The sequence below is a fragment of the Macaca thibetana genome, chromosome 3 (assembly GCF_024542745.1).
Source record: "Macaca thibetana thibetana isolate TM-01 chromosome 3, ASM2454274v1, whole genome shotgun sequence".
Lineage (NCBI taxonomy): Eukaryota > Metazoa > Chordata > Mammalia > Primates > Cercopithecidae > Macaca > Macaca thibetana.
In genome coordinates this window covers 60,383,063-60,455,151 of record NC_065580.1, presented here as the reverse complement: position 1 = coordinate 60,455,151, position 72,089 = coordinate 60,383,063, and the positions used below count along the sequence as shown (strand labels likewise).

Genomic DNA, 72,089 nt, shown 5'->3' with positions numbered 1-72,089 from the left:
ATTAATGTATCAAAGAGATATCTGCACTTCTACATTTATTGCAGCATTGCTCACAATAGACAAAATATGGAGTCAACCTAGGTGCCCATCGGTGGATGAATGGATAAAGAAAATGTGTTCTGTATAACCAATGGAGTACTATTCAGCCATAAAAAAAGAATGAAATCCTGTCATTTGCAGCAACATGGATAGAACTAAAGATCATTACATTAAGTGAAATAGGCCAAGCACGGAAAGAACAATATCACATGTTCTCACTCTTATGTGGGAGCTAAAAGGTAGATCTCATAAAGATAAAACATTGGTGGTTACTAGAGGCTGGGAAGGGAAGGGGCAAGGCATGGATGAGGAAAGTTTCATTAATGATTACAAATATACAGTTAGATAGAAGAAATAAGATGTTGTGTTTGATAGAGCAGTAGGGTGACTATAGTTAACAATAATCTATTGTACTTTTCAAATAGCTAGAAGATAATAATTCTAATGTTCCTAGCATTAAGAAAAGACTATTTAAGGTAATGAATATCTCAACTAACCTGGTATGGTCCTTACTCATTATATAACTTGTACCCCCAAAATAAGTACATCTATTGTGTATCAATAAATTTTTAAAAACCCATTTAAAAAAATAAAATGAGTGAAAGACCTGAACAGACTCTTTATAAAGAAGATATACGAACGGCGAGTTAAGTACATGAAAAGAAGCCCAACAGCATAAGTTGTTAGAGAAATGCAGATTTTAAAACGTAATGAGGTACCACTACACTCCATTAGAATGGCTAATGTTTAAAAAAAAAAAAAAAAAAGAAACAAAAATAAACACCCAAGACTATAAAAATTACAATGATACGCTGCTGAGGATACGTTTTGCTGATGGGAATGCAAAAATGATACAGCCACACTTGAATATAGTTTTTCTATATTTTAATAAATTTAACATATATCCATATGATTTAGTAATACCAGTTTTAGATATTTATCCTAGAATAGTATTTATCTTTGGACAATTTTGCACCCAGGGGACATTTAGCAAAATCTTTAGACATTTTTGCTTGTCACAACTGAAGGTGCTTCTGCAATCTGGTTCATAGAGGCCAGGCATGCTTTGAAACATCCTACTATGCCCAGGACAGTCCCCAAGATAGTTATCCAACAGAAAATATCAATAGTGCTAAGGTTAAAAAACCTTAGATAGATGAATGTTTTGTTCACACACACACACAAACTTTCGCAAAAATGCCAGCATTATTTGTAATTGTCCTAGAAAGGAAACAATTAAAATACTTTTCAATTGGTGAAAGGATAAACAAACTGTTGCACATCCATATAATAGGAAACTACCTCAAAAAGGAATGAACTATTGATACATGAAATGACATGAATAACTCTCAGATACATTATGCAAAATGAAAGATGCCAGTCCCAAGATTACATAATGTATGATGGCATTTATGTGACATAAATGGCAGCAGTCCTCAACCTTTTTGGCACCAGGAATTGGTTTCCCATGGGACACGGCAAGGGGGTTTGGGGCATGATTTTGGTATGAAACTGTTCCACCTCAGATCATCAGGCATAGAGTCTCATAAGGGGTGTGCAACCTAGATCCCTCACATGCACAGTTCACAATAGGTTCACACTCCTATGAGAAGCTAATGCCGTGGCTGATGGGACAGGAGGAGGAGCTCAGTCAGCAATGCTCAGTCACCGGCGTCTCACCTCCTGCTGTGGCCCAGTTCCTAACTGGCCAGGGGCCAGTGTTGATCCGCAGCATGGAGACTGGGGACCCCTGTCTTAAAGAACACACTATAGAAATAGAAAAAAATAATCAGGGCCGGGCGCGGTGGCTCACACCTGTAATCCCAGCACTTTGGGAGTCCCAGGTGGGCGGATCACGAGGTCAGGAAATCGAGTCCATCCTGGTTAACACGGTGAAACCCCGTCTCTACTAAAAATACAAAAAATTAGCCGGGCGAGGTGGCGGGCGCCTGTAGTCCCAGCTACTCGGGAGGCTGAGGCAGGAGAATGGCATGAACCCGGGAGGTGGAGCTTGCAGTGAGCCGAGATCCTACCACTGCACTCCATCCTGGGCGACAGAGCAGACTCCGTTTCAAAAACAAAACAAAACAAAACAAAACAAACAAACAAAAAAAGATAAAAAATCAGTAGTTGCTAGGGGTACGAATAGGGGAAGTGATTGACTACAAAGAAGCAGCATGAGGGAATTTAGGGGGTAACAAAATTGTCCTTTTCCCATTTTTTTTTATGGTGGTTACACAAATATATGAATATGTCAAACCCCACAGAACTGCACAATGATAAAATGAAATGTATGTAATTTTTGAGAACATGATTTTAGAAGCACAAATTTTAAAAATTGACAACAAAGTGGAAATTTTATGTTAATTTTTAAATGGTGACACCTCTTAATGAGATCTTGTGCTTTTGTTGTTGTTGTTTGTTTGTTTGTTTTGTGAAACAGAATCTTGCTCTGTCACCCAGGCTGGAGTGCAGTGAAGTGATTTCGGCTCACTGCAACCTCTGCCTCCCGGGTTCAAGCGATTCTGCTGCCTCATCCTCCTGAAGAGCTGGGATTACAGGCACCCACCACCATGCCCAGCTAATTTTTGTATTTTTAGTAGAGACGGGGTTTCACCATGTTGGTCAGGTTGGTCTCGAACTCCTGACCTCATGATCCACCCACCTCGGCCTCCCAAAGTGCTGGGATTGCAGGCGTGAACTACTACACCTGAACGAGGTCTTGTGTTTTTTAAGAAACTCTGGAGCAGTGATAACTGGATTCACAATCCAGCCCTGCCACTTATTAGCCCTGTAACATTGGACAATTAGCCTCTCTGAACATCACTGTATTCATCTACAGAGTGGGGGTAATAACAATTTCCACCTCATAAGTTTATTATAAGGACTGAGTTAAGATATAATAACATAGTTAAAATATTGCCTGATGGATACACTATGAAAATTAGTTAATTTTCATTATAAATGACATTATTTATGTAATATGTATTTTTATTTTAATTGTTGTTTAAACTGGGAAAATTTAAGGGACATATATAATAAATTAATAATTTTATTTTAATTCCCTTTTAAATGCTTGCTCATATTTTAATAAAGAAATACTAGTTGAATATTTTAAAATATATTATTCCTTATATATTTTGTATGTCTATTTTTATGTTGAGAGACTGTTCATGAAATCCATTAATGTAATGTTGATTTAAAATCTGTATCTCTCACTTACTATAACATGGAAGTTTTCTCACTTTCAATAAGTTGTCTCAAAAATATACTTTGAAATGGCCTGCTTTTTTGTTTGTTTGGTTTTGGGGGTTTTGTTTGTTTGTTTACAGTTTATTCGTTTTTGAAACAGTGTTGCTCTGTCTCCTAGGCTGGAGCGCAGGGACAAAATCTTGGCTTACTGCAACCTCCGCCTCCTGGGTTCAAGCGATTCTCCTGCCTCAGTCTCCCAAATAGCTGGGACTACAGGGGCGCACCGCCATGCCCAGCTAATTTTTGTTTTTAGTAGAGACAGAGGTTTCACCATGTTGGTCAGGATGGTCTCGACGTCTTGACCTCGTGATCCGCCCGCCTAGGCCTCCCAAAGTGTTGAGATTACAGGTGTGAGCCACTGCACCCGGCTGAAATGGCCTCTTTTTTATATAGATGTTATATAATTTATTTAACTGATAAAACATTTAGGTAATTTACAGTTCTGAAAAACCATTTCAACTTTGTAGAATTCATTTTATCACTAGGATGGGACTTTTGGCTGTTTCTCCTTCAAGACTTTATCAACATTTATTTTAAAAAACAAGCCCGATCATTTTGCAGTTGCTAGATATTGAATACCCGTAGCAAGAATCCCCATGAACTCAAGGTAAATCTGCCTTTAAAAATATTATGAGAAAACATAAATTTTGAGAAAACGAATTTATGTTTTGAAGAAGTATGAATAAGTATGTATGTATGTATTCCGAAAAAACAAAGCAGTGTGTCCCAGTTCTATCCTCTTGGAAGAATGAATTAGTAACTTTATCTTAGTTAAGGATCTCGTGCTGCACGCTCTGTTCATTCATCTTTGGTTCCCAGGTCCTAGCCTCAGCAGCCATGGAAGATGAGTCACTTCCTCTGAAAACGGACTCCTCTTTCCTGGAGATAGCATCACTTCCATTATTTGCAGAGTCGCAGGTCAGGCTACTCTGTGAATCCTTAGAACATATAAACATATATCAACACAATTTGAGCTACACCTCATTGGTTCAGAATATGAGTTTTCAAGGTGTTTCCAAATTGTGTTATCTCAGAAGCAAAACACCCTCTCCTACAATATATATTTTCTCCAGTAGACTACAAGCTTTTCAAAACTGGGAACCTTATCTTCCTAATTTCCTATCTCCCAATATATGTGTAATGCTCACATGTTTATGAAATAAATGCCTACTAGAGGTGTTTGTAGAGAAAAATACATGTGCATGGAGGAGGATAGAATAAAAGTCTTCTAAACATAAAACTTCCCATTGTTGTATCAAAATAGGATGGTATAACCAAATAATGAAAGAGTTCAAATAAGCCACAGAGTGGTCCTTCCGTTTTTCTCACTTGTAATTGAAATGTAATGTTACTGTTGCTCTATGTTACTTAAAATGAAATACACATCAAAACTTTCACAAAAAGTACCAAACAGCAAGGAAAATATATTAACCTGAGGGAGTTAGGTTATTCATCACCCACATTAAATAAAACACCTACTTTAACAGTCACAGAATTTCTCTCTTATTTGTTCTTATGCAGTTTTTTAATTTGTAGGAATTTTATAAATTTTTATAAATTTTAAGAATTATGTAGATCCTTTTAGCTGACAATTATTATTTCTCCTCAAGGTGATAGTCTCAGCTACTTATTTTATTTAAATAACTACAAAGAAAGGAGAAAGTTAGATGGATAATAATGATTTTGTTAGACAAACACTAATTATTTTTCATAGACTTTATGTAGCTTTCCAGAATTCTTGGTGGGGAATAATGATAACTTTAAGTTAATCTGGAAATCAAAAATAAATATCCTATCTGTTTGTATTTGCCAAGTGATCATATATTAAGGAAAATCATGAAAACCGAGCAGGAACATGTTGGGAAGCAAAATACCATAAATTTACAACTGGGCTTACGTTAGCTAAGAGATTGATGACCCACTTGTTAATGTGGGAGAAATATACACAGGGTATATTGAGTTACTTTACTGTGGGTAGTTGAGTTTGATGTGCTATATTATGCTGGTACTACCCTACTTGACCTCTGTTCAGTGATGCATTAAAAATGTGAAGTATTGTACTTCCTTAGAAAGTAGATTCAATGCATTTCAACCCCATGCTGTTTGTTACCCAAAGCAAGCATGGTTAAATTATATGCATCTCTTGGTTTTAAAGGAAGGGAAAAAGGGGAGGAGGAGACACATTCCTCATGGATTAGCATCCTCTGATCTATTTTGGCAGCTAAACTAATACAAATTCAGCAGATCATTTTTTCAGGGTTGAAAATAAAAATATATTATGTCTGTGTTTTTAATGTTGATCTGAAAAAGACCTGAAAAAAAATTTTTTTAAGTCCTAGAAAACCAAGTGGTCTCTTTAAATATAAATGTCTTGCATTATATGAACACATAAATAATGTTTATTGGGAAATTACCTTTTGGAATCTTCCTGAAGTTTCTCCTTCTTTTATATTTACACCCTCCAACATATGCATACACAGGGACTTAGCTATATGTGTTCTTTTCTATACTTGATCTTAGCCAAAGGGCAGAGAAGTGATTGTGTTTGTTTCTAGACTAAGTTCTTAATGGTTCAGAGTCTTCAAGTTCATTCTGGTACACATCTTGTCTTTATCCTCCATAGTATTACACACTCATATTTAAACAGTGGATTTTAAATAAACGGTGAAAACACAGTGATGGTAAAAGTGAAGAATCATGAATAACTATCTGCCATTCTATGTGACTGCTTAGAGCTTTTACTATATTTACAGTGTTATAAGTGTAATAGACTAAACATGAAAGGGTCATGTTTTTTCTGGGGGGGGAGGAATTACATACTTAATGACAGAGTAAATATTTGAATAATATCTTCAAAGTTGGAATTATTTTCTTTTTTAAATTGTTGTTCAATTTTAAATTAAAGAGTGATTTAAATAATGATTATTAGTGATGGTTACAAGATTATTACTGTACATAGTTTTGTTATAGGCTCACGCCTGTAATCCCAGCACTTTGGGAGGCCGAGGCGGGCGGATCACAAGGTCAGGAGATCGAGACCACGGTGAAACCCCGCCTCTACTAAAAATACAAAAAATTAGCCGGGCGCGGTTGTGGGCGCCTGTAGTCCCAGCTACTCTCGGGAGGCTTATGGCGTGAACCCGGGAGGCGGAGCTTGCAGTGAGCCGAGATCGCGCCACTGCACACCAGCCTGGGAGACAGAGCGAGACTTGTCTCAAAAAAAAAAAAAAAAAAAAAAAAAAAAAAAAAAAGAAATATGATGAATGTTAAAAAAAGTCTGTTCAGGGCATTAGATATACTAGATATGCCAATGTTTAAATCAAAAGGAAAGAAGTTGGGGTGAGAAATGTAGAAGTGAAATGCTGCCTAACAGATTCTATCATGTCAGAACATTGCCATTTCATTAGCATTTCTTTTCAAATTGTTGTTTCCTTATATTCTTCAAGATTAAAACATCTCATTTGGACTAAAATTATTATTCATGAGATCAGATTAAAATATGATTCATTTTCTCAGATATACTTGTTTCTAACTTGGAACATGATGAATTCCTCCTGGTTTGAGTTATTAACATTGAATCTTGTCTTCAAATTGACACTTAGACTAGATTATAAAGGACACGCATTCAGATTTCATGTGAGCTACTCCTCTTAGAAGCCAATAGAATGTAAAGGCTTGTTTATATAAAGCATCCAATTTGCTCTATATTTTAAATATAGATAGCACTGTGTAGTTCCATACATGAACTCCTAAAACTGGAAGTTCTATTTGACTTTTTTACTTTTCTTTGAAATTTGAGAGGAGTCATTAGGAAAGTGAAACTCAATTATCATTATGGGAAAATCCAATAATTGAAAAATAGTTACTTAAAAATATTAACTCAATAAATGTGAATGTTAATTGGAATTTATTTATCTAATGTATTGTTAACTAAAATGACATGAATCCTGTGATTTTCCAAGTGATCTCTCATAAGTTAGATGTGGGGCTATGATTAGAAGATGTGGCAGGGAATAGAAAAAAAAAAAAAGTAGAAATTGATAGAAGGATAAGAAAATAAATTGGAATTATGATAGATGCTCTACTGATAAATAAAGAATTATGATTTGTTTCTAAATAAGAAGCAAACTTGAAATATAAAAATGAACACAGTATTAAATTGTTAAACTGGGATTTTAAATCTTAGATGTTCAAGATTCCCATCGTATTGCTGATGGTAAACAAACAATATTAACATTTATATAAAGCTCTACCCTTTTATGGTAACCAGGATTTAAAACAAACAAATATTGTTACGTGGGAATTGTACTTGTAATAATGATCCCTATTTCCCTGATGTTGACTAATGTGTTAACTTTTACATTCTATTCTGGGGTTTAGTTCAATGAACTACACATCTTTTTACATCAAACATAGGCTTCGCTTCCTTCCTTTCCTTTTTTTTTTTTTTTTTCTTGGAGTTCACTGTCTCCTCTGTGGTCAGCTTTCTTCACATTTTCTACCTCTTCTTTCAGTGGTTCCTGTTGGTTACCTAAGCATTCCTTTCTATCCTACTCTTCAAGGGTGATAGGGAATATTTGGTTTTTCGGGAACAAATGAGTAACGTTTGCATGAAAATGTAACTAATAGTAAAATAGCTCTCTGTTTGCTTTCATGGCAGCTATTCAATAGTGGTTATTCATTAACAAGTTCTCCTTTAGTGTAAAGTACTTAGAAAGAACTGGTTCAGAATGTAGCCTTTGTTTCCAAGTCTTCCTTTTATCTTGGTTTGTACCCTATGTCCTCAGGCCTGAAGCAGTCACTCTGTTCTTCTATGTCAAACTGTTACAATTACCTTCACATTCTACTGGAAAAGTCATCACTCACAAACTCCCACTCAGTGTCTCTGTGTCATTGGGAATGAAGCCTAGTGGATATAATTTCTCACCAATTCAGCATTGAAGTCAGAAATATAATGAATGGTTAACAAGTCCCAGACTGGAGCCACGTCTATTGAAGGATGCAAGCCCATAGGCTGAATGTATGTGCAGTAATTTTGTGAACATATAGAGCCCTGAAGATTTAAGCAAACAGGCAAAACAAAACAAAACAAAATGCATCATAAAAATGTGGTGGAAGAGAAGTGTAGTAATCTGTTGTGACAAATCTATTGATTTAACTACAAAGCAACATTGTTTACTAAAGACTAGAAAACATGTAGGTGACATTAAACCACACTTTGAGGTTACTAATAGGATTACATAAGCATAATGAGTAAACAAGACACTTTGAGCTTTTGTTTGTAAAAATCATATCTTTTTTTTTTTTTAATTAGCAAAATTACCTAAAAGCAATACAACGATACTTGGAAAGAATAAAAAAATCAAATAACAAAGTTACTCATACCTTCTGTTATGGCTTGAATTTTGTCCCTCAAAATCCATCTGTCAAAATCCTAACCCCTAATACCTGAAAAGGTGACCTTATTTGAAAAATAGATTAATTACAGATATAATGAGTTAAGATAAGATGAGGTTATTAGGATGAGCTCTCTAGTGTCCTTGTAATAAAGGGAAATTGGGACACAGAGGCATGTACCCAAAGAGAATTCCATGTGAAGAGACTGTAAACCAAACAGCATACGAGACAGGTCTCAATCAATTTAGAAGTTTATTTTGCCAAGGTTCAGGATGCGTGGCAAGGAGACAAGTCTGTGCCTTTCTCCAAAGCTGATTTTTAGGGCTTCAATATTTAAAGGAGAAAGGGTGGATACTGAGGAAAGACAAAGACATTTTTTAAAGGTATGTGTAGATAAGGAGCAAATGGTTGCATTCTTTTGAGTCTTCGGTCAGTCATTCACATGTGAAAGTGGGGGGGGGGGGTAAGAGGAATAGACACGCATTCTCCTAGCTCAGTGAATCTGTATTTTTACATAAGATTAAATAAACATAGGGCAGAAGAAGCAATCAGATATGCGTTTGTCTCAGGGGAGCAGAGGGATGACTTTGAGTTCTGTCCTTTCTCCCATACCTTTGAAGATAAGCTATCAATTTACATTGTCAGGGTGAAATTCAACAGAACTGTTTCAGGGTATGGATCTTGGGGCCCACAAGGAATTTCCTAGTGGGCAAATTGTGAGGGAGGTTCGTAGCTTTTTTAATTTTTGTAGTTATCTTATTTAGGAACAAAATGGGAGATAGGTTTGCGTGAGGAAGTTTCCAGCTTGACTTTTTCCTTTGGCTTAGTGATTTTGGGGTCCAGAGATTTATTTTTCTTTCGCAAGACACAGGAAGAAGATGGCCATGCACAAGTCAAGAGAAGAAGCCTGAAACAGATTTTTCCCTCACAGCTTACAGAAGGAACCAGTGGTGACGACACCTTGATCTAAGACTTTCTGCCTCCAGAGGTATAAGACAACAAATTCCACTTATTTAAGCCACCCAGGTTGTGGTACTTTGCTACACAGCACCTAGCAAATTAATGCACCTTCATTACCCAGAGATAACCTCAGTAAACACTTATTATACACTTAAAATTCTGTGGCCTATTTCTGTTTACTTACTCATATATTTTATTTTAATTTTTTTCACATAACACTAAATTGTGAACAAATTTTTTAGTCTATGGCAGGGAGGTCTTGTGCCCTACCCAGAAGTTCATTTTTCCTTCCTCCTAGTAACAATGCTCTAATTTTAGTGCTCAATCAAAAGATAACATTTTGCAGCCTCCCTTGGGCCATGTGCTTTTTTATCTAAATTCTGGACAAGAAGATGTTAGCAGAAATGTTGTATTGGACTGTAAAGAACTGCAAAGTTTCTCAGATTTTGCACTACTTCAAAGCAAAAAAGAAACCATTCCACAGAAAGGTAGCAGATGATGTGTGATTTCTAGATCAGAAATAAAGGACGTTATTTCTCACAGCAGTAGCAGTAGTCAGATTATCAGCCTTTTCTTGTCCCAGTTTTCTGAGTGCCAATTCCCATAGGGCCAGAAGAGGATGAGACACTTACAGAGCCTAAAACTTGTATAATGGTCAGTAAACCTGCACACCCTTTGTGTAGGACAGAAATGCTGTTTCTACTTTGCAAGGCTGCTTCCTATAAAAAATTCTTAAAAAGATGGACCAGCAGCCAACGTTTTGAGGATGCATTCGTATTTTCAGAAGGACAGCAGGAAGAGAGGAAACTGAGCTCCATGCTAGTCCTAGCCTATGCACCCCCCAGACTTCTTTTATGGCTGAAGAAATTAAACTTTTTCAGTTAAATCACTTCTTTGGGGAATTTTCTGTAATACGGTACAATCCTAGGTCTAATTGACATACAGTCAACAAAACTTACACTTAAAACTTCATTTCTCGGCCCGGCACAGTGGCTCACGCCTATAATCCCAGCACCGAGGCAAGTGCATCACCTGAGGTGAGGAATTTGAGACCAGACTGGCCAACATGGTGAAACCCTGTCTCTATTAAAATACAAAATTATTTTACTCTATTAAAAATACAAAAATGTTAGCTGGGCGTGGTGGCGGGTGCCTGTAATCCCAGCTACTCGTAAGGCTGAGGCAGGAGAATCATTTGAACCCAGGAGGCGGAGGTTGCAGTGAGCAGAGGTTGCGCCGTTGCACTCCAGCCAAGGCAACAAGAGTGAAACTCTGTCTCAAAAAATAAAATAAAATAAAATAAAATAAAATAAAATATAAAATAACTTCATCTATCATAATGGCAAAGAAGTAAATCATATAATCATCCCATCATTTCCTTGGTTAACCTCGTTATTGTACTCCCCTTGTTTTGTTCTCATTTTCTTCTATCCCAATCCAAAGAAGCTTGATGCATGCACCTTGTTATCTGTGAATATTTTTGTTCACTAAAATTGTTTCCTCAAGATTGGCTTTTCTTTTTTATTGTGGGTTTTTGTCTAGCATATTTTCATTTAGCATATTTCATTTCATATTAATGTGTACACATGTAGGCAAAACAATAAAATCTTAAAGTTAAAAAATAAAAATCACCATTTATACGTCTGCCTCCTCTTCTCTCTCTCTCTCTGCATGTATATAAAACATCAATCCAAAATTTCAGTTTTAAGGGGTAAGTATATTTGACTTTTCCATTCACAATTCTTCAGATAAACAGTATAGTTCTAAATGATAGGTTTTTCTTATGATATTACAATTTATTAAATTTAACCTGTATTAGATAAGGCTCTTCAATGAATTTAAAGTGACTTAATTTGCTTACACTACCCTCCTCTTCTCTCCTTTTCCTTTCCATTTTTTTTTTTTTGCATATACATTTATTTTTAATACTCTTGATTGCTAATGTTCAAACCTTCATAAATCCAACTTCTTTTACATAGTCAATATATATGCTTTTCTACTAATGGGTGTCTTAATCAACAAAGAGAGGTAAATGAGTCTATTTGGATAGAAATAAGATTGATACAGCAAAGACCTGGTCCTGTGAACTGAGTAGCTTTTATCTCAGTAATTCAAAATGCTTTTAGCTCTTAAGATAATGATTCAGGGTGTTTGTAAATAAATGTAATTACCTTGATTTATATGCCACATAGGAGACATAAAAAATTTATTTTAAGGGTAAACATTTATAGTATAACATAATGCCTACTATTTGAATAGACATATCCATAGAATTTTTCTGTTTTTCATGAAAAGGTGAGTTCAGCTCTATTGCTGCTTATAATTTCCCTGCATATAGCTCTGTTCGTAACCAACAGATGGGTAGCAGAAACAGTAGCTTAGTGTGTGTTTGCATGCGTGCCTGTGTGTGTGCGTGCATGTGCTCAAGGGCATATGTCTTGCACGCCTGTACTAAAAGCTGAACAAATGCATTTAGGCATGAAGAGACAATTGTCTGAGAAACAGATCAAGGAAGCTAACAAGGATGTGTTACATTCACTGATATGCTAATGCTAATACTGTGGAGAGAGCAAACAAGGTCTTAGAACAAATGGCAATTTTCTGCTGTTTGTGTACCAACTGTACATTCTGTGTCAAGATTTATTGGTAACAACTAAATACCACATCTAATAGCTAATAAAAAGGAGGCTACCTAATAACTGGACACTAGAGCAGTTTTTCCATCTGCATAACCTCACACTTTTAGCTAAATCCAGCTGTTAAGGTCACCTTATAATGAAAGCATTATCTTGGTACAATTCAATTCTTCACTATTGATCATGAGCCAAAGCTAAATAAGATACAGAAATGAAACATTGAAATGTTTAGCAAGAACAGTTATGGAAAACAAAATTATTAGTAGTACAGAGCATTGCCAATGCCTCGGAAACTCAGGAAGGAGTCCAGATAGCCGTTCAGAAGAGTTTAACCATTTAACTTAAAAATATAGAGAGAGGAAGAAATCAAAACCAACAAGAGAGAAACAGTGAGATGGCTATTCTTTACTTTTTGACTGACGAGCATCAAAATGCTCTTCCTATGACTGAGCAGTCTGACACTTTTTGAGGCTTGGTGAAGAGTCTTTCTCTGAAGCAGAAAGGATCAGAAGCCCTTGGCAGCTCAAATGCAGGCATGTGATTCAGCTTGGGCTTGAGACCTCTGCTCTGCCAGTCAGATTCCCTTGCCCAAGCTTGTGCTTCTGCGCTGTCTGATAGTTTACAAATCCTTTGGAACATTGTGGTGGCAACAAAAATAGCTAGAGTCCACTGACCACATTGGCAGCTGTATTGAATTCAAACAGCTCAGCAGGGCACATCCAGTGGTCCTGGCACCAGGGACAATTTTCTAACCAGCCTGAACACATGATGAGATGGTGGCTGGGCTCTTGGCTGCCTGGCCTCCTTTACACCCTACTGTTTTTTTTTTTTTCAGCCCGGCTCTATTGACTTCCTGCTGATTTGGAAAGATACCAGACATCTCTTCAATAATGCCTTTTTCTGCTTAACTAACCACATGTGATTTCTCTTCATTGAAACAAATAGTCTTTGCTTAATTGCATTAGTAATCCTCATGAACATGATTCTAAACCTCACTTGTAAACATGATACATTTTAAAACATATCCAAAGTTTTATATAGTCTAAGTTAGTCTAATTATTTAATAGAGAAATCTTTATTTTTCCTAACCCAATATACCTAAAGAACATAATTATTCTCATTAATATCAACTAAATAAAATAAGACTTTTTGTTGAGGCCTATTTGATACAGTTGTTATGGTCTGATTAATATAGAGCAATATAAAATCATTGATTTTTTATTATGCAATAATGGCAACATATATGAATGGACGTCCATGGCATTAGTTCATTTCATTGCATTGACCTTCTTTCTGGCATCTCTTATCCCTGGCTTCTAACCCAGATCACTTGAGCCTCAACATATCTGTGATCCCAAGAAATAGTCATCATCACTTAAGATCAGAGATAGTGTATGATTAAGGAAATGACTGAGGAAATCAACCTCATACACTACTTAGTAATTTTAACAGTTTGACATTTAACTGTTTTTATGTTTCATAAAAGTAGCTGTGTCAAAATTGCAATGTGACATATACCTTGGCTCATGATTGTGGTAATTGGAGAATGGAAAGCAAAGAAACATATTGGTATTTTAAGAGTAGAATGTGTGTTGTTTATAAAGCCCTTTCTCCACCCAAATCACTGTGATAAAGCATTCACTATTCATGAATAACAACATGAACAATGAAATGGAACTAGCTCTGAGCATGTATTCATGTATCTGTGTGTTTGTTGTATTTTAATGTATAAAATAGAGGTAAGGAGATTGATTGGAAAGAGAGTTCTTACATAAATTACATTAGATATTTTGCCCCCCATACACTAAAATTCTTTTTAAAAAATGTCTAGGTACACAGTAGGTATATATACATTTATGGGGCACATGAGTTAAATTGATACAGGCATACAATGTATAATAATAACATTAGGGTAAATGGGATATTCATCATCTCAAGCATTTATTTTTTCTTTGTGTTACAAACAATCCAATCATACTCTTCTAGTTATTTTTAAATACACAATAAATTATCATTGGCCATAGTCACCCTATTGTGCTATCAAATATCAGGTCTTATTTATTCTATCTAACTATATTTTTGTACCCATTACCCATTCCCCTTCCAACTACCCTTCCCAGCCTCTGGTAACCATCATTCTACTCTCTATCCCCTTGAGTTCATTGTTTTTTATTTTTTTGCCTCTCACAAATAAGTGAGAACATACATCATTTGTCTTTCTGTGCCTGACTTATTTCACTTAACGTAATGAGCTGAAGTTCCATCCATGTTATTGCAAGTGACAGAATCTCATTCTTTTTTATGGCAGAATAGTATCCCATTAGTATATATTCACTACATTTTCTTTATCCCTTCATCTATTGATGGACACTTAGGCTTTTTCCAAATCTTGGGTATTGTGAAGAGTGCTGCAATAAACATGAGAGTGCAGATATCTCTTCAATATATTGACTTCCCTTTTTTTGGATATAAACCTAGCAAGAGAATTCCTGGATTATATGGAAGTTCTATTTTAGTTTTTTTGAGGAACCTACAAAATGTTCTCCATGGCGGTTGTACTAATTTACATTCCCATTAACAGTGCATGAGGGGTTCATTATCTCCACATCTTTGCCAGCATTTGCTATTGCCTGTCTTTTTCATGAAAGTCATTTTAACTGGGGTAAGATGATGTCTCATTGTAGTTCAGATTTGCATTTCTCTACTGATTAATTATGTGGAGAACTCTTTTATATATTGGTTTGCCATTTGTATGTCTTCTTTTGAGAAATTCAAGTCTTCTGCCCATTTTAATATCAGATTATTAGATTTTATTTTCCTATTAAGTTGTTTGAGCTCCTTATAGATTCTGGTCATTAATCCCTTGTCAGATGGATAGTTTGCCTATATTTTTTCTCATTCTGTGGGTTGTGTCTTCACTTTGTTGATTGTGTTCTTTGATGTGCAGAAGCTTTATAACTTGATATAATCCTATTTGTCCATTTTTGCTTTGGTTGACTGTGTTTATGGGTAGTTCTCAAGGAAAGAAACTCTACAATGTCCTGGAGAGTTTTTGCCAATGTTTTCTTTCAGTAATTTCATAGTTTGAGGTCTTAAATTTAAATATTTAATCCATTTTGGTTTGATTTTTTATATGGTGAGAGAGATGCATGCCATTTCATTCTTCTACATAGACATATCTAGTTTTCCCAGCACCATTAATTGAAGAGACCATCTTTTTATCAATGTATGCTACCTTCATCAAAAATGAGTTCATTGTAGACATACCGTTTATTTCTGGGTTCTCTATTCTTTCCTTTGGTCTATCTGTCTGTTTCTATGCCAGTACTATGCTGTTTGCATTACTATAGCTCTGCAGTATAATTTGAAGTCAAGTAATGTGATTCCTCCAGTTTTGTCCTTTTTGCTTAGAATAACTTTGGTTATTCTAGGTCTTTTGTGGTTCCATATAAATTTTAGGATTTTTTCTTCTACTTCTATGAAGAATGTCATTGGTATTTTAATAGGGGTTGCAATGAATCTGTAGATTGATTTGGTTACATATGTACATTTTAACAATACTGATTCTTCCAACAATGAATATGAAATATCTTTCCATTTTTTTGAGTCCTCTTCAATTTCTTGCATCAGTATTTTATAGTTTTCATTGTAAAGATCTTTCACTTCTTTGGTTAAGATGATTCCTAAACATTTAATTTTATTTGTAGCTATTATAAATGGGATAACTTTCTTGATTTCCTTTTTAGATTGTTCACTGTTGGCACATAGAAAAGCTACTGATTTTTGTATGTTGATTTTGTATGCAGCAACTTTACTGAATTAGGTTATCAGTTCCAATTTTTTTAGTTGAAGTCTTTAGGTTTTTCCAAATATAAGATCATATCATCTCCAAACAAGAATAATTTGACTTTTTCCTTTCCAATTACCTGTGATATTACCTGGGGATTTGTCATATATGGCTTTTATTGTGTGGAGGTATGTTCCTTCTTTTTTTTCACAAAATAAAATTTATTAATTATTATGAGATGAACACCATTACCATCATGCTAGCCAAGAAATAAAACTTCTGTAATCACCTCATATCTCTCCATTTGGTCCATCCCAGCCATAACCTTTTTCTCCCTTCCACTCTTCCTGCAAAGGTAATTGATATCCTGACTTTTTTCATAATGTTTTTTAGTTTTTTAATGGTGAGTTGTTGTTTTGTCTTTTTTTTTTTTTTTAAGTTTTACTTTAATTTCTGGGATAGGTGTGCTGAATGTGCAGAAGACTTCATGACTAAAACACCAAAAGCAATTGCAACAAAAGCTGAAATAGACAAATGGGATCTAATTAAACTAAAGAGCCTCTTCTTCGCAAAAGAAATTATCATCAGAGTGAACATGGAATCTACAGAATGGGAGAAAAATTTTTCAATCTATCCATCTGACAAAGATCTAATATCCAGAATCTATGAGTAATTTAAACTAATTTGCAAGAAGAAAAATCAAACAACCCCATTGAAAAGTGGGTGAAGTATATGAACAGACCCTTCTCAAAAGAAGACATTTATGCGGCCAAAAACATATGAAAAACTGCTCATCATCACTGGTCATCAGAGAAATGCAAATCAAAACCACAATGAGATACCATCTCACACCAGTTAGAATGGCAATCATTAAAAAGTTAGGAAACAATAGATGCTGGCAAGGATGTGGAGAAATAGGAATGCTTTTACACTGTTGGTGGAATGTAAATTAGTCAAGACAATGTGGTGATTCCTCAAGGATCTAGAACTAGAAATATCATTTGACTCAGCCATCCCATTACTGGGTATATACCCAAAGGATTATAAATCATTCTACTATAAAAACACATGTGCAGGTATGTTTATTGCAGCACTATTTATAATAGTAAAGACTTGGAACCAACCCAAATGCCCATTAGTGATAGACTGAATAAGGAAAATAAAATAAGGCATATAAGCACCATGGAATACTATGGAGTCATAAAAAAGATTGAGTTCATGTCCTTTGCAGGAACCTGGATGAAGCTGGAAACCATCATCCTCAGCAAACCAGCACAGGAACAGAAAACCAAACACCACATGTTCTCACTCATAAGTGGGAGTTGAACAATGAGAACACATGGAAACAGGGAGGGGAATGTCAGACACCGGGGCCCATCAGGAGGTGGGGTAAAAGGGGAGGGACAGCATTAGGAAAAATACTTAATGCATGCAGGGCCTAAAACCTAGATGATGGGTTGATAGGTGCGGTATGTTCCTTCTATACCCAGTTTATTTTAGAGTTTTTGTCATGAAGGTAGGTTAGATTTTTATCAAATGCTTTTTCAGCATCAATTGAAACGATAATATGGTTTTTATCCTTCATTCCGTCAATACGAGGTATTACATTGATTGATTTGAATATGTTAAACTATCCTTGTATCCCTAAAATAAATCCCACTGGTCATAATGAATGATCATTTGAATGTGTTGTTGAATTCAATGTGCTAGTATTTTGTTAAGGATTTTTGCATCCATCTATATCAGGAATATTGGCCTATAGTTTTCGTTTTTGATGTGTCTTTGGTTTTGATTTCAGGGTAATACTGGCCTCATAGAATGGGTTTGATAGTATTCCTTTTATCTCTATTTTTCAGGATAGTTTGAGTAGGATCAGTACTAGTTCTTCTTTAAATGTTTGATAAAATTTAGCAGTGAAGCCATTAGTTCCCGGGCTTTTCTTTGCCGGGAGAATTTTTACTATGGCTTAGATCTCATTACTTGTTATTGATCTGCTCAGGTTTTGCATTTCTTCATGGTTCAATCTTGGTAGGTTGTATGTGCCTAGGAATTTATCTATTTCTCCCAGACTTTCCAATTTATTGTCATACAGTTGTTCATAGTAACCTCTAGTGATACTTTTTTTTGAAACGGAGTCTCATGCTGTCACCCAGGCTGGAGTGCAGTGGTGCGATCTCGGCTCACTGCAACCTCTGCCTCCTGGGTTCAAGCGATTCTCCTGCCTCAGCCTCCCAGTAACTGGGATTACAGGTGCCTGCCACTATGCCTAATTTTTTGAATTTTTAGTAGAGACGGGGGTTTCACCATGTTGGCCAGGCTGGTCTCACATCCCTGACCTCAAATGATTCACCCGCCTCGGCCTCCCAAAGTGCTGGGATGACAGGCATGAGCCACTGCACCCGGCCACTAGTGATCCTTTTAATTTTCATACTATCAGTTGTGAAGTCTCCTTTTCCATCTCTGATTTTATTTATTTGGGTCTTCTCTTTTTGTTACCCAGTTAGTGTGGCTAAAGTTTTGTTGATTTTGTTTATCTTTTCAAAACATCAATTTTTGATTGTTTTTTTGTTATTTTTCACTTCAATTTCGTGTATTTCTGCTATGACTTCTATTATTTCATTTCTTCTACTAATTGAGTTTGGTTTGCTCTTGCTTTTCTAATTATTTATGATGCATAATTAGTTTCTTTGTTTAAGTTATTCTACTTTTTTGATGTAGGCACTTATTGCTAAAATTTTTTTTATTACTGCTTTCACTGTATTCCACAGGTTTTGGTATATTGTGTTTCCATTTTCACTTGCTTCACGAAGTATTTTAATTTCCTTAATTTCTTCATAGGCCCAGTGGTCATTCAGACGCACATTGTTTAATTTCACTGTGTTTATATAGTTTCCAAAATTCTTCTTGCTATTGATTTGTAGTTTTATTCCACTATGGTCAGAGATGTTTATTTCAATTTTTTTGCATGTTTTGAGACTTGTTTTGTAACCTAAAATATGGTCTATCCTTGATGATGAACCATATGCTGTGGAGAAAAATGTGTATTCTGCAGCTACTGGATAAAATGTTCTATAAGTATCTATTAGATCCATTTGGTCTATAGTGCCGATTAAGTCTGATGTTTCTTCCTCAAAATGGCTCTTTTGAATTCTATGTCTGAAAAGTTATATATCTCTCTCTTCAAGACTGGTCACTGGTGACTTATCTAGTTTGTCTGGTGAGGTCATGTTTTCCTGTATGGTCTTGATGCTTATGGATATTCACCAGTGTCTGGACACTGAACAGTTAGATATTTATTATAGTCTTCACGGTCTGGGCTTGTGTGTACCTGTCCTTTTTGGGAAGGCTTTGTAAGTATTTTAAAATACTTGCATATTGTGATCTAAGTCTTTGGTAACTGCAGCCATATCTGCTTTAGGGGTTAACCCAAGCCCAGAAACACTGTGGTTCTTGCAGACTCACAGAAGTACTGCTTCGGTGGTCTTGACTAAGATCCAGGAGAATTCTCTGAATTACCAGGCAGAGACTTGTGTTCTCTTCCCTTACTTTCCCCCAAACAGCCTCTCTCTCTGTGCTGAGCAGCCTGGAACTGGGGGATGGGTGACACGAGCATGCCCATGGCCACCACTACTGGAACTTCACTGGCTCAGACTTGAAGCCAGCACAGCATCGGTTTCTCCCAAGGCCTGCAGTGACCACTGCCTGCCAACCACCTATGTTTCCCTGCAGCTCAAGAGGTCTACAATCAGCAGGTGGCAAATCCAGCCAGACTTGTGTCCTTCCTTTCAGGTCAATGAGTTCCCGCTGGCCCCAGGTGCATCCAGAGATGCATCTGGGAACCAGGGCCTGGAGTCAGAAGCCTTAGGAATCAACCTGGTGCTCTATTCTACTGTGGTTAAGCTAGCTGACACCCAAGCTGCAAGACAAAGTCTTCCTCACTCCTCCCTCCCCTTTCCTTATGCAGAGGAGTCTCATTCCAGTAACCATCACCATCCCAGGTCCAGGGCAGGTACTGCCTGGACACTGCTGATGTACACTCAAGGCTCAAGAGCTCTTCAGTAAGCTGATGGTCAATGTTGCCAGTTCTGAGTTTTGCTCTTCAAGGCAGTGGGCTCCCTCCTGGCTCAGAGGAGGTCCAGAAATGCCATCCAGGATCCAAGGCCTAGAATCAGGGACCTCAGGAGCCTGCTTGGTGCTCTATCCCACTGTGGCCATGCTGGTACCCAAGCTGTAAGACAATGTTCCCTTTTCTCTTCCCTCTTCTTTCCTCAAGCAGAAGGGAGTCTCTCTTTATAGCCACCACAGCTGGGAATGTGCCAGGTCTCACCTGAAGCCAGTATACCTCTGAGTCTCAGCCAAGGCCCACGGCAAGTAAAACCTGAGTACCCCTGCTGATTATTCAGGGCCCAAAGGCTCTTTAGTAAACAGCTGATTAACTCTGCCAGGACTAGCTCCTTCCCTTCAAGGCAGCAGGTTCCTTTCTTGCCCACAGTGCGTTTAGAAATGTTGTCCCAGTAGCTAGGACCTGGAATGGAGGCCTTAGGAATCTGCCTGGTGCCCTATTCTACTGTGACTGAGCTGGTATCCAAGTTGTAAGACAAAGTCCTCTTTACTCTTCCCCTCTTTCCTCAAGTAGAAGGAAGGAATCTCTCCTGGAACTGAAACTGTGAGTTGTACTGCCTGGGGTTGGAGCAGGGGTGATGCAAACACACCCTTGGCCACCATAGCTGGTATCTCAATAGATCATATGGCCCCAAGTCCACTAGTTCTGAGTCCAGGACAGCACCAGGACTTGTCTAGAAACTACAGTCCTTATGGCCTAGACTGCCTTTCAGGTTTATTTAGGACCCCACAGTGCTTTAGCCACCAGTGTTGGGGCTAGCTAGAACTCAGGTTTTCACAGCTGGGAAGGACAATTTGCCTCTGGTTAGGGCTGGTATAAATGCTCTCTCCATTGGTGCCAGTCAAGCTCTGCCCCATGTCGTTTTCTGCTGTGACACAGCAGCACTGAGTTCTAATGCGAGGTCCCATAGTCACTGCACTCTCCCTTCACCAGGAGCACAGATTCTCTCCGCACCATGTGGCTGCTGCCAGGGAGTAGGGGAGGGGTGCTGTAGGTGTCTCAAAACTGTCTTTCCTGCCCCTTCCAGTGCCTCTTAGCGAGATCACTCACCCGACTTTTGGATATTATGAAATGTTTTTGTTTTGTTTTGTTTTGTCTTGTGGATAGTTCCTCAATTTGGTGTTCCTGCATGGTGGAGATGATCACTGGAGGTTTCTGTTAGACCATCTTGTGCCACCTCCTCCTCATATACTAGAATTTTCAGTCTATATGAAACATATAACAATTTCACTGATTAAATAAATATTCATCAATTTGTTTATAACACTAATGCATTTGCTTAACAGGGACAAAAAAAAACCCAACAAGATTCTGCTTTTCAAGAATCATAGGACTTGGGGAAAATTTATATGCCTATGCTAGAGAGACTATCCCTGAAGCAATATAAACAAGTATCCAAAATGAGCATATATAAATACTAAATGCAATGTAATGGAAGAAGCGGTTTGGGCTGGGGTCAGTCCAGCTTCCTGGAAGAAATTTGGCCAAATAGCTGTGCAACTCTGGGGGGATAGTTTAACCTTTTTGAATCTCACTGACCTCATCTGTGAATGAGGAGCTTGTTCTCCATGATTTCAGCCTGCATGCAATTCTCATGGTCTATGAAGTCATGTTTCTCAGCTTAACTCCACAGGAGTGGAAGTCGTGTGTTGGCAAAGGGAAAGAGTACGCCTTTCTTGAAAGGCAAGCACAAAGTTCACTGGTTAGACGTTTGTTCAACAGTTTTAACAAGGCTTGTCTCAGAGGATATTTGGGGAAATGAGCTTAAAATTGTGTATATGTTGGCTGGTCTGACTAACTAAACAAGTCAGCTAATTTGTAGTCTTCCTGTTTACACAAATATGTTAATATAAACTGCCACTTATTAGCATTTTGTTATATGCCAGGGATCCTACCTATTTTGTCACTGCACCTTACTACAACTACTGAGACTAGGTATTATATTCATTTGATAGATGAAAAAGATGAGACTCAATGAATTTAACAAGACAAGAAGTCAACAACTAGGATTTAAGGACAAAACTGACTGGTTCTGATGCATGTTATTTTTCCACCAGGAATAACACTGTTCTCTCTAACATTTAGGGAAAGCGCTTACTGGGGCACTGCCGAAAGGATTTCACAAGTATTTAATTCATTCCATTCTCAAAAGATCCCATGCCATATGCACACTTTTTAATCCTTGTTTTATAGATGAGAAATCTGAAAAACAGAAAAGTTAAGTAACTTGTGGGAGATTACACAGCTACTAAGAAGCAGAGCTAGGATACACTGTGTCATGAATTCTTTCCTATATAACCCTGTGTAAATGCCAGGTGGGTGTATGTGACTATTATACTGTATTAGATGGGGGAGATAACCCATTTTTATCATGTCTCAGTTATTTCTTAAATACTAGGCAAAATGAATGAAATGATGCACAGTAAAGGACCCACCCAAATGTTAGGTAAATTGTTTTATCCATCCAGAGTCAAAGGAATGTTCGCTTTGCCACGTGTGAAAAAAGCCTAATAGATTTTCTTACCAGGCAGCTATTACTGCTAATAAGCAGAAAAATTTCATTGGCAATTACTACATAGTTTAGGGTTTTAGTCGAATTCAAATTTTAACTATGTTTATCCTCAAGCAGCAAGGGAAATTTTTTTGCAAGTAGATTGTATGTTACGTAGACATTATTGTTCCAAACGAAATCAAAGAAAATTCTTTCCTATTCATTTTATTATGCCAAAGAGCTGAGGAGGGTCTTGGAATGTTTTTAGATAAGAATTGAATGACAAAACTGAACAGTTTTTAATCCTATCTTTAGAGATAGTTTTTTAAAATAAATTAACCTAAACTGAAAAGTAGTCGTATGCATCAATACTAGAAATATGAACTTTCTCTTGCAAAAAAAAAAAAAAAAAAAAAAAGTATGTATAAGACTGAATTCCTAGAGGACTTTCCTCTTTATTCAAGTCCATAAAAGAGAATGATTGCTTCCTTTCCATATCCCAGTATCACATGTCAGAATAATGATATTCTCTGACATTTATTAAAAACACTACTGTATTTTTACTGTAATGTCTTGGTGGCTAAAAACTATAAAAGTATTTATGAATGTAAGTCGAAGTTCTTCTATTCATTATCAAGTTACCAAGAAATTCCTTAAGTAAAGAAATATATGATTGAAATAATAGAAAAGAGAGAAGGAAGGAAGGAGAAGGAAGAGGAGAATTAGGAAGGCAAACGATTTAGTCATGCAAAAATGATATTTTAGCTAGAAACTCATACCAACAATTGATTATAAAAGATGTTCTAGGTCAGAGTCTGGCAAATTATTTTCTGTAAAGTACCAAATAATAAATATTTTAGTGTTCATGAGCCATAAGATCTCTCTTGCAACTATTCAAAATCTGCTCTTTCTGGTGACAGGATAGCCATAAATTACTTGTAAACAAATGGATATAGCTGTGATCCAATAACATTCTCAGGCCCTACTCTAAATCGTAATGCTGATTATATCCTAGTGCTTTTTGATGTAATTTTCCACTTTGAATGAAATATTCTATATCTGCGCTGTTCAACATGGTAGCCACTAGTCACATGTGGCTATTGAGCATTTGAGATATGGCTAGTGAGAGTGAAGAATTGAGTTTGACCTTTTATTTTATTTTAATCATTTTATATTTAAGTATTCATATGTGAGTAGTGGCTACATATTGGACTGCATACTATGTTTCTTTGCTTCTTATATTCTAACCTGAGAGTATAATTACAGAATTTCTTTTCATTGCTAAAAAAATTCTTTTTATTTCAATCATATATTTCAAAAAGAAGCTTGTTATACATTTCAGTTTTTCAAAGTGCAAAATTTTAAAAGATAGAAATATTTACACTATATTTCAAAAAAATTAAAAGACAATTTAACCTATTTTATAGTATAGAATATCCATATACACAAACAAAAAAATACAGCACATATCTGTCTTTACACTTTAAAGGCTCCCTACCTTTAAGATGAAATTGTGGCAAAAGCTAAAGATGTGAGAAAAATATGGTTAAAAGTAAATAAAACATATTTAATTTTGCTCATTCTAAATATTTTACTATTAATGAACTAAACAAATAAATCGAATGTAATTCCATATAGAAATTTCAAAAAGGTATGTGGCATCATTATATATAGCAAAGCATTGTTCTAAAAGGGTTACAACATAATTTGATGAAAAGAAACTGAGCTTTGTAATCAAAAGCCTTGAGTTCAAGATTCTTCTTTATTCTTACTACTCAAATGGTATTTTCAAAATATTACTTTATTTCCTGAAGTCACAGTTTCACAGTTTCCTTGGAGGTAAAATTGAGATACAAATATCACCCCTTAAAACAAGTTGTGGTGGGGATTGTGGGGTTTAAATAAGATGTACACCCTACATATACCATAAACTGCTACACAGGTATCTGTTTTTAATTATTCTCAAAAAAAGAAAGAATAAATAATACAGTAGCCAGAGTCTTTATGGCTCCCTTAAATCATGTGTTGAAATCGTAATCCCCAAAGGGATGGTATTATGAGTTTTGGTCCTTGGAAGGTGATCAAGTTATGGGGGTGGAGTCTTCATAAATAGGATTAGTGCCCTTATAAAAGACCTGAGAGAGCTCCCTCCCCCTTTCCACCATGATAGGATACAGCAAGAAGGCACTATTCTATGAACCAGGAAGTGGGCGCTTGCCAGACACTGAATCTGCAGACCCTTAATCTTGGACTTCCCAGGTTCCAGAACTGTGAGAAATAATTTCTCTTATTTGTATGCCAATGAGGTACAGTATTTTGTTATACCAGCCTAAATGGACTACACAGATGCATATCCCACATGCACTCTGCCTGAAAATGCCTAAAACTAGTCAGCTCATTTCTCCTACCCCTCCTAACAAGTGATCACCTTTTTGACCAGTAACCTAATGCTTCAGTTATCAACCTTAGCATTCACTTCTGAAGAGACAGTCGTTATATTAAGTTCCAGGAAAAATGTTTCCACAGTGCTAGAATTTTTGAACCCTCTTATAATTAACAGCAGAGCAGAGAAAGAAAGAGGGAGAAAGAGCCTATTAAGAGACATAAACAAAAAAATCAATGACAGCCCAAGTATGTTGGTTAGGAAATGGGTTAAAAAAAATTCTGCTTTATATTTATCGAGGAGGCATCATTGTCATGCAGGGGAAAGATCGATGTTGTCTTAAGTGGGAAGTTTCTGTTCCAAGACTCCATTTCCAACAATGGCTTTCCACTCAAATATTCAAGAGTGACGGGTACTTCACAGACTTTCTACTCCTCTTCACTTCCAACTAGCCATATCCATATTTGATCCATGAGAAAGAAGTGGTGAGGGGAAAGAGATGGGAAAAGAGCTTTTCACCAGTTGTTTTCTGCTCACTAAAATATATATTTAGTTCATGCAAGCCTAAGGATTATAATAACAGTTTTTTTCTTGTTATAACTATAAAAAATAGACTGTTAATGTTTCATTACTGTTTACTGCCACTCCTATGTTCACTCCAAATTAGCAACTTAAAAAAGTCTCTTGAGTGAGACTTGGGGGAAGTGATATACTAGAAACTTAATGATCACCTTGCTAAAAAAGTATGCATTTACAAATGTTAGCAAAATTAATGCCACCACTAGATTGCTAACATAAAAAGCCCTGCTGAGAACTACATTACATAATTTTAGACATAAAACTACTTTAGGCCGGGCGTGGTGACTCACACCTGTAATCCTAGCACTTCGGGAGGCCGAGGCAGGTGTATCACGAGGTCAGGAGATCACAACCAGCCTGGCTGACATGGTGAAACCCTGTCTCTACTAAAAATACAAAAAATTAGCCTGGCATAGTGGCATGCACCTGTAATCCCAGCTACTTGGGAGGCTGAGGCAGAAGAATTGCTTGAACCCAGGTTGCACTGAGCTGAGATCGTGCCACTGCACTCCAGCCTGGATGACAGGGCAAGACTTCATCTAAAAAAACAAACAAATAAAAAAAAACTTACTTTAAGTGACTATACCCACCTTATTTGCAGTTTACACCTATAAATTGAATATGAAGTACACTCAGGTTTTATGATTCTATTGTCAGCATAGTGTGACAAAAGAGACAGACTCTAAATAAATGGTTTTAATCTGACTCAGCAAATAAGTTGCTCCTGTCACTGATGCAAGATCATAGTTCATCATGAATATGGACTGACATTTCCTTTTACCTTAATCAGTAAGACAAACGTGATAAAACAAAGATGTATGTCTAAACTTCACTCATTTGTCAAAGATGTGAGTGGCTTCTTTGCTGAATAAGATAATCTTTCATGAATACTGAGAGATTTTTTCAAATTTTAGGCTATTTTTGGAGTATTCACAACATAAATGGATGCAGATACAACAACTTTTAAACATAATTTGCATTATTAATACATCCTTCATCATTTTATTACATCAAAGCCATCCAAAAACCTAAATCAAGCCTTCTAATTTCCACGGTACCAATTTTCTCATCATGCCCTATTTCACGCTACCAACATGACATCAATGAACACAGTGTTGAAAAAATGCTCAGAAATACACCGGTATGTAGCATTTCCCCCATATATATGAACACCATAATACAGATAAAAAGATTATTAGAAAAGTATACATTTAAGTGTTAGTTCTTTGTCTTGTTTTGTCATCATTTTGTAAAAAACAGAATATACGTGAAGTACAATAAAATGCAGCACAATTAAACAAGCTATGCTTGTCTAGTCAATGGAAATTATGCTAAATCTATTTCATATATATACATTTTAACAATTTTAAAAGCAAAAATTCAATATCCCAACTAATACAAATAAACTTAACAATCAAATATTTATTGTTTACCAGTATAATAAAAATAAGGATCAAAATTTATTGAATACTATTACAAACTGACTTGTTCCCTACAAATTCATATCTTGAAGTTCTGACCCCACTGTGACTGTATTTGGAGTCAGGGCCTTTAGGGAGGTAACTGAATTAAATGAAGATGTAAGGGTGTGCCCTAATCCAGCAGGACTGGAGTTCCTACAGGAAGAGAAAGAGACACCAGAGCCCTCTCTCTCCAGCACTGTGAGAAAACAAACTTCTGTTGTTTAAGCCATTCCCATCTGTGATATTTTGTTATGGTAGCCTGAGCAAACTGAAACAGATTTTTTAACTGTCATGAGTATTTCCTCTTTATTTTGTTATGAATTGTGTGTGTGTGTTTATAGGAAATATCTTGTTTTCTTCCCTTATTATTCTCTTATCATGTAACATAAAATGCATTAACTTTATACTACATATTGTAGTATTTAAGTATTGTTAGCTTTACATCATTGTACTTAAGTTATGAGATGTTACATTCTGAATGTTTGTGTTCCCCCAAAATTCCTATGTTGAAACCCAATTCCCAGTGTGATTGTATTAAGAAATGGGGCCGGCTGGGCATGGTGACTCACGTCTGTAATCCCAGCACTTTGGAAGGCCAAGGCAGGCAGATCACCTGAGGTCAGGAGTTTGATATCAGCCTGACCAACATGGAGAAACCCCATCTCTACTAAAAATACAAAATTAGCCAAGCGTGGTGGCAGGCACCTCTAATCCCAGCTACTCGGGAGGCTGAGACAGGAGAATTGCTTGAATCCAGGAGGTGGAGGTTGCAGTGAACCAAGATTGCGCCATTGCACTCCAGCCTGGGCAACAAGAGCAAAACTCTCTCTCTCTCTCTCTCTCTCTCACACACACACACACACACACACACACACACACACACACACGGGGCCTTTGGAGATGATTAAGTCATGAGGGTGAAGTTTTCATGAGTGAGACTAGTGTCATTATAAGGAGCTGCCAAGGCCAGAGTTCTCCCCTTCCACCATGTGAGGACACAGGGAGAAGGCACTGTCTTTGAAGAAGAGGAAATCAACAGATCAAATTTGCTTGCACCTTGATCTTGGCACTCTTTAGAAACACAAGTTTAGCTTACTGCATAAATAATACCTGTATTTGTCTGTTCTCATGATGCTAATGAAGACATACCTAAGACTGGGTAATTTATAAAGGAAAGAGGTTTAATTGTCTCACAGTTCCATATGGCTGGGGAGGTCTCACAATCATGGTGGAAGGGGAAGGGGAAGGAAAACATGTTTTACATGGCAGCAGGCAGGAGAGCTTGTGTAGAGGAACTTCCTGTTATAAAACCATCAGATCTCTTGACACTTATTCACTATCAAGAGAACATCACAGGAAAGACCCACCCCATGATTCTATTACCTCCCACCGGGTCCCTCCCATGACACGTGGGAATATGGGAGCTACAATTCAAGATGAGATTTGGGTGGGGACACAGCCAAGCTGTATCAATACCTGTTATATACTAGGCATTCAATAAAAACTTTTTCAATTAATAAATGAATAAATAAGTAAAACTAAAGACGAAAGTACTGTTCTTTTCTTCTAGAACATTTGCCTGATCACTTCAGGACAGTAACATTCAATATTGAACACTGGAAGTAGTTAAATAATTTACTCTTTTTGCTTTAATTGTCCTTGAGTCTAGTGAAGTAGGTGAGGTTCATTTCAGGTTCTACAGGATGGCCAGAGGATGGCAGGGGTTGGTTGAGGACTTAGGGTATGTCACATGTGAATGTTGGCAATGAGATTGGAGAAATGGGTATTGACCAGCTATGAAAGTCAAATGAGAAATAATTTTCTATTTAAAAGTAATAAAATATTTTCTACAGAGAGAAGAAGAATATTGCCTAAAGATTTTAAACGCAATAGAAGAACTGGATCTGAGAAGAGGACACAGAGCTCAGGTGTACCTTAATAAAATGAGGGTACCACAGCAGAGTTGGCAGCCAGAGTCATAGGCAGGTGAAACTGAAGGAATTCTTCACTGACCTTGCTGTCATTGCTCTCCTTTGTAGTGCAAATTTTCTTGTCATATTCAAGTTTCGTTTGCATCAAACAGTCTTTCTAAATCTGACTCATTTTCTGTTCACTGCTAGAATGATGCTATTGCCTGTCTGAAAGTATCTAATTAGAGGATGGAGGCATGGAAGAGATAGCCTCTCTCCACCTATTGTCTAGCCAGCATCCCTCGAGGTCCACATTGCTGTCTAGTATCACTGTTCTTTACATATTATTCACACTGACAATCATCTGCAATATGTGATTTAAGAATATACAGAATATAGGCCAGGCACAGTGGCTCACACCTGTAATCCCAACTCTTTGGGAAGCCGAGGCAGGCAGATCACTTGGGGCCAGGAGTTTGAGACCAGACTGGCTAACGTGGTGAAACTCTGTTTCTACTAAAAATACAAAAATTAGTCAGGTGTGGAGGCACGTATCTGTAATCCCAGCTACTCGGGAGGCTGAGGCAGAGGAATTGCTTGAACCCAGGAGGTAGAGGTTGCAGTGAGCCAAATCACACCACTGCACTCCAGTCTGGAGGGCAGAGCCAGACTCCATCCCAAAAGAAGAAATAAATATGTGTGTGTGTGTGTCTGTGTGTGTGTGTATACACAGCTAGGTAAGGAGGTATTTCTTGCCACAGTTGCAAAGCATACCTAGAACTAGGTTTTCCCACTTACATTCCAGGTTAATAATATTTTTTGGCCATGGGTCTGGACGCCTTTGTTTTTCACAATGTATTACCCCTTTGAAGGGGTGGTTTTGTTGCACATTTCTGCCCTTGGATTTCAATCAGGATATTTCAATAATCAGAGATGTCTAATTGTACTGATCATCAAATATGAAAGGGGTCTGAGCCTCAATCGTTTACTTCCCCAAACCTGCTTGCCACTCTAAGCAATTTTTCCAGTTTCTTCTCAAAAACCTTCATGTTTTATGTAACAAAGTTTATGAGAGTTGAAAAACTCTCACCAAGACAATTTATTTGTCTCATATAAAAATAAAATAGACAAGAAGGACCTTAAAATTAAAAGAATAAAAACATTTGAATGAAAGAAGGCTGTACCGTATTTGAATATATACTGTCTTCCTGGCTAAGTTATTCTAAAGAGTCTGAACATAAAGCAATTTTGTATCTAGATCTGAATACTGGAAATAAAATTTCTTTTTAATGGAAATTATTAAATCCCACTGGAAAGAAGAAATGCACCTCTCTATCCTAGAGATCTTTTCAAAGATTTTATTTTTCTACAAGCCCAAATAGTTATAACAAGTAGTTGCACTGTGTGCAATATACATATAGATCCTGTAGAGTTACCACTCACTACAGATACAAAATGGCAAAACTTTTTCTTTACAAAGAAGTGAAACCCACACAGAACAAAAATAGAAAAGTTAGCTTTTTAAAAGATAACAAATTGAAGTCAAGCTGCAAGAGGTACAGCCAGTTGATTTTAAAAAAAGAAACAAAACATTAGCTTCAATTGCTTGAAGTCTTACAAAGAAAGTATGGGAATCAATGACGCACACTTCCATCTTCCCTTTTGGGGCTATATAGATTTTTTTTTTCTGATTTTTTTGCCTGTCAACAGATTAGTTTTCTCAGATTATTCGTAGTGTCTATCTCCATAACTCAGCTTGGCCCTGGTTTTCCTTTGTCAGAGGAGCTCCAATTCACCAATGTCCATGACCATTCAACTCCAGGGACCATTATCAACTAATTGAAGAGGTTTGCAAAAGAAACCTTATCCCTTTGACCTATAGTTGGATGGATTTCTTTGGGTCAAGTACTCATCTACAGCTCAATTGGCAATGGACAGGAAAAACTGTTTGTGGTATGAATCTGACAACCTATACTCATTCTTTCAGTAGAGGATGTGATCTAAGCAGGTATGAAAAAATATGTGCTACAAATGAACAATGGAGTCCTTGTTCATCTATAACTCAACAATTTCTGGAAGATAAGTAATAATCACACGTATCGGGTTTATAAGAATGAATCTAGAGTAAGGGACTTATATGCAGTGAAAATACAATTCTAGTATGATTTCCACAGTAGGTTCTGATAAAAATTCAATGTAAAAGTTAGAATAAGAGCCTTATAAATGTTTTCTTGTTCATCTACAAGAAACACATAAAATAATATGAGCAAAGTGACACAAATGCTATACAATTCTTTTTTTTTTTTTTTTTTTTTTGAGACAGAGTCTCGCTCTGTCACCCAGGCTGGAGTGCAGTGGCCGGATCTCAGCTCCCTGCAAGCTCTGCCTCCCGGGTTTACGCCATTCTCCTGCCTCAACCTCCCGAGTAGCTGGGACTACAGGCGCCCGCCACCTCGCCCGGCTAGTTTTTTGTATTTTTTAGTGGAGACGGGGTTTCACCATGTTAGCCAGGATGGTCTCGATCTCCTGACCTCGTGATCCGCCTGTCTCGGCCTCCCAAAGTGCTGGGATTACAGGCTTGAGTCACCGTGCCCAGCCCAATGCTATACAATTCTAAGATGCATGTTAATTTTTATTTGAAGTGTCTTTTGGGATATAAAATATTTTAGGTGGATGGCAAATACCCTGACATAGTAAATCCAGCTAGAATAAATATAATTTTAGCTAAAGTTGTGCATGATAAACAGGTGTCTCTTAATAATTTTCCCAGTTGACACATTAAATATGGAAATAGATATCAATTGAAATAATTTTTCATTAATCACTGCATACAGGGTCATACATTTCTTCAATTCCATAGACATATAACAGACTTATAATTAGAACTTAGTTCATTTTGTTCCTATTTCTATTCACCACCCTTCCTGTGCAGAGATCTTGGTGCTGTGGCACGCTCTCTGCTCTACACCTGGACCTAGTTCCAGGTTTTTGGTGCACCTGCCCTCATGGAATAGCAGCTTGGGCCACCACTTTCTTTTCATGCAAATAATTTGATGTGGGGCACTCCTTCATCTCCAGACCCAGATGTAGTTCCATGTATTTGGCACATCTTCTTGTATGAATTAGGAGTTTAAGCTACCCCTCTAATCCCATGCAACAGCCTTGTTGCAGTGGTTGTTTCTCTGCTATTTCTTCAGGCATATCATCCAGCTTAAAGCACAACTGCTCCACTGGGTTAGAAGCTTGATCTACCCCATCTATCTTCTGCAGCAGCTACTTCTCTGTCCCGTGGCAGGACATATTTCCAGGCACTTGGCACACCTGCTTACTTGGATTAGGAGCGTCAGATACCTCCCCTCTTCAAGTGCAGAGATCTTAGTGCAGTAACGCATGCTCTACTTGGTTCCCAGACATATATCAAGGCATTTGGAGCACTGACACGTCTATATTAGGAGTTTAGTCTGCCCCATTTTCTTGTGCAGATAACTTGGGGTAGCAAAGGTTTCCCAACTCCAAATCTAGACACACCTCTGGATACTTTGTGGCCACCCCCAAGAACCTTTCAGAACTGGTGCTTTGCCTTCAATTGGGGAACCTGGAGGTGAGCTTCCCCATCTTGGGCCCCTCTCCGTGGCTGAGCAGGGAGCTCAGACCACTGTGCATTCCACATATCAGTCCATTACCTGAGGCAACAGAGAGCTTCTCCTAGTACTTAAGGATCAATTATATACACATCCACATAGGCTGTAGCCAGCTCTTATCCATAAGAATCACCCACTGGCCTATGACATAAGCTTTCAGACATCTCCACCATTTTAGCCCCACAGGATACAGTGAGCCTGCTCAAACATACAGTACATTGCTACTACAACCAGCATTTGGGAAAGCCACCATACAAAGGCTATTTATAATCAAGGAACTTATACAGACTCTTTGCCACTGAAAGCATCCAGAACCAAAGCCAAAGGACTCTATACAGCATACATAATAGACACCTCCTTGAGAAGGAAAAGAGCCTCATCCAAACAAAAGCAAACTCAAAAAATAAAGAGAGATAGCTTATCCACATGACAAAGAACCAGAGAAACAACTATGAAAGTATGAAAAATCTGAGTGTTACAACAGGCCCAATGAACACTAACTCTCCAGCAACAGATCCTAGCCAAAATGAAATCTTTGAAATACGATATTAAGAATTCAAAATACTGATTTTAAAGGAGCTCATTGAGATTGAAGAGAAAACTGAAAACATACACAAAGATATCAGAAAAACAATTCAGGATCTGAGAAAAGATACTGACATCATTGAAAAAAAATAGAACTGAAAATAAAAAAAATTGAAGGAATTACAAAATACAATTGAAAGCTTTAAAAATAGTCTAGACTTAGTGAAAGAAAGAATTTTAGAGCTGGAAGACAGGTCCTTCAAATTAGCCTGATTAGATAAAAAAATAATGTTACAAAATGAACAAAGCCTTAGAGAAATATGGGATTATGCAAAGCATCCTACCCACAGATTATAGGTACACCATAGGAAGAAAAGGAAAAAGTAAGAAGTATGGAAAACCTACTTGAGAAAATTATTTAAAGAAATCCCATCTGACTAACAAAGATTTCTAAGCAAAAACTCTGCAAGCAAGAACAGACTGGGAGCCTACTTCTGGCCTACTTAAGGAAAAAACAAATGTCAGCCAAGAATTTTATTTCCCGTCAAACTAAGCTTCATAAATTAAAAAGTAAGGTCTTTCCCAGACAAATGAATGCTAAGGAAATTCGTCACCACTAGACTAAGTCCTACAAGAAATGATCAAAGGAATTCTAAACATGGAAACAAAAGGACCATACTCACCATCATAAAAGGACACTTAAGTACAAAGCTAACTGATTGAAACTCCAAATAAACTAGCTAACAACACTATGACAGGAACAAAACCTCACATACTAAAATTAACTTTAAATGTAAATAGCATAAATGCTCCACTTAAAATATACAAATTGGAAAATTCGATTAAAAAAAACTCCTCAACCAGAAGAGACAAACCTGCAGACCAAAGATAGCTATAGATTTAAAGTAAGAGGTTGGAAAAAGCTTTATCACACAAATGGAAACCAAGAGAGGAGGAGCAGCCATCCTCCTTTAAGATAAAACAGACTTCCAACCAACAACAGTAGAAAGGACAAGGAAAGACATTATATGATGATAAACGGTTCAATAAAACAGGAAGATTTAACTATCCAAAATATATATGCACCCAACACCTGAGCAGCCACATTCATAAAACAAAAAACACTAGACCTAAGAAAACCCAGGTTAATAGCAATACAATAATCATGGGGTTTTCAATACTACAGTGACATCACTAGAGAGATCATCAAGGCAGAAAATCAACAAAGAAACTCTGGACAGCTGGGCGCGGTGGCTCATGACTGTAATCCCAGCACTTTGGGAGGCCGAGGTGGGCGGATCATGAGGTCAGGAGATCAACACCATCCTGACTAACACAGTGAAACCCCATCTCTATTAAAAATACAAAAAATTAGCCGGGTGTGGTGGCGGGTGCCTGTAGTCCCAGCTACTCGGGAGGCTGAGGCAGCAGAACAGTGTGAACCCAGAAGACGGAGCTTGCAGTGAACCAAGATGGCACCACTGCACTCCAGCCTGGGTGACAGAACAAGACTCCGTCTCAAAAAAAAAAAAAAAAAAAAAAAAAAAGAAAAAAAAAAAAAGAAAGAAACTCTGCACTTAAACTACGCTATAGACCAAATGGACCTACACGACATTTACAAAATATTTCATCCAACAATGGCAGAATGTGGTTCCATTCATGGAACATTCTACAAGATCAACCATATGTTTGGTCATAAAGCAAGTCTCAATAAATTTTTTTTTAAATTAAAATGATATTAAATACCTTCTCAGACCACAGTGGAATACAATTAGAAATCAATACCAAGAGGAACTCTCAAAACACACAAATACATGGAAACTAAACAATTTACTCCTGAATGACCTTGCAAGGTATTAAAATAGCAAGGTATTGGTACAAAAATAGACACATAGATCAATGGAACAGAATATCAAAATAAATACCAAATAAATAATGCCAAAAATAAATACCAAAATAAAACCACATACCTACAACCAACTGATCTTGAACAAAGTCAACAAAAATGAGCCAGGGAGAAAAGACACTCTATTCAATAAATGGTGATGGAGTTAACAATGAAATTCAGGAAGAAATAAAAAAATTTTTCAAAGCAAGTGGAAATCATGGCACAACATACCAAAACCTCTGAGATACAGCTAAAGCTGTGCTAAGAATAAAGTTTGTAGCATTAAATGCCTATATCAAAAAGATAGAAAGATATCGAATTAACAACCTAACATTACAATTCAATGACTAGAAAAATGACACAAGAACAAACTAGACCCTAAGCTATCAGAGGAAAAAAAATAACAATCAGAGAAGACAAAAATGAAATTGAGATAAAGAATAATACAAAGAATCAATGAAAGAAAACACTGGTTCTTTGAAAGACTAAACAAAATTCAGAGACAGTAGGTAGATTAATTAAGAAACAAAAGAGAGAATATTCAAATAAATACAATCAGAAATGATAAAGGTGACATTAAAACTGATACCACAGAATAAAAAAGATCATCAGAGTCTACTATGAATACCTCTATGCACAGAAACTAGAAACCCTAGAGAAAATGGACAATTTCCTGGAAAGGTCCAACCTCCCAAGATTGAACCAGGAAGATATAGAAATCCTGAACAGGTGAATAACAAGGAATAAAATTGAATCAATTTAGCAGAATCTCCCAGCAACAACAACAAAAGTCCAGAACCCATACGGATTCAGTGCCAAATTTTACCATCTGTACAAAGAAGAAGTGGTACCAACTTTATTGAAACTATTCCAAAACACGGAGGAGGGGGGATTTCTCCCCAGCTCATTCTATGAAACTAGTATCACTCTAATACCAAAATTAGACAAGGACACAACAGAAAAAGATAACTACAGGCCAATATCCCTGATGAATATAGATGTATAAATACCCATCAAAGTAACCCTAATCCAACAGCATATCAAAAAGATAATTGATAACATTCAAGTGGATTTTATTTCAAGAATGCAAGGATACTTCAACATTCACAAATCAGTAATTATATATTATATATATTGGATATATAAAGATATATATTTTTATATATCTTTATATTTTATATTTTATACATATAATATATATTTTTATATTTATATATATTTTATATCTTTATATATAGATATGTGTATATATATAATTCAAATATTTTTATATCTTTATATAAAGATATATGTATATATATAATCCAAACATATATATATATATATATATTAGACCAACAAAAATGTTTTTTGCTCAAAATGTAGCATTTCATTTTCTCTGTTCAAGGAAATTCTCTCTAATGCTGGGGAAGTGAGAACATCTCATATAAAATAATTCTCCAAAAGACATTAGTATTGCACCCCTGAAAGAATTTGTCTACTGTTATCATTGTTAATCATGCCAGTGTTCTATTGATTACAGATCATTTGGTATAGCTTCAAGCTATTTGCTCTGAACCATGTTGTAAAAACAGGACGTTCTCTCTGCTCCATGTGGGGAATGTCAGAGCCAGAAACTCAGAAGGGTCTCACAAATCTCAGCTATCAGATTAGTTTTCAGGACCTTGAAGATAAAGGGCAGACCTTAAGTGGATATTAAGGTCTATTAAGAAAGCAAATAAATATGTGCCTCTTCTTTATGGAGCTATTCCTTTCTACTGTCAAACAAACATAAAAAAAGGTAAATAAACTCAGTAAATGTGATTCATATAGAGCCAAGTATATACATATATATGTAAACACACATATTTTTCTTTTTTATTTGATATACACAAAACTGTATAGAATAATGAAAAGTTCATAGTTGCCTTAGATATAGCAGCAGTGTACATATGAGTTTTTAAAATATGAAAATAAATTATAATATCTTTGAAATGGGACTAAATGTGTATATATTCAGCAGATAAAATTAGTAAAAATAGTATCAACATTACATATTTTTCATTGATTTTTTTTAAACTTTCTAAATTAAAGTACAGGTGTCTTATAGAATTTGGGAGTTGTCTTGAAATACAGGTGGGGGAGGTAGGTGGTGGCAGGAAGAATGACAAGGCGGTGGGGTAGAGTAAAGGTCAGAGTACTTTGGTTAGGCAAAATGATCCCACTTGGGATAAGAAAGCCGATCTATTGCTCCTGGGAGACACACTGATATATTGATATGTCCCCAGAGCACCCTGCAGTAATTGGAGGAGCCCTTTGAGGGAATCTCCAGGGACACTTTTGCTTTATCTTCCTATGGCATAGACACATTTATTGAATGCCCTCTTTTGTTTAACCTTTATTAAGTAGAGAAATTTTGCTGCAAGTCTTAGGTTAGCTTAGAAGACAGTGATTCTATACTTCCGGTAGATCATTGCTAGGTATAATTACAATTCTTGAGTTTTTTCAAGTAAGAATAGTGAACAAAGGCCTGAGTAATCAAACGGCCAATGCTTACATACACTCTGCAGCCACATTTTAGCTCTGCTTTTGTCTAACCAGGGACCTGGTGACTGAGGTGGACATCAATTCCAAGGCTAGGGAATTTTTTTCTTGAGTATGTTTCTAGTTTTAATTTATGAATATTAACTCCAAGCGCTGAAAAGAAGTATTACTTTCAAGTTTTGTGACAAGGTAGAATGTGACAGAATCACACATCTTTTAGGCTTTGGGGTTGTGGTTAATGGAATAGAATAGGAAGAATAGAATTTCTTTTTTCTCAAAGACACATCATAAGAATATTGTCATTTCAAGGCTATTTCACAATTTTAGAAGACAAGAACCACAATCACTTTCCACTGCATGAAAGATTTTCAAGGAGTTCTTGCTTTGCATAAGAATTTGAGTACAAAGTGGTAGGCTAATCTGACCTCAAATGAATAGCACTGGAAAAGAGTAGCTTAACATATTCTCATCTCAAAGACCGCAAACCACTTTCTTTTATCTCCTCATTTTTATGGCCCTTGATTAACACCCCCTCCCTACTCAGGCTCCAGGGATACGTCCACATCGACAAGTACAACTCTCTCTTTTCAACCTTTATCCTGATAAAAAGAATTCCTATGCACACTGTCTTACGCAAAATTTTGCAGTTCATGTTGATTCCTTTATTATTTTTGTGTATCTCCCATGTGTGGTGTTTCTAATGTTTGTGGAGTTCACCTCCAGAGTACCTCTGGAAGTTATTTCTTTCTCAAACTTCTCTGTTGCTACCTTAGTTCAGGCACTTAGACCCTATTTTTTTTTTACCTTTCAACAACTTAAAAAGGTCTGCTACCTCAAAAAAAATCATCTTCAGTTCAACCTAACAGTTCCCCAAATGTATGGAGAACTAAACTTTTTGACAAGTTTGCTAACACACATTTCCCAGATGCTGTTTTCCACCTCACCTCCTGAGACTGGGCAGGATAGGAACCTCTACTTTTAAACAAGCATTCAGATGGTACTGACGCAAGAACAGACTAGAAGCAAACCCAGCAAAAGAGCAATATTTGCCAAAGAAGCTGTGAGCCTGAATTAGAAAAACCTGTTTCCTCTTTGCGAATTAAAGTACCCTGTGAGTCCCCAACCTTCTATAAGCAGGAAGCAAGCTATGAAAGTTATATAGCCTCATTTTAGAAATGGTCAAAGAGGATAATGGAAAATAAAGAGGGTGAACCAAAATGCTCTCTCAGGAGAATTGATAGCAGCAGGAGGCAGACAAATACCTAGGCAGATAGGGGCACGTCCCTGGTGAAACCCCAGCTACAAGCCAAAGAGAGCCTGAAAGTCAAGCTACATGTCAAATTCACAGCCCTGATTGAGAATCTGTCTTCCCTTTTGACCTGCTTTCCTCTAATTGATCCCCATCCTTCACCTATTTTACATAAGCCCATCAAAGCCCCAGACTCAGCCACACTGGGAGAGAAATCACCTGACTTCAGCTGGGGGAACCACCCCTGCTTCCCCTCTCCACAGGGAGCTGTTTTGTCGCTCAACAAAATTCTCCTCCCTCCTCACCCTTCAATTTTCAGCATATCCTCATTGTTCCTGGATGTGGGACAAGGACTTGGAAACTGTCAAATGTGGATAAGAGCTATAATAAAGGTGAGCTGGGGCACGCCCAGCCCAGGTATGGTCTGAACTGGTGCACAAGCCAGGTGTGGCCCAGGCAGGCTGAATGGATGAACCACCTCCTGTAGCAGATAGCATACCCAAGCAAGGCCTGGGTGGGGGCATCACTGGCCAGAGGTTACCTACTTGCAAAGTGAGAAAAATCCTGCATCAGAATTATGTCCTCAGGAACTTCCTGACCTCCAGGTAAAAGACCTATATAGTGAACACTTAGTAGAATCTCAAAATAGTTATAGACTAGTGATGGTAGTTTGACTGCCATTCTTCCCTCTCAAGTGGTAGTGGTGGTGTACGTGTGTGAGTGTGTGTGTGTGTGTTTTGTGCTTCCGTTCTACCAGGAGATATTGGGTGTACATGAAACAGATACTCTTCCCTTTTAGTTCTGAGGTCTTGAGACCAAAGGAGCCACACTAATGGAATAACCACTACTTATCAACTACAGATTCTGGACTTTGAAGTACACTCTTTACTGAATGTAAGTTACCTTTGGTTGTTTCCAAGAAAATAATTTCTGTTAAATATATTACTATTGATAGATTCCTTGTCTAGCTTTGAACTTTAAGAATCACTGGCATAGATGAATTAATCATTTGAAAGATTGCCCAAACTTCCTTTCAAGCCTTGCCTTCCCTGCTGACACAGATATGCCCTATGCCATAGCCAAGTTAGGCTTCTATTAAGCCCTTGGGTTTTTTCAGGTGCACTTATCAAAATTCAGGGTGGCAAATAAAAGAATAAGATAACTATCTTAAGTAACATCTGTCAGAAACAAAATGTTGTTGGTTGAGCACCCAATGCTGTCTGCAATCTTTCGGTAACTTTCACTCTCCACTTTGCGTCCAATCTTGGTATCAAAGTGACCATCGACAAGCTCAAGAATATCTCCCTTCGTAGAGTGCCCAAATAACAGTTTCTGTGCCTCCACACTCCCTGAGGAATAGATGTACACCTTCATTCCGGCCTCTCTCCATTTCCTGACTGCTGGAACTACATCTGCAAAGAACTCTGCTTTCATGCGCCCGGCTGTGAATGCCGCCCTCCACATGTGGCCCTGAAGCTGTTTGAGTGCAGTGGTCTTTCGATCCAGGGACATCTGCCAGCACACATTATCTACCACGGCCTGGATCATCTGCTGCAGATCATCCACTCCATTCCCAGATGCTGCAGGGATAGGAAGCAGATGTGCACGTAGCTGTGGTGGTGAGACCAGGCAACGCAGGATTAACAGATGACCAGAAGACTTACTACAGCCTCATCACATCCTTCAGCGAACTATACCTGCCTTCCTCAACCTAGAGAAGGGTTGTTAAGGCAGACCGCACTGTTCCCAGAGTTGTCCCTGTAGTGTCTAGGTTTATTCTAATGGTCAAAGTAACTTACTTAAAAAACATACATGTACACATAATATGCAAGTATGTATATATGTGTATGCTCAAATTAACTTCCACAGGTACATAAGTGAAAGAAGTCTCAGTTCAGTGAACACAAAACTTATTTAAAGATGTTTTATATGTAGAAATTGTTTGAAATCATACTCTAACCCTTAGTGAGGGCAAAGTGTAGTTGATAGAAGAAATTGCTGGAAACCAATCTAATGTGCTATGTGTATCAAGTCATGTACTAAAATGGAAAGCTAGTTTTGAGAGATTATTCAGAAGCCTTGTTATTTTAAAACTGAAATATTTCAAAGACTTATTTCTAATAATAATCCATTGCCCCTGTTTGTGATTTAGAAGATTATAACAGCTGTATTTCATATTTGCATCCTTATATATATCAAAGACCAAGGTATTTCCTTCTGCTCCAAAAGATGAAAATTGGGAAAGAAAACTCACTTGAGTCTTGATCAAACAAGTGTCCTTTAAGAAGAAACTTGGTAATCATTGTGGCACCCACAGCAAGCTGTTGCCTTACCAGTGAAAAAGGTGCACTGATGTAACAGCTAAAACAGAGCTGTGTTCTTAATGGAACAGTTCTAATCCTGCCGGGTGTTATCATTATATATTTTATAGTTACCTTTCTAACTACTTAGCACCGTTTGAGAATATGTTAATTGCTATTTACTATTTAAAACGTTTTACTGAAATCAGTCCATAAGATTAAGATGAGCTCTAATACGTAAGATTTTCCTCTGGAATGGATGTGAGAAATGTAAATTTTCTAACAGCAGTATTTATCCTGGTTTAATTCTAATAGGATGTCTGTTAATTTCATGTTGTGATTAATAAAAGCATTTTCTTCTTAACTCAAAAAAAAAAAGATAACTATCTTAAGCAAAGAACAATATTTATTTAACTATATTAAATATTTGGGTTTTGCCTTGGCTTAAATATTTCTGTAGCCCCAAAATTTATGTATTAAAATATGATGACGGTATTAGGTGAGAGTATTAGGAGGTGGGGCTATTGGAAGATGATTACAGCACGAGGGTGTACTCCCCATGACAGGGATTGAGCCCTTATAAAAGAAACCCCAGAGAGCCACCTGAATTTCTTTCATCATGTGAGGACACAGCTAGCTATAAGGTGCCATCTGTGAATGAAAAAGCAAGCCCCTGCCACACACCAAATCTGCTAGTGCCTTGATTTTGCACTTTCTAGCCTCCAGAACTGTCAGAAATAAATTTCTGTTATTTATAAAGTACCTGATCAATGGTATTTTGTTACAGCTGCCTGAGCAGGTTAAGACAGGCTTATGTACCTAATGTTAGGCTAGAGAATGAGACTTAGAATGCAGGAAGACAAGGGGACTCTGGATGGATCATACACAAGAACTATCATGAACCCAACCAACAGAAATAACTAGATAGGTACCAAGGAATCCAAAAGACGATGAAAAAAGTTTCTCAGCAAAGATGCACAGGAAGCCACAAACCTATTTAAAAAAATGAGAGAGTTAATTAAAGAAAAAGAGATGTTGAGGAATTAGCATTGTTAGTCAAGTTAGAAAACAGATTTAGTGGGTGTGGAGAAATGGGAAAGAAAACAAGACAGGAAGTTTGGATTATACTTGCCAAGTACAAAGTTTGAGTTGTTAGATGTGGATGTGTTGAATGAGGTTAAGAGTGAGGTTATGTTACTGGGTGGTCAATACAGAATGAAGATAAGTAAAGGTTAAAGCTAATGGGGAGAATGAGGGATGTGAATTTGAAGATTTGCACAGATAGCCAACATCAATTTGGAAATCATGAGAATGAGATCATCTGAAGTTGGCTGGAGAATAGATATGTGAACAACCTACTGAAGTTATCCACAAAGATAGAAGCCAATCGTGCAGGGTTGAATAATAACAGTGATGATTTGAAGAAGGATTTAGACTCAGAGTGTACAGCATTTGAACAAAAATAAAATGGCAACATTAGTCTCTGGTAGAGAAGTGGGCCTGGAAAGAAAAACGCACATCTTCATTAATGCTTTCTGATGATTAGAAGAAAGCCAGTTAATTCAGCCCAACCCTTTAATCACATAAATGAAAGAAGCTTCTCTAGAGACATGATACGATGGACAGGGTAGTAGGTATCTGAAGTAAACCCTGTATTCATTGTTGTGCCAATTATTGAATGTAGGTATTGAACTTTACATTTTATTTATTTTTATTATTTATTTATTTATTTACTTATTTTTGAGATGGAGTCTCACTCACTCTGTTGCCGAGGCTGAAGTGCAGTGGCACCATCTTGACTCACTGCAACTCTGCCTCCAGGATTCAAGTGATTCTTGCGCTTCAGCCTCCTGAGTAGCTGGGATTACAGGAGTGCGCCACCTTGCCCTGCTAATTTTTGTGTTTTTAGTAGAGATGAGGTTTCACCATGTTGGCCAGGCTGGTCTCAAACTTCTGACCTCAAGCGATCTGCCTGTCTTGGCCTCCCAAACGGCTGGGATTACAGGCATGAGCCACTGCACCCAGCCAATATTTTATATTTTTATCATAAAAGTAATTTTAAAAAATTTTAAGAGAGAAAAGAAGTGTATAAATTGCAATGTGAATGTTGCTCAATCTCCTTACTATCACCACTTTCAAACACACATACGTATGCCCGTAGGAATCTTCACAGTTGATGACTTTGGGTGTTATTTGGAACTTATAAAAGCATCAACTTTCTGCTTGTTTTGCTTTAGCAGCAGAATTACTGTATCTTTTTATTTAATATATGCTAAATATTGTATAAGATGTGAACACATTTATAGCTCAATCATAGCAAAACAATGCTGCTTTGAGGACTCTAATCAATTTGAAAACACACATTTTCAGAAAGAATATTAGATGAAAATTTATTAAATATTGATATAGATTATGTTGGGAAGGGGTGAAAAAAATCAGTTATCTTTAACATTTTAAAGTACAGAAATGCAATTATATAAAATTCAAACTCTTAATAAGATACATCTATTGATTTTGTTTTTACAAAAAAATTTGAATATTAAAAATTGGGTGTTATGTAATTAATTTTATGTTTTTTTAAAAAGTTGGTAACTAACGCATTTTCTTGATTTTTATACTGGGTCAGATACAGGCTTGCAACTATGAAAGAAAAAATTATTCTAACAAATGTTAAGACCATAAGGAAGGGCTGGGCATGGTGGCTCACACCTGTAATCCTAGCACTTTGGGAGGCTGAGGCAGGCAGATCACGAGCTCAGGAGAACAAGACCATCCTGGCTAACACAGTGAAACTGTGTCTCTACTGAAAACACAAAAAAATTAGCTGAGCATGGTGGTGGGCGCTTGTAGTGCCAGCTACTGGGGAGTCTGAGGCAGGAGAATGGAGTGAACCCAGGAGGCGGAGCTTGCAGTGAGCCGAGATGACACCACTACACTCCAGCCTGGGTGACAGAACGAGACTCTGCCTCAAAAAAAAAAAAAAAAAAAAAAGGACCATAAGGAACAATTTATTTAAGGTTATTGAGATAGGTGTCAAGCCTATCACAGTAGAGGAGAAAAATCAAGGTCAATTCTGAATACAGCATATGCAAGTGGTGCTTTTTGGCCAATGAACAGTTTAGGGGGTTGGCCTTTCATAGATGGAAAATTACTAGGAGGAGTCATCAAGTGAGGGGAGATTTTTGCTGAAGGCAGGTCAGGGCAGGGTGACCAGATATCAATGGTAAGAAATGAGAAATTTGATTAGATATTGAGGTAGATCAGATATTAAGGATGGGGGATATTCTCTAAACTGACAAGACTTTTTTCTACAGCTTGTCTAGACAAGTTGAGGATGAGGCCCAAGGCCTATTCTAAAAATGTCTCAGTGGAGCCTGATGAAAGTTTGGTCAAGAAAAAGTCTTTATCAGAAACACCCAACTTATTCTGTAGCTATAATTTTAATTGGTACCTACTTTGAAAGGAAAGGGTTTAAACTACAAACTTCTCCACACTGTAGTCTTGACAATAATTTTAATGATGACTAATATACTTGAATACTTCTTTAAACCTAATTTAAAGTTTAGTACCAGCTATTTTATTACTTGTCCCACTATATTGCTTCCTTACCTCTTAATGTGGGACAAAGCACAAAAAGCCTCAGTATTGTATTTTGTTGTTAACAAGCTACTAAATTTGTGTTTCCCATATGATGTTGTTATGCTTGGTGTTTGCCGGGAAAATTATAGTAATTGTTCTTAACAAGTAGTAAAGTTTATGTTCTTCATGGCCAATTTGAGGCAAGAATGTTAAATAGTGTAAGCCTTATCCAGAAACTTAATTAAAATTAACACTTGAAATTGTTTCTTTGTTTTTGTTAAATGTACCGAATGATTTTCTGGAAATTCGTTTCTATTGACTCCTAGGGACATACTCAGTACAAACCCTGTACTAAACTGAACTAAAACTTAATATCTACACATAGTAAATCATGTAGAAATGACACAAAACAATTTTGAAGTGACTAATCTCATTTTTTAGGTACTACCAAACACAAAACAAGAAAAATTAAGCAAGTCATTCTCAGACTAAACTTCCTACATTTACATTGCTTTAATAGGGATATACATCATACTTGAGCTGAAAGTGTTATTAACACAGATGATGTAAACCAGAAACCGTATGGTAACCCATTCTCATGATGTGAGGTGGTACATGTTTAGAGTGGTTTTTATGTTAGGAGACAGTGTTGAGCCTCTAATCAGACAGTGTTAAAATATTTTGTCTTCTACTATTTTTTAGGTGGAACTAAAATCAAACTTCATTTAAAACATTATATTTTAAACTGTGTGCCTCTTGCATCAAAATTGAAAATCAGTAGATATGGGCATAGCACCACAAATATATTTATAGTTATTATACTTGTGAATTCATTAAACACTTTACCTATCATCTGGCTTTTAAAATAGTGATTAATTCCATTTTGATCAAAGCCCTCTCAGACGGGGTGGGGGGAAAGTAATTGTATAGTTTCAACTTAGTAGCCATTCAAGTTGCTACGATTATTTATTTTTTTTACTTAGCATTTAACTCTCAATACTCATTCATTAGGCAAATTAATGTGACTCTTTTAGTTCTTTTAATTTGAGGACCTTGGAGTAAGAACTTCTTTTAAACAAGTTTACAAAAAATCCCTGTAACGAATGCTTCTTACTCTTTTTATCTTTTTTCAGAATTGTGTTTTTCTTACTCCAATCTCCATGTTAGTGGGAGAGGAACAACAGATCGTGCACAGGGCATTTCAGGTATATTTTAGGAAGAAGAAGAGTGTGGATGCGGTAGGAATTGGAAGTGAAAGATTTAGCAGTGTGTGGTTCCAATACAGTAATTAAAAAGCATTTATTCAAATGAAAAATTAGATAACCGGAAGAGTCTGAGGATACGAGGATACCGAGCAACCCTTCTAAACATTGAAAACAACTAGTTGAATCACTAACATTTTGGCTTCTTTCTCATTTTCTACTCAGTTTATAAGTTTATGGCATTTTAAAAAAGAAGCTGCTAAATTCTAATTTTAAAACCAGTATGAAACCAGTACATGCTGCCAGGAAAAAATCATAAAAGACTTTGAAATGGACAAAAATTATTACTAGGTATCCTGACTAGCTCATACCTCCAGGCTGTCTCCATCAGCTGAGAGCACTGCATATTATTAAAATGAATTCTCTCCAGTGAAGAGACAATCAATCAATTCCCCTTTCCCTTTGCGGGGGGAGGCGGGGAAGCCAATTTTACATCTATTTTAAAATTCATTTTGTCATTCCTGATTTACCTACGTTGTAACATCTTACTGAATCCCTTATTACTTAATGAGTTAAATAAAATATTTGGCACATGTTTATTTCATATTTGTATGCCTGATGATTTTACCTTTTAAAAATATTCTTTAATAAGACCTAAATATGACATTTACAGATGTAGCCAACATAAAGTCAAGATACCTAAAATTCTGTTTCATTATGATATAGTAGTCAGAGGCCTAAAAGCTTTGTGAAGTTTCTTGAAAATGCAAAATGGGGATATTAGTACAGCAACATTTTTTAAAAAGCCTATTTTCTCTTTCTTACACACACACACACTCACAGAGGATGAGAAGCAGAGAGAGAGGACAGAGAGAGATACAGCTTCCATCATCTCCCAATTAATTCTTCATTGACACTCCAAGCTCCCCTCTCCCCAGCCACTCTTTCCTGTCTCTTCTTTCCCTGTCCTTTTAAGTTATATTCTCTCCTCTGAACCCTACTATGCATTTTAGATATGGGGTCTCTGTTTCTGGCACTACCACACCTCACGTTTTACTGCAGTCTTCCACAATAAAAGTTCTCCAGTTAATCTAGCAGACAACCCTCCCGTTTTCAAGTAAAGGAGGTGACGCTCTTCCTACTCATGCATTAATTAACATAAAAGACTCTTCTAGTCTTGTATATGATAAAAGACTCCTCTGTCTTACAAATGACAAGAGTGTTGGAAAATGCACAGAATAAGAAAGCAGTTATTGTTATCTTTGTCAAGGGCAGGGACACTGTAAGGGTGGGGCTTGTGATGGAATTAAAATTCAGTGAGGTGTACATACAAGTTCTACTATATTTCTGAAATCTTTCTGAACTCTTGAAGATTTTTGGAACAACATTGATAAGAAATGGAATTAGTTTTAGTGAACCTCTGTGTTTCCTGCAAAATCGAGTCTATTCTACTTAGGGTACATATATAATATCAGGGTGCATATATAATAGCAGAGTTGAGCAGCAATAAAGTGAATTCTGTAAATTCACTTTATTGTGTATCCACTGCTTACTATAATTATACCTAAATTACTCGTCTCTCCAAAATTAGGAATACATCATTTTTATAAATAAACAAGTTTTTAAATCATCATGTGCTTTATTTTGAACATAAAATAGTCAAATAATCTTCCACAGAAAGTACATGTTGAGTGCAATCAATACTTTTCTTTTTTTCTGAAAACACTCATCATGCAAGTATTTAACTGATTGTCCAGATATTTCTGCTGCTGCTAACCTTCTCTTGTTTTCTCTCCCCTTTCCCCATGGTCTATTAGGCAACGTCTAGACAAGTAGCTTATTTTGTTCAGTTAGCTCTAGATGTTTGGAGTGCAAAATAATAATCTTCACGGGGGAAAGAAAGTTTAATATCTGAATGAAAAATCTCCAGTGAAACTAAGCTAATCCTATTCTGATGGCTAGCTTCTAGCATTAACTCTCTGAACTTGAGGTTGCTTCTCTTTATATAAATGTGTTCTACTCTGTGTATGTTTTAGTGATCTTCATCTAGCCAAAGGCTGTATTTAATAGGTAGTCATCAAGCAGAAACATAAATCTTTCTTAAGCGTGGGTGCGTGTGTGTGCCCCTGTGCATCTGGATGTCAGTGGTGGGGGGAGAGGAAAGAGAACAGAGCAGGCTTGTGTGGCAGGAAACAGACGAGGATAAATATGCATTGCTGTGTGGTTCACAGAGTTTACAAGAAGGAGAACAAAGTAACTGTGACATTTGCCTTTAAGATCTGCGAAATCACAGCAGGCGGGGGAATACAGAATAGTGGAGAGTATGCTGCAACGAGACACAGCATTCAAACCCCTTGAAACCCTAAAGTTAGATTTCCATTTACCTTACATAACTTAAAAGGACCTTGCTCTCATAATTAGAAAATACATCAATTGGACTCTCATTATTTCATTTGCAGTATCCTTTAAATGGGCCTTTCTGAGTATGGGAGATCATACTTTAAATCCATTTTCACCATCTTCTTTTGAGTTTCCAATTTATTATGTCTTATTGCTACACACACACACCCTTGATGAAATTCAATCACTGCAAGACAAATGTCTCATCCCCTTGGAATCCTTCTCCTCCACTCCACTGGACTTAACGGCTTGACCACAATAATTGAACACAACAAACTTGCATTACATTTAGTGATGTAGTACTTTCTCTTTTACTGGACTATTAGACCCTTAAGAGTAGAATGTGTATTATTTATATATTATTTATGGTGATATATCAACCCTTTCACAACTCCCCATCCTATAAGTGTAAGTAAAATTTGTTGAACTATCTCAAGCATATTTAAAGTAATTCAGCAATTTACAATATTGTGAATCCATTTGTTTAAACTTCTGCTGCTGGTTTATCCATTTAATGGTCTCCAAATAGTACTATGTCTTCAAATACATGCCTATGAATTCACATTAACCCCCAGGCAGTTTTTCTCAGATACGTATGTTGTCCATATTTTTGGAGGAAAAAAAAAAAAAAAAAAACAAAGTGAGAATACCTAGCAATATTGAGGGACATAGTTTTAAATCCTGGGTCCTAAAAAGAGCAGTATTTTCTTTATGGTGAATAGAGATTTAGGATAAATAGTAGAGTGACCATTGACCCTGTTCTTTCACAGTAATATTGGCAAGTCATTTGCTGCCATTATTGGAATTGCACCTGAAAAGCAAGCACTTAAGATAAGTGTAATTTATGTTGTTGATGGTTTTCCCTTTTATTGATTCTCCTCATTTTCAAGTAGCTCTGGATCACTTTCAGGATCACTTTCTTTCTTTTCTCTTTTTTGTCATCCAAGGAAAATAAACTTTTCCAGTCTAAACTGTCACGCCCAGTGACCACAGTTACCAAATTAATTGGCATATCCTATCACACACAATTGCTAGAGCCATGTACCTCTGCTAAACCTGTGTATACTACTCACTTATTTGAACATGACTATTTCTCACTGCTATGGAGAGAGAATCAGAAATCAGACGAATGAAGATAGTGTGTAGGGAATTGGTGGGTTCTTGGTCTCGCTGACTTCAAGAATGAAACCCCGGACCCTCGCGGTGAGTGTTACAGTTCTTAAAGATGGTGTGTCCAGAGTTTGTTCCTTCAGATGTTCAGATATGTCTGGAGCTTCTTCTTTCTGGTGGGTTCATGGTCTCGCTGACAGGAGTGAAGCTGCAGACCTTCCAAGTGAGTGTTACAGCTCTTAAAGGCAGCATATCTGGAGTTGTTCGTTCTTCCCGGTGGGTGGGTTCGTGGTCTCATTGGCTTCAGGAGTGAAGCTTCAGACCTTCGCGGTGAGTGTTAGAGCTCATAAAGGCAGCGTGGACCCAAAGAGCCAGCAGCAGCAAGATTTACAGTAAAGAGTGAAAGAACAAAGCTTCCACAGTGTGGAAGGGGACCCCAGTAGGTTGCCACTGCTGGCTCTGGCAGCCTGCTTTTTTTCCCTTATCTGACCCCACCCACATCCTATTGATCGGTCCATTTTACAGAGAGCTGATGGGTCTATTTTACAGGGAGTTGATTGGTCCATTTTGACAGAGTGCTGATTGGTGCGTTTACAATTCTTTGGCTAGATGGAGAGTGCTAGACAGAAAAGTTCTCTAAGTCCCCACTAGATTAGCTAGATACACAGCACTGATTGGTGCATTTACAAACCTTGAGCCAGACACAGGGTGCTGACTGGTGTGTTTACAAACCTTAAGCTAGACACAGAGTGCTGATTGGTGTATTTACAATCCCTTGGCTAGGCATAAAGGTTCTCCAAGTTCCCACTAGACTTAGGAGCCCAGCTGGCTTCACCTAGTGGATTCCGCACCAGGCCCCAGGCGGAGCTGCCCACGGGTTGGGTGCTGTGCACCAGCACTCCTCAGCCCTTGGGCGGTTAATGGGATCTGGCACCTAGGAACAGGGGGTGGTGCTCCTTGGGGAGGCTCAGGTAGCGCAAGGGCTCACAGCCGGAGGGAGGCTTGGGCATGGCAGGCTACAGGTCCTGAGCCCTGCCCCGCGGGGAGGCAGCTGAGGCCCCGGGAGAATTCGAGCGCAGCGCAGGCAGGCCACCACTGCTGGGGGACCCGGCGCACCCTCTGGAGCTGCTGGCCTGGGTGCTAAGCCCCTCACTGCCTGGGGGGCAGCACCAGCCGGCTGCTCCAAGTACAGGGGCCAGCGAACCCACGCCCACCCAGAACTCGCACTGACCCGTGAGCCTTGCCCGCAGCCCTGGGTCCCACCCGCGCCTCTCCCTCCACGCCTCAGGGCAAGTAGAGGGAGCCGGCTCTGGCCTCGGCCAGCCCAGAGAGGGGCTTCCACAGTGCAACCACAGGCTGAAGGGCTCCTTAAGCACCACCAGAGTGGCGCCGAGAGTGAGCAAGGGCTTGGAGGGCTGCCAGCACGCTGTCACCTCTCAATAGTACTATATTTACACAAATATTGATCAAAATAATTCAATAGTAAGTAAGAAAAGCTCTTTGATCTGTTTTTCTATAAAAGGAATTTTTAAGCAGTTTTTGGTTGTCCTAAAAATAATACAAAATATATTTGACAGAAATTAGTCAGCATTTATGACATAGAATAATATTGTTAATTTATGGTGGTCTTGCTTTTATTTAAGGAGTTGTATCTACAGGCAAATTTTTAACATGTCAGTACATTTCTCTTATTAAAACAGAAATAGGTCAAACTCAGATTGCTGCCTTTAGACTCCTCCTCCTCAATTAGAAATGTCATGTTTGACTTTTAAAACTGTGTTTCTTGTTATTTAGAAAAAAATACTTTCCTCAAATCTGTTGAGACTAAAACAAAAGCAAATTTGGAATCGAATTTTTTAATTTATTCTAATATTTTTGTTGAAAACTCATTGGAACTAAGAACTGTATGCCTAGTAAATTGGAAAAAAAAAACCTGGATAATTCCAAATGGGAGGTGTGAAAACCTGAACTATGATACCATTGAAAAGGATAGGAAATAAAAAACGAAGGGATTACAAAAGTCACTATGTTAAGTGAATAAGCCAGAAACAGAAAGACAAATATTTCATGTTCTCACTCGTATATGGAAACCAAGAAAGTGGATCTCATAAAGATAGCGAGTAGTTTGGTGATTACCAAAGGCTTGGAATGGTGGGGGGTTGGAGGGACTATGGAAAGGTTGTTTAATAGGTACAAAAACACAGGTAGATAGAATGAATAAGACTTAGTGTTTGATAAGTCAGTAGAGTGACTATAGCTTACAATAATCTGTTGTATATTTCAAAATATTTAGTAGAGAATTATTGGACTGTTCCCAGCATAAAGAAAAGATAAACATTAAAGGTGATGAATATCCTCATTACCCTGATTTGATTACTGCAAATTATATGAATGTGTCAAAAAGTCATGGCCGGGCGCAGTGGCTCACACCTGTAATCCCAGCACTTTGGGAGGCCAAGGTGGGTGGATCATGAGGTCAGGAGATTGAGACCATCCTGGCTAACATCATGAAACCCTGTCTCTACTGAAAAATACAAAAAATTAGCAGGGCCTGGTGGCGGGCACCTGTAGTCCCAGCTACTCGGGAGGCTGAGGCTGGAGAATGGTGTGAACCTGGGAGGCGGAGCTTGCAGTGAGCCACTGTGCTCCAGCCTGCGTGATAGAGTGTGAGTCCGTCTCAAAAAAAAAAAAAAAAAAAAAAAAAAAAAAAAATCACACGTACAGCGAAAATATCTACATCTTTTATTTGTTTTTATTTTTTTAAGAATAAAATTAAAAGATTATTTCTCAAGGAAACTTGAAGAAATAAAAGGGGAATATAGGAAGTTAAGGAGAGGTTTAAATATGGTACAGACAGATAAGTAGAGCTATCAGAAATTTAATATCAGAAGTTTGTGGTTCTAAAGTATTTTATAAGTCAGTATCTAAATCCAGCTCTGAAAAAGAAAAAGGGCATTTATAGAGCTTTTCTTCTTCTCTTTCTCTTCCTCCTCTTCCTTCCCCTGCTCTTCTCCTTCTCCTTCTCCTCCTCCTTCTGGTTCCTCATGTCACTAGCGAAATTTCTAGTATGTTTTAAAAGACATTCGTCTGAGTTTCAAACCTAATAATGTAGGCATTGAGAATTTGACAGGGAACAGAAGTTCTGAATTTGAATCAGTTACTAGTAAGGTTAGTTTTGTGTTCAGCAGTAAATTTTCAGGTTTCTTGAAAATTTGGAATAAAACCACATAAACTCTACCTTGTTCTAAGCATGTATTTATATTGCAAAATATAAGATGTTTTGAAGTGAAAGTTACTTTTATGTTATTCTAGGTATAACAGCTACCAATAGTTGTATGTCTGTCTTTAACAAAATGTTGAAAACTAGCAAAACATAGATAGATAGATGATTGATAGATAGATAGATAGATAGATAGATAGATAGATAGATAGATAGAGAGATGTATAGATACAGATAAATAGATAGGGAAAGATATGATGTAAATAAATAAACATATAAATATTTGTGTAATATTTTTACTCTTGTGATTAGATTATAGGGAAAGATATGATGTTAATAAGTAAATAATATATAAATGTGTAATATTTTTAGTGTTGTGATTAAATTAGGAAGTATATCCTCAGTAAAAATATGCTGAATGGCTTAGTATATACAGTGTATTAGCATAGTTACTAAAAATATAACTATTCTGAAGGTTGTTGTTAAATGAACTAAAGTTTCTTTATGAGTAGAAAAAATATTCGTATCAGTATGAACTATATAGTATAAGTGAATACATTTGAAAATACTGCATCCACTCACACATTTATTAGCATCATTTGAGAATGTATCCATAAATATTTGAAAGTCTTTCTTCCTAATGTTCTTATGTTAGTCTTTCTACCTAATATTGTTCGTTGTTGCATCTGCTAGTACATTTTTCAATAAATAATGAGCAAATCTTGCTATTTCACATGTGCTTACATCTCAGAAGGAAAATAGTAATACCATACATTGAGTATTTGTGCCAAGCACTACACCAAGAACTTTATATATATAATTGAATTTAATTCTCACAGAAATCCCAGTACGTAGTATTATTATGCAAATTTAACTGATGAGGAAAATGGGAGTCAGAGAAAATAGGTAATTGCCCATATCACCCAGTGCCTAAATGGCACAGCTAGAATACAAGCTACATTATTCCTTGCTCCGAAGCGTATGTGTTTTCTTATAGAGGCTGAAATTTCTTATAGAGGTGGAAATTTGAGGTAGCAACCAATTACTTAAAAATACATTTTGTTTATTTTCTGTGATTGTTCATTTTCTATTTCTAGGAAAAAATGAAATTCGAAATAATCTTATGAGATGTTAAATTCAATATTAGAATATCTATGTTTTAAAAAATAAACTGCAACTGAGCAGCATTCGCAATTGAGAAAACTTAAGAATATTTTAAAAGTAGGAATTCTATATAAAATACGTGTCACTTATATGCAGTTTTATTTGATATTTGCAACCAGAAAAGAATTTTTTTTTTTTTTTTTTTTTTTTTTTTTTTTGAGACGGAGTCTCGCTCTGCCGCCCAGGCTGGAGTGCAGTGGCCGGATCTCAGCTCACTGCAAGCTCCGCCTCCCGGGTTCACGCCATTCTCCTGCCTCAGCCTCCCAAGTAGGTGGGACTACAGGCGCCCGCCACCTCGCCCGGCTAGTTTTTTGTATTTTTTAGTAGAGACGGGGTTTCACCGTGTTAGCCAGGATGGTCTCGATCTCCTGACCTCGTGATCCGCCCGTCTCGGCCTCCCAAAGTGCTGGGATTACAGGCTTGAGCCACCGCGCCCGGCCTCCAGAAAAGAATTTTTTAAACTCCAACTTATAGGTAGACATCACAAAGAGATAATAACAGTATTCATTTGTAGACCTTTGGGAATTAAGCAAGCAATGCTTCACATTATTCTGTTTTCTATATTTACCGTATGTAGTCACTGGGTACAAATTATTAATCTGCTTACATTAAAGCTATTAGCTGTTCTACTGAAGATTTCATGAATATGATATTCTGAGAATTGTGTTCTTTAAAAATGTCAATATTTGTAAATTTATCTATTTCCCCATTAATTTCAGATCGTAAAACGTTTTCTACCCTCAATGGTAAATTTTATTCGAGCATAACTAAGATAGTCACCTATTCTTTTTTGGCAGGTAAATATGTCATTGGCACTTCGAATGTTTGTCTTTCTTTTGATTCTAACGGGTCTTTGCAAAAGAATACCGATTAAAAGGTAGCAGCAGATCAGCCATAGAGTCTTCCAAGAGAAAAACATGTTGTGTTCAACATTTCTCCATTATGTGACAAATAAAGGCAACTGTTAATATTGTAATCCTCAAATGTGGTAATTATATATTTCAAAACTAAAAATTCTAGTATTTAGATAATGATTCAATACATATTTGAAAGTATAATTTGGGATAAAATACACATACCCTATGGAAAAATGTACCAAAAAAATTTTCTTAAATCTCTGAATAAAACACAATGGCCTAATTCATTCCTGTGGAATTTACAAATGTGGTAAACATTTGCAGAGATATCTGTATCTCTAACAGTCTCAGTTTCTTATACAGCAGAAAAAGAATTGTCCTCTCCAAATGGATAATTCCACCTAGAAAAGAAGGTTTATTGTATCCCCAGATTGTGGTGATGATTGTCTGGTTATAGAGATTGTTTCTCCTTATATGACTTCATTTTTCTTTGAAAAAATTTAAGCAGGTAGCACAATAGCTGTCCTCTATATCAAACTACCACTTCAAAGTATTCCTAGGTTATGCAAGTATAATTTCGTTAAATAATGCTTAAGTAATAACTCAACTTAGCTGTTGGTTTATCTAGGCCCTTGGGTGAATACTCAATGTAAATCTTTGGTAGTGTTTCTGAAACTTGTATAATGTGAGTCAAATAACTCCCCAGAGAAGGGTCAAGAGCCATGCATTATATGCTAAACAAAATGAGGTAACTGCTTGTTATTCATAAGCCTTGGGAATAAACACAGGGCAGGAACTGTTATTAACGAGCATCTTACATAGATATAGGAAAGGGCTGAGGATCTGATGTTTAGGTGCATTTAGTAAACATGTTACAGGCTTTTATTAATTCAAGTCATTTACCCAGGTGTATCAAGTTGTTTTTATGACACTTTTATTTTGGTTAAAATAAAACAGGACACTAAAGGACCTTCAAAAATGCAAAAACAGTATAATTCAATGAAATGTAAGTTGTATTCGTATACTGTAAATATACATGTATATACAATGCTAGGTTTTATAATATTTACAGAGTGGATCCGGAATTTCTCTAAGAAACAAGCTTAGAGACAGCTATTTGGTTGGAAAGGAAGTGAGGCTTGAAGATTCATTAGAATAGCAATTTTACAGTGCTTTGGGAGTTGACAATGATTCTTTGGCCAAACATTAGTCAGGCTTCTGAAACTTCTCCCAGGCCCATCTGTACACATTCTTGTAAAGTTCAGTTTTAAAAAGATATGCTGAGATATTTGAACACCCCCTATATCCGATCAGGTTCCTCATTCTCTCCCATGCCCCAAGTGATGTCTGATCATGCTGACCTGTCTTCAGTAAGAATTCTGTTAGGTTGGTTTATCCAGAATCCTCCCTTACTCCTAATGTTTCCTCTTAGTAATTTTCCATCCACTGGCCCCCACCCTGTTCCTTGGCTATAAATTCCCACTTGTCCATGCTATATTCTGAGTTAAGCCGAATCTTTCTCCCCCACTGCAAAATCCCATTGCAGTGATCCCCAAACCTATAGCAATGGACCTTAATAAAGTCTTTCTTACTATACTTTAACAAGTATCATTGAATAATTTTTTTTCTTTGACAAGAGTGTTGTTGGGGAGCAAGCTGATGAAAATTATAGGAAAGCAAAATAACTTCTTCGGAATTAATAAAATGATTTAAGTCCAAACTTTTGAACATGGCTTTAAAATCACTCTTTGCTATGATCCTTTTTGCCCACTTGCATTTCTCACAACTCTCCACAAAACAGTTTGAAGAGTTACATTTCTCCAGAAAGTAATGTTCTTATTGGACTAAATTGCTTCAGTGTCAAGTTTTCACCAACGTAGAAATCTTCCTGAGCAGAATTCCCTCGATCTAGAACACTAATTGCAATTCGTAACTCCATCTCTTTCACATTTTACCTGGCTAATAGATTCATACTTAAGGTCCAATTTAGATACAAATTTCTCTTATGCTCTCACTGTTTAGGTGCCTCTCCTCTTAATAAAATCATATACTTCTTTTCACTTCTTGCATTATATTGAAATGACTTTTGCAACTATATAATTCCCCATTGGAAATATATAGGAAGAGGGGTGCCATGATTTTCCAAACCCATTAACATGTGGACTGAATCCAGTGGGATTACAAATAAGAAATGGCTGCCCACTTTTTTTCCCTCCAAACCAGTGCTGTAAAACATCTCTGATATTATTTCCCAGGCTTGGATAGAATCTTTGCTATAAATTTCAGTTGTAAGAACAAGTCCTCACCCTCTACTTCTATGTCTCACTTCTTCCAGTATATTTTGGGAAAAAAATGAAGAAGTATCTTTTGTGATTGGCTTTTATTTTATTTTGTTTATTATTATTATTATTATTGAGATGAAGTCTTGCTCTGTGGCCCAGGGTGGAGTGTAGGGGTGCAATCTCGGCTCACTGCAGCCTCCATCTCTTGGGTTCAAGCAATTACTCTGCCTCAGCCTCCCGAGTAGCTGGGACTACAGGCACATGCCACCATGCCTGGCTTTGTATTTTTAGTAGAAATCGGGTTTCACCATATAGGCCAGGCTGGTCCCGAACTCCTGACCTCGTGATCCACCTGCCTCGTCCTCCCAAAGTGCTGGGATTACAGGTGTGAGCCACCATGCCTGGCTGTGATTGTTTTTTTTTTTAATCATCTGAGCACTCTGTGTATCGGGCCCCAAATGCTGTTTCACAGGTTGTTTTTATGGATTCTAAGTCTTCTGTGAATATCTGCACATTTTATGCTTCCATATAGTTTCCCACCCCCTGACAATAGCCCTGACAGAGTTCCCCCCAACAGGTGGCCCTATTGTGTAGGATGCTATCAAGATGGTTTGAGCATGGCCATTTGTGCAGCAATTTCACCTGGCCAATGGGAAACTTCTACATATTTTTCACATGTCACATGTGAGAGTGCAGGCTTCTTGCACTTCATGGATTACCCCACCTAATGAACTTCGATATAGTGACACCACATGCTCTGTTCACAAATATCCTCTGAATTCTGGGGATGCTTGTTAAGCTCTCTTGAGAGTTCTCTTAATATGCTGTGGCCTAGTAGACACACAGGTGGCCCTAATGAGTTTCTGCTGTTTAGAAAGCATCCAGTGGTGGAGTGGGTAGTCTGACACACTTCTGGAGTTCTCCTTATTTGCACTGAGGTGGCAGCTGGGACAAGTAAAGGAAATATCACAGTATCCCAACTAAGCTGACTACTCATGCCTCAGTGAGGCACCTGTTCAGATTTCTCATCTTCTCTTATATATCATGAACATGGGTAAACTGTGTCTGCTACTTAAGTCCAACTTGTATGTAACTAGAGTCTCCATTTTTAATGTAGAGGATCTTATTTCCCATAATATTCAGTTTTGAAGCACCAGTCAAATCTCCCAGGTATCAAAAAATATTCCATTTAAGGCCAGAGGGGCAACCACGCACAGTGGTTAAGATTATAGACTGGAGCTCTACCAGTTAGGTTCAAAAATCTAGTTCAATGATCACCTTGGGCATCACTTAACTTATCTGTGCTTTAGTTTGCTCGTTAGTGACATATGGCTGTCATTAGTAACCTCATGGGATGTATAAAAACATCATAGAGTTGTCACAACTAAGGGAATTTATCATATGTAAGGGACATGGAGCCACGCTGCTGTTAAGTGTTAACTATTTGTATTATCTGTCCCATTTACCATTATTCTTCCAAACTCACAATAAGCCCTTCGTTAGTATTTAATAAATGGTTTTCTTCATCAGTGTATGTAAGACACATGTCTTCATCAAATGATACCACTAGTTGAAAGCAAATATGTTTCATAAGTTAAACAACAGAATCAACCAAATGCATCTAGAGTATACCAATAAAATGTGTTACTAGGAAGAGAGAAATAATCCTGAGGTTTAAGATTATTTGTACATACCAATTTGCAACCAAATTACAACTCTCCAAAAATGTCAAGGTTGCACACAAGAAGTCTGAGACAAACATAATAAAGTGCTTGTGGATGATGGGTAAGTCCAAGAATAATAGGAATTTGAATAGGCAAACATATGAAGTTGGTTCATGGGTGATAAAATGCATAGGGATTAGTGAAAATTTTGATTTTTTTACACCATAGGCTGCCTCCAGAAATGGGCTATGACATTCTAAAATTATATTTTCCATTGCAGACAGGGTTGTAATTCAGTTTTGACAAGCCATTCACTCCTGAACTTTGTTCTGATATGGCAGTTTATTCTTTATCTTAATTGATAAAAGATCCTGTCGTTCTCCTTGTTGAATATTTTAATTTTAATTATATTTACTTATATATATTTTTGATTCAGGGTCTTGCTGTCACCTAGGCTGGAATGCAGTGGTGTGATCATAACTCACTGCAGCCTTGAGCTCAAGTGATCCTCCCACCTCAGCCTCCCAAGTAAATGGGACTACGGGCATGCACCACCATGCCTGGTTAATGTTTTACATTTCTTGTGGAGACAGGATATCACCATGTTGCCCAGACTGGTCTTCAACTCCTGGCCTCAAGCAATCCTCCTGACAAAGCATTGAGATTACAGGTGTAAGCCACAGCACACGGCTGAATATTTTAATTATTACCCCTTATTACACAGCTGCTTATTAGATACTAAATCATTTATTTTATTAAAATGGAAAATATTAATATAGCTATCAACAAATAAGAAATGTTTCTTTATTCTAACATTCTATCTCAATTCTAAAATTGCCAAAAATTTGAATTTATCTCATGGAAGACCAAATATATGAAGTTTTTTTTTTTAAATTATGTACTAGAAACCTGGACTTAACACTTATCTGTATAATCAAATGCAAATGTATACTTCTTTCTCCATTTAATTAGAGCCTTAATAGGTAATTTTTTAGACAGTAGAAAATTACATATATAAAATCTATTTTAATTGCATTTCAAAATCAACTTAGTGATTACAAAGTATTAATTTTTTTCTTTTTTATAGGAAAAAATTTGAAACCTAAATTATGAACAGATTAATTTTTAAAATAAAACACAAAGTGAAAATAATGATGTGTAGACTACATTTAATTGGTTTCCTCTTTAAAACATAATTAGCGTTCCATAGAAAACATGAGTAATACCAGTCAAAAAGGTTGATTTAGCAGACATTCTGACCTATAACTGTGAGGCAGTCAGTTCATGGAGGAGTTGCCTTTCAAAAAATAAAAAATGCTAACAATTCTCTTCTAACTGAATCTTAATCTCTTTTCTGTTTTGCTAAAATGGTAAAATGAAGTACTACTGTTGATTATTAGATAGTATTTATGTTAGAGGAACCAAGATTTTATATAAAGTTTTATTAAAATCCTATATGCTTTTTCTTTTATGTTACTTTATAATAACAACTTTGAAATAGAATTGTTATACACATGGCAGAGTTCTCATAAATTGGATTCTCTAGTTATAAGCCTGTAATCTCAGTTAAACTGAGATTAACTCTGAAGTAAGAATGTACATGAACCAATCTATATTGATGATGGATCTGTTTCATTTAGTGACAGGTAGCCAAGGTAGAACTGAATAGAACAACGCTGCAAATATCTGTAAGAGGAACATGCCAGGTATACCACCTAAGGAAGCTCTTCATGTATTCTAAACCAGCCATGTAATTAAAGACCATTATATTTTCCTAACTTATCTAAATTCATACAGTTATAAAAACAAGTAATTTGGAAGTGAATAACCAACTTTTGTCTGTAATTATGTTCTGACATCCCCTAAATTTAGAAAATTATTATTTAGTGGTCCATGCTGTTGATGTTAATAATGTTGTCAGACCGTTCCTGACTTTGTGTTACAAAAGTATCTTTTTTAGATTACTATGATCAATATTTCTTGAAGTTTTAAAAAATATATTACTGTACTTTTAATATTTTTAAAGGGAGCAAAGGGATATCTTTTATTAAAAATACAAAATATATTATTTAAATAGAATGCAAGTATATAATTTTTTTTACATAGAGAAAATATATATAAAAATTTTGCTTTCAAATATCTATTATTTAGTCCAACTATATGTTTATACCAAAACGTGGTGTAAATTGTGGAAAGAGTCAGAAATATACAAAAATATAATCTGGTGGAGAAGAATAAGGAAACTGGGGATAAGGGTCAGGGAGTGAACAAGACTCCTACAGGAATATGTGTAATTATTTGAAAAAAAAGTTTTAACTAGACAAAGTTCATAGAGCTAAAAAGCAACTGCATCATTTGTAAAGTTTAGAAAAAAAAGTGGAAAGAGCAGCAAACCTATGTAAAAAATACCATGCTGTCGTTGTCTAGACGGGAAATAGTAAACTCAAGAACTAAAATGCTGGCCCTTCATCAAATGATAAATCCTAGACGAGTTCACAAATTATATCTTTAGAAGTCTGCAATTGTATAAATGAGCTTAGGCAAAGAACTGGTGTCAGAATGCTTTATCGATTGACCAAGATGTCTGCTTAAGAGTAAGAGGATCTATCATTGCTACTGAGAAACTTTGATTTATGTGCTTGTAGCAGATTGTGAAATTTCACTAAATATTTTAATGAGGTTTCCTCGGAGTAATAGAATAAAACAAACATCACCACAAATCACTATTTGTGCAAAGTAAAAAAATAGAAATGTAACCCCAAGTCATTCCCTTCAACAACAACAACAACAACAACACAAAATTGCTCATTGAGTTGAGCTAAAAACTGTTTTGTAGCTGCTGAATGCAGTAATAATCATATCTGTGCAACCTACATTATTTATTATCTCTTGCCTTGGACAAATCACTTCAACTCTCTGAGTCACTTTGTTGTTATCTTTAAAGTGATTATTAAATGATATATAAGCATAAGAGACTGGACTTAATTGTATGTGTATTTAATTAGGATAGAGTTTATAGTGGACCCTCATAAAGATATCCTCTAGATCAAGCTTGTCCTACCCACTGCCCAGGATGGCTTTGAATGTGGCCCAACACAAAATTGTAAACTTTCTTAAAACATTATGAGTTTTTTTGTGATTTTTTTGGTAATTTCATCGTAACTCCTATATCAATAAGCGTAGTCTTCCTGTTGTCCTCCCCTTCATCTCACCCTTCTTCTTTACCTCCCTCTTTGCCTTTATTTTTTTGCCTTCTTTTACTTTTTAATGCGAACTTTTAAAAGAAGAGAGTTACTTGTCCTGAACAAATCAGAACTAGTATCCAAATTATAAGAAATTTGTGCCAAGAGCCTTGGAGAAATCTATTCTACCCCTTTGATAAAACAGGCAGATTCTCCTCAATCAAGTAAATGTGTGACCACACCCCCCCCCCACCAAAAGAAGTTAATAGAAAACAGATTATATGGAACATATTTTTATGGTAAGGTTAAAAGAATACCACTAATTCCAAGATTGGTGGTAGGTGTCAAATTATTTTTCATATATTTACTTGAGAAATGATCAAAGGAAAGAATGAGGAAGAAACTAAAGAAAACTCTTCCTATCCATGAGCATGGTATGTTCTTCCATTTGTTTGTGTCCTCTTTGATTTCACTGAGCAGTGGTTTGTAGTTCTCCTTGAAGAGGTCCTTTACATCCCTTGTAAGTTGGATTCCTAGGTATTTTATTCTACCCAAAGGATTATAAATTATGCTGCTATAAAGACACATGCACACGTATGTTTATTGCAGCACTATTCACAATAGCAAAGACTTGGAATCAACCCCATCAGTGACAGATTGGGAAAATGTGGCACATATACACCATGGAATACTATGCAGCCATATGAGTTTGTCTTTGTAGGGACTTGGATGCAGCTGGAATCCAATTAGCAAACTATCACAAGAACAGAAAACCAAACACCGCATTTCTCACTCATAGGTGGGAATGAACAATTACTCGGACTCAGGAAGGGGAAATCACACACCGGGGCCTATCAAAGGGGGGAGGGGGGAGGGAGAACCTGATGTAAATGACGAGTTGATGGGTGCAGCACAGCAACATGGCACAAGTATACATATGTAACAAACCTGCACGTTATGCACATGTACCCTACAACTTAAAGTATAATAATAATAAATAAATTAAAAAAAAAAAAAAAAAAAAAAGAAAACTCTTGGCTCTACTTCTATAACATTGATCGCATCCTCAACTAAACTTGCTTCTACATTTGCTAATAAGAGTATTTCATTGCATCTAACCTGCTTTCTAACAGGTAAGGCCTGTTGCAACTTCCAGTATTCATTCCTCGCCATTTCATACTCAGAAGTTATTAGAAAATTAGACTTTAAAGTAAAAGCAAAATTATTTTTAAATCTGATATGACACTACAAATTAAAATCACAGAGAATATGAGTGACATCTTAAATAGTTGAAGTGCTCAAGATAATAAAGTTCACAAATATTAATAATAAAATATAATCTCTCAGTACATGGGTTTCACTTTTATTATCCACTCTTAGACTTCTATACAGAGGGCTTGAAACAAAAATCTATGTTTAGGAAAGAAAGTGTAAAACAAAATTATATTTTTGTTATGATAAGTACATCCAGGCTCATAAACAATATTGAGATTATAGTACAGGATTTAAAATAATGTCTAAGAAAGGAAAGAGATCAAACAACTAAAGTTTAAATAGGCTGGATTAGCACCATTCTCAGCTTTCAAAGACACTAAAATAGCAAACAGAAGACAATCAAATCATATCTCTAAATATAAAGGTGATAATAACTTCTCGACAAACTCCATGATCATCACGTTTAACATGAATTAACTTGAGAGTTTATGTAGCCAAAAATTAGTGACCAAAGTAAAAATATCAATCTAAGGAAACAAAAAGCAAATTCTAATCGAAATTCTTTTAGAAGTTGACTCCTACATAGTTTATTCAATAAATATTTGCTGTAGATTTGATGAATGAATTAAAGAATGAATGAATAAGGCAAGTCAAACAAAAATGTTTATTTGAGAATTCTTTGCTTATCTTAAAGAAACTTAGATGAAACAAGTCTATATATTATGCATGTCGTTTTTGTACGTTCTATGTAATATTTGAAAACCACATCACAATGAAACAGTGAGGTAGTTAGGAATTTAAAATATGCATAGTAAATTCTAAAAAATCTTAATAATGACTTTAAATCACAGATAAGACCTGTGTGTAAAAATAAATGGAAACCGCCACAAAGTTTTATTTGGTTTACAATTTGTACATTGTAATTTCTACTTTTGTTCCTATCAACCATTCCATGTCTCCTTTATTTCTACATATCGATTGATAGACATCATTAATAATAATCTGCATATGGTTCTTTTCAAGTTTGTCCCCATAGCTACAAATGAAACCAAGTAAGAAAGAATAGATAGAAATATAATAATCTGTATTAACATTAAATCTCTGAATCTGTTACTAAGGCTAATTGCCCGATTTTTATCAGAATTATTTTAATCAGTTAAAACATTATTTCTCTTAAAAATTATGTTATAACACATATACATTTACTTGACAAATATGGAGTAGGTTTAATATATTTTATAAGAAGAGTTTAGAATGTTTTAACACCAAGTATTCCAAAAAGCCATTCTAATTAAAATTAAAACATACTTTTCTTAGAACTTTAAAAATACATATAGGCATGAAAAACAGGCTATATTTATATAAAGAAGGTAGCTGCAGACTGGGCACGGTGGCCCATACCTGTAATCGCAGCACTTTGGGAAGCCGAGGAGGATGGATCACTAGGTCAGGAGTTCAAGACCAGCCTGGCCAAGATGGTGAAAACCCGTCTCTACTAAAAAAACAAAAATTAGCTGAGCGTGGACGCACGCGCTTGTAATTCCAGCTACTCCAGAGGCTGAAGCAGGAGAATAGCTTGAACCCAGGTGGCAGGGGTTGTAGTGAGCCGAGATCACGCCACTGCACTCCAGCCTGGGCGATAGAGTGAGACTGTGTCTCAAAAAAAAAAAAAAAGTAGCTACAAAATGTAAAATTAAATCAATGGTAGATATTTTTATATATTAGAAATTTGACAGAAAATATCTCATGATTATCGTTACCATTTATATCACAAATTTTGCAAATTATATACATTGCTGCTGGCTTCTTACCACTTCACAAAATATTTCTGAAAAGCTTATTTAGTAAGTGAGTAGAATTTTTGAAAAGTACCAAAAATGATGTTAAATTACATTGTATTCGTGTGAAAAGTACCCAAAAATTATATTGTGGAAACTAAACTTTTATATATAAACACATAAATGCATAGATATAAAACAAGTGATGCATCTAATCTACCTTCAAGTGACATGTTAAAAGGAAGTTTAAAAAAAGCCCCAGCAGGATCTTAATAATACATGTTAAGTGTTCTCACTACAAAAATGATAACTATGTGAGGTAATGCATATGTTAATTAGGTAGATGTAGACATTTCACAATGTATATTTACTTCAAAACATCATGTTGCGTACAATAAATACACACAATTTTATCTGTCAATTTAAAAACTTAAATAAATAAGTAAATGTATGCAAAATAGGGAAGCTAGCTTAAACCTTAGACAGTTTGCTATGGAGAATTAGTCATTGCATTCTCTGATTCTATTTTTCTTTCACCAACTGGAAAAATTAGATCACCTAAAATTAAAAACAAACACATGGCATCAAATACTCTGAAGAATCTTTACATACACTTGATACTCATAACACTTTAACAGTTTAGAAACAACATTCTTTCACTTTGCATCACATTACACACACAATTTTGTTTCAAGTTTTAAATAGAAAACAAAATTTATGAACTCCATAGTACTTGGATCCATCATCTTGCTTATAATTTATAATGATATTACATTATGTTCACATTAAATCTCTGAATAAAAAAGAGGTGTCTTTGAGTGTTTGTGTTTTTCATTGTTTAAAATTTGCATCAAAACTGATTGATAAGGTAAGACACTATGATAATTATTTTCCTGCATAAAAATGCTAATCTTTTACAGAAAGATGGCACCATTTCTATACCTCAACTTTTAATATATTTCCTTCATATACTATATTTTTATTGTAATAAGCACATATTATTGGAAAGTCTTTTGGTATATCCAGTGATATATTAAGGTAATTTTATGAATATTTAGAAGTATAAAGTATAAATAAATATTTTAATGAAAAATTTACCACTCTAGTTTCCATAAAAAATTAAGATTTTTCTCAATCTTTTTAAACATCTTGCACTTTCCATATTGCATAAAAAGTCAGCCCCAAACAGACTTACTTTTCTCCTACGTGGTTTTTTGTATATTTTGTGATGGTAGCACTAAAAATTTTGCAACCCCTCATCTGATTATTATTTGTGGAAGCAAACTGTAGTTTCATTTTCACTCTTAATCCAGAAGGTTACAAGAGTTACAGATAGAAGTATCATTGAGGCAAAAAAAAAAAAAGCAACGCCAACATATTAAAAACGCATCAGCAGTTTAACTTTAAAACAAGTATAGGTCTTTATTGGTTTATTCTGTAATTTATATTTTCCTCTAATAAAAATATAAATCTATATTGTGCTGTATGCTTAATTACTACTCCACCCTTTGTGTATTTGAGTTTCCTATCTCAAACTGTTAACATGTGGCTTTTCTTTAGGAATAATTACATAGAAAGGGAAATGGAACATTTTCAAGTTGTCAGTTTAATCATGTCACCTTTTCTCATCTTTCCAGCAAATATATAAGCACCAGCTGAAGAAGAAAGGGAAGTAGATACGGAGCACTGCAAATTTGCTTCTGCACAAAAGGAAAAGGCAGGTGAAAAACAGTTTTGGCAAATTAAATTGCAAGTGATTCAGCCCCATCAAGCTAGTCAGTAAGGGGAAAAAAAAAAAAGACAAATTTTTATTGTGACATGGTGAGTAATGTCTTTTTTATGACAAAATAGAAAATAAACAGTACCCAAGTGGTTGTTGACAGCTAAAGGTTGTTAATGTCCAGAATTTCCCTCAGGACAGAAGGCTCACTATGGTACCAATTCCAGACTAGGGTTTTTATGATGAGAGTGATGTTCTGGTTATCAAACTTAATCCCCACTCTCACCTGCCCACTCTTGCCATGCACAGTCTAAAGTGAATAAAGAATAAAGAATATTAAATGGATTGGGGAGGAATCTAGGTTTCATTTGACCCTCTTTTGTTTGCTTGTTTGTTTGTTTGTTTCAATAGCTATAGGGAGCAAATAGCCTATTCGGACTAGAAAAATAAGTTATAGCCACAAAAAAAATGTATATATAAAATACATACAATTGAAACATAAAGACAGACTTAAACATTTTATGCTGCATTGCTTCTTAAGATCAAAGTAAGGCTTAAACAGATTTCTAAATGTTCATTTATTAGAGCTCTCTAATACCTTTACACTGACACTGAGTAAAGGCTATGTATATCCCTGAAAATTTAAAAAGAAAAAAAAAGAAAAAAAGCAAATTTTTGAGTAGCAAAGACTGATGAAGGTTAAAATTTGATCCAGAGTTGAACATGTTTGAGATCAAAGCCTTCAATAATTCTTTCAGGATGGAAATACCTAGAGGCTATTTTATTTGACTAAATTTAACTTTGATGTACTATGCTACTAAAAAACATTTATTCTCCTTTTCTTATACTAAAATAATCAATACCATAAACCACTGGTTCATACATTTCAGGAGGTCAAGAATTCCCTATGGTTTTTAAATAAGTTTGAACAAATTTTTCGTAATAATGCCTAACTTAAAGGTGTATCCATCTTTCAAGTTAGGTACAATGAACAAGCATAAGTATAATTTGAAGTAAGTGTGGTCTTAGATACATAGAATTTAATATGCTTGGAGACTTTGTAACCAAGGGCTATGATAGAAGAAAAGTAACTCAAGTGTTATATTAATATAAAAAAAGACAGTTGAGATATATGTTCTGAATACACTATTTCTATTGGTTTTCCTTAAAGGTATAAAACTTGATATACTGTTGTATGTTTTATCCTTAAGTGGCGTTTCCCCCCATGAAGAAGAAAGTCTTATTTTACTTTTCATCCTTTATAATTAAGGTAATTTTATACTAATATTTTGACAGCTATTTATACATAAATACATAGGCTAATTTTAATTCTCCCAATGAGGGTATATATATATGTGTGTGTTTGTGTGTGGATATATATGTATAATGTGTGTACACATACATAAAAACATATATGTACATATATGTATATATACACACATATATGTATATATAACACACGTATATAATTATTTAAACATAAGAAAAGCAGAACAGCCAAAGCAGAAAGAAAGGAAGAGAATTGGGTTTATCATGCAAAAGATTTATTTAATGCACACTATACTGTCCTCCCTACAAATTCTCATAAAGATATTACTTTTATAAAGACTCACTTTAGTTATATATGATACATAATACAGCTTAATCATAGTACGTATTTGAGGCAGTGATTCTCAATGTGTGGACTTCACATCCCCAAGACACTTGTAGGGAGTCAACAATGTTAAGATTATTTCCATAATAACAGAAAGACATTATTATTATTATTAGTAGTAGTATTACTACTGTTTTGACATTTGCATCAAAGGGGCAAAAGCAATGGTGAATAAAACTGCTGGTGCCTTAGCATGAAGTAAGGCAGTAACACCAAACTGTACTAGTAGTCATTGTATTCTTCATGGTCATGCACTTGGAATTAAATAAATGCTTGTTTCACATACACATGTTTTAAACAAAGTTGTAAAATGGTTAATTTTATTAAATCTCAACATTAAGTACATCTTTTTTACATACTGTGTGAAAACGTGGAAAGTTCACATAAAACACCTGTGCTTCATACCAAAATATGATTATTGCAATGAAAAAGTACTACATGATTTAGTTAAAAACTAAATTTTATGAATGCCATTTCTTATTAAAGGGAAAAGTGACAGACAAACTGCGATAATCATTCTTGAGTATCTGGCAAACATTTTTTGTTTGTTTGTTTGTTTGAGACGGAGTCTTGCTCTGTCACCCAGGCTGGAGTGCAGTGGCGCATCTCCGCTCACTGCAAGCTCAGCCTCCCGGGTTCGCGCCATTCTCCTGCCTCAGCCTCCCAAGTAGCTGGGACTACAGGAGCCTGCCACCACGCCCGGCTAATTTTTGTACTTTTTTTTTTAGTAGAGACGGGGTTTCACCGTGTTAGCTAGGATGATCTTGATCTCGTGACCTCGTGATCTGCCCGCCTTGGCCTCCCAAAGTGATGGTATTATAGGCATAAGCCACCATGCCCAGCCACATTTTATTTTTGGAAAATGATCAAGGTGAGCTTACCTCTTCAAATAAAATAACTGACACTCTTTGTTGTTAATTGTAAAATTCAAGCTAGCAAAAGAAATTTATAATTTTGAAAGCCTATGTCTTCCACCATGGCTACCATTAAGTATAGATTTTTTGATAAAGTTGCTGGCAGTATTAACAAATGTGATATTTAATATTGAATAATTGTTATGATCTGAATTGTGTCCTTCCAATATTTATAGTTTGAAGTCCTAATCCCCAGTACAATAGGTGACTATTTGGACATGGAGTATTTACAAAGGTAATTAAGGTTAATAAGGTCATTGGGGAAGCTCTTAGCCAACAGGCTTGATTGTTTTTGTAAGGAAAGACTAGGACACAGCCATACACAGAAGAAAGACCACATAAAGCCACAGGGTGAAGACTGACATTTCATTTAAAAACCAAGGAGAAGTAGGGCTGGGTCTGGTGGCTCACCCTTGTAGTCCCAGCATTTTGGGAGGCCGAGGTGGGCGGATCACGAGGTCGGAGATCGAGACCATCCTGGCTAACACGGTGAAACCCCGTCTCTACTAAAAATACAAAGAATTAACCGGGCATGGTGGCAGGCACCTGTAGTCCCAGATGCTCGGGAGGCTGAGGCAGGAGTATGGTGTGAACCCTGGAGGCAGAGCTTGCAGTGAGCCGAGATTGTGCCACTGCACTCCAGCCTGGGCGACAGAGCCAGACTCTGTGCAAAAAAAAAAAAAGAAAAAGAAAACCAAGGAGAAATATGTATACACTGTGGAATGACTAAATCTACCTAATTAACATATATGCATTACTGCACAGAGTTATTTTGTGGTGAGTACATGGTAAATACAATTTTATCTGTCAATTTAAAAGTTAGAATAATTTTTAAAAACCCAAGGAAAGAGGGCCCAGAAGAAACTAATTGTGCTCAGATCTAAATCTCAGATGTCTGGCCCCTCGAACTGTGAGAAAATTTAAACACTCTTAAGTCACCCCTGTGGTTCTTTGCTAGGGCAGCCCTAGCAAATTAATGCAATAACAAAATATATCAACATTTGGACCATTTGCAAATCTCAGCAAGTCAAGATTTTACAACAAACTCCAGTAAAATTATAAAATAGACAAATGAATATTAATGTAACAGAGTACGAAATGTTTACTGACACTGTTTCAGTTTAGTTTCTTCAGTGCTTTGCGACTAAACCTTAGCTAGACAGCAACTAACCTTTAAGAAACTAACTTTTGGCCCAGTGCGGTGGATCACGCCTGTAATCCCAGCACTTTGGCCGAGGTGGGCAGATCACGAGGTCAAGAGATGGAGACCATCCTGGCCAACATGGTGAAACCTCGTCTCTACCAAAAATACAGGCCAGGCATGGTGGCTGATGCCTGTAATCCCAGCACTTTGGGAGGCCTCGGTGGGCAGATTACCTGACGTCAGGAGTTCGAGACCAGCCTGGCCAACATGGCAAAACCCCTGTCTCTACTAAAAAAACAAAAATTAGCTGGACATAGTGGCGTGTGCTTGTAATCCCAGCTACTCTAGAGGCTGAGGCATGAGAATTGCTTGAACTGGGGAGGCGGAGGTTGAAGTCAGCTAAGATCGCGCCGCTGCACTCCAGCCTGGGCAACAGGGGCAAGACCCAGTCTCAAATAAAAAAATAAATAAATAAATAAATAAATAAACAAACAAAAATTAGCTGGGTGTGGAGGCACGTGCCTGTAGTCCCAGCTACTCAGGAGGCTGAGGCAGGAGAATCACTTGAATCCAGGAGACAGAGGTTGCAGTGAGCTGAGAGTGCGCCACTGCACTCCAGCTTGGTGACAGAGTGAGACACCGTCTCAAACAACCAAAAGAAACGAAACTAACTTTTGTGGAGTTTTTCTGTAGAATCAAACAAGAATTCCACCATTACCTAAAATGTTACTAAAACAGCTCATCCGTTTCCATTTATGTATCTATGTGAGGTCAGATTTTCTTCATAGACTTCAACAAATAAAACATAGCACTGCAGACTCCCTTTTAAAGACAGGTTTGGAAATACAGGTTTTTTTGTAACTGTTATTTATGTTAATAGTCATTTTATTATTGTTATTTTAAATGAATTAATAAATATAAAATTTTCTCAATTTTGATTTTGAGTACGTCAACAGTTATAATCTACATAAAATTTAGTAACTTAATAATGCAAACATGTCTTGATACCTCAACATTTAAGAGCTTCTGATTTGAAAAATAAATCAATAATAAGTAGCAGTAGCTATCCCTGTAGAGTATGTATTAATATACCAGCCAATCTGCTAAGCATTTCACATTTGTTTCACAGTTTATCAATACAAATACCTTCAAGATAAGCATAATTTTCATTGAGAGATGAGGATTTGCGTTTCTAAATCATTTTATAACTTGCCTAAAATTTCACAACCAGTATATGTCCAAACTGGAAAACAAACATAGATTATAAGATTCCAAAGTCCAAAATGCAAAGTCCAAAATCAACTAAAATTCATAGTAGATCAAACACTTATTTAATAAACAAATAATATATTAAAGGAATTCTTTCAGCAATAACATCTCAGATGGAAATTCACTGGGATTTCCTCAAGAGATTTAGGAAAGAGTGGCCATAGAGTCTCCAGTCTGATCTAGAGAGGTTGTGGTGAAACAGTTTTGGATAAGGATGCTGAAGGAAAGCGTATATTTCTTTTCTGATTCTCAAAGATGTACTATCACAAACTTGCATGTCAAGTACATTCAAATAGACATTAGGAACAAACATTTTTCTTCTTTAGTAATGCAATCACTTACACTTTCTTTTCTTATATAATTCTCCTTTTAAGATAAAATAGTACCAAATATACTTGACAGTTTTCCAAAATTAACCAAGCTTTACCAGTGGTTGAGTGAAATAAAGAATAAAAAAAATAATTATCCAAGCTGGCATAAAGTTTATAGAAATTTTGTGTGGTGTGTCTGAATAAAATACGAACATAGTCATTAGAGATAATAGGCAATTATCCACATGTCTCAAAAATTAATTTTAACCATTATTACT

General features: G+C 36.4%; 1 protein-coding gene across 1 annotated transcript; it reads right to left on the bottom strand.

The window, feature by feature from the left end:
• Nucleotides 1-40,013: 40,013 nt before the first annotated feature.
• LOC126950828 (enolase-phosphatase E1-like) lies at nucleotides 40,014-62,979 on the bottom strand. Its single transcript, XM_050784813.1, has 2 exons — nucleotides 62,926-62,979; nucleotides 40,014-40,457 (listed from the first exon to the last, which is right to left on the bottom strand). Exons 1-2 carry the CDS (start codon nucleotides 62,977-62,979, stop codon nucleotides 40,014-40,016), a joined length of 498 nt encoding a protein of 165 aa, XP_050640770.1.
• Between the last annotated feature and the right edge of the window lie 9,110 nt (nucleotides 62,980-72,089).

What these genes read in the sequence shown, in the direction of transcription:
- LOC126950828 (XM_050784813.1), bottom strand. Translation starts at nt 62,979, where the DNA reads ATGGCGAGGAATGAATACTGGAAGTTGCAACAGGCCTTACCTGTTAGA. An exon ending in CCTTACCTGTTAGAAAGCAG is followed by an intron (nt 40,458 to 62,925) that starts GTTAGATGCAAT and finishes TCACCACCACAG; the next exon opens with CTACGTGCACATCTGCTTCC.